Genomic DNA, 71,909 nt, shown 5'->3' with positions numbered 1-71,909 from the left:
ATGTGATCAACTATTCGACGGTGATAAAGATAAATATCGATCCAAAAACTTTGACAGCGTATGGAGTTGAATACGTTTACAGGGACATAATGTATTCTGTTCGATCAAGAAAAGAAACAATACTATCTGCGGGAGCATTGCATTCTCCTCAGTTGCTTATGTTGTCCGGTGTTGGAACGGGAGAGGACCTTGAACGTGTTGGAATACCACAACTTGTTGAACTTCCTGTTGGCCAAGTTCTATACGATCAAGTAACACATTTTGGACCTGTTTTCACAACAAATACCACTGGATCGACATTGTTTGGAAATACTATCACTCAGAAAGATTTGGATCAATATTTTGCTGGAAGTGCTGCCACAAGAATTTCTTCGACTGCAGGATTTGAAGCACTGGCATTTCTTCGAACTCGAAACTCACGAACACCCACAGATGTACCAAACATAGAAATAGCAATGGGTGCTTTTGGTTTGGCGAGTGATGGTGGGACGGTTTTTAAGACAGCTGCAAACTTTCGAGATGACATTTACCAAAAAGCTTTTAGCGAACTAGAAAATCGTGACCATTTTACAACCATTCCTGTGCTTTTGTATCCAAAATCTAAAGGAAGTCTTTGGTTGAGAGATCGAAATCCATTTAGCCCTCCAGAAATCAATCCAAACTATTTGAAGGAACAAGAAGATGTTGAGTTTCTCTTGGAAGGTATAAAAGAGGCAATTCGAATTGCAGAAACACCTTCAATGCAAAAGATCAATGCAACGTTGTGGAAGAGGAATGTTCCAGGATGTGAACATTTGAAATTCCGTACCGATGAATATTGGAGATGTTCAATTAGAGTGTTATCTTACAACTTTTATCATTATATTGGAACGTGCAAAGTGGGACCACACACAGATCCAACGGCAGTTGTAAGTCCGGAACTGAAGGTTCGTGGTGTGAGAAGACTGAGAGTTGTGGATAATAGTGTTGTGCCGACAATGCCAGCAGGACATACAGCTGCTATTGCACTTATGATTGCCGAAAAAGCAGCTGATTTAATTAAACAAGAATGGGAGCAAAATTATAAAATAAATGTAGGTAAATAAATTAATATAGTAAAGTACGGAAATATGTAAAATTATTTATATTCTCTGATAAATAAATAAAATGTCTTCTTTTAACTAAGAAGTATGTATTTAATTTTCTTTAAATTAAACAAGTATTCCAAAATGGCAATTCTAGCCAATCTAGCTATATGTCTAATTACTCTTAGACAACTCGTGCGTATGAATTAAAAGTTATAAGTATGTCCTTTTTTAAAAAGACACAAAGTTGATAAATAATTTTATTCAAGTCGCGAACAAAATTTCCTTCTTATTTTAATAAAAATTTAGATGTATTCTTCTTCCGAAGTTCCTTAAAATAAACTCTGTAACTTTGTATGCCTTTTATTTTATTGGTCTATTCTTGAAAATACAAAATAAGAAAAAAATGATAATTTATAAAAAAAGCCTTGTATAAATACAATCAAATATAATGAATTTTTTTTTCAACTTTTTAAGTTTCAAATTTTGGGTCACTTTTCAAAACTTTTAAAAAACTGAGGCGCGTCACTTTTTGAAAACTGACGCGCGTCATTTATTTAAATCATTTATGTATTTATATTTATTTTATAATTTTGCTCCCATTCTTGTTTAATTAAATCAGCTGCTTTTTCGGCAATCATAAGTGCAACAGCAGCTGTATGTCCTGCTGGCATTGTCGGCACAACACTATTATCAACAACTCTCAGTCTTCTCACACCACGAACCTTCAGTTCCGGACTTACAACTGCCATTGGATCTGTGTGTGGTCCCATTCTGCACGTTCCAATATAATGATAAAAGTTGTAAGATAACACTCTAATTGAACATCTCCAATATTCATCGGTACCGAATTTCAAATGTTCACATCCTGGAACATTCCTCTTCCACAACGTTGCATTGATCTTTTGCATTGAAGGTGTTTCTGCAATTCGAATTGCCTCTTTTATACCTTCCAAGAGAAACTCAACATCTTCTTGTTCCTTCAAATAGTTTGGATTTATTTCTGGAGGGCTAAATGGATTTCGATCTCTTAACCGAAGACTTCCTTTAGATTTTGGATACAAAAGCACAGGAATGGTTGTAAAATGGTCACGATTTTCTAGTTCGCTAAAAGCCTTTTGGTAAACATCATCTCGAAAGTTTGCAGCTGTTTTGAAAGTCGTTCCACCATCACTTGCCAAACCAACTGCACCCATGGCTATTTCGATATTCGGTACATCTGTCGGTGTTCGTGAGTTTCGAGTTCGGAAAAATGCCAATGTTTCAAATCCTGCAGTGGAGGAAATCCTGGTCCCAGCACTTCCGGCAAAATATTGATCCAAATCTTTCTGAGTGATAGTATTTCCAAACAGTGTCGATCCAGTGGTATTTGTTGTGAAAACAGGTCCAAAATGTGTAACTTGATCATAAAGAACTTGGCCAACAGGAAGTTCAACAAGTTGTGATATTCCAACACGTTGAAGATTCTCTCCCGGTCCAATACCGGAGAGCATAAGTAACTGAGGAGAATGCAGTGCTCCCGCAGATAATATTGTTTCCTTTCTAGAATGAACAGAATACACTTTGCCCTTATAAACATGCTCGACTCCTAAAGCTGTCAAAGTTATGGGATCAATAATGATCTTTATTACTGTCGAATAGTTGATCACATGAAGGTTCTTCCTTGAGTACCGAATAGGCTCAATAAACGATTTGGATGAGCTAGCTCTGTGTCCATTTCGTGTAGTTGCTTGGGCAAAGGAAACACCTAATTGCGAATAACCATTATAATCTACAGACTTTAGTCCTGCATCTTGGGCGCCCTTCACAAAATACTTTGCTATTTCACTTCTGAACTCGACAAACTCTACACTCAATTCCCCAGTTCGATTGTGCCACGGAGACTGTTCTAAACCTTTCAAATAAGCCCCTTCTGATTTCATGTAGTAGTGAAAAACCTCTGGGAAAGACCATCCATAGTTTCCTAGTGCAGCCCAATTATAGTAATCTCGCATATTTCCCCGAGTATAATACAAATAGTTTATGGAACTGGATCCTCCAAGTACCTTGCCATGAGGAAGGGAACATTTTCTATCACGCATTCCAAAACAAGCATTTTCCTGAGGTGTAGTTTGGTATTGCCAATCGGAATCAGTTTTTTGTAAATTGGGTGCCAGAATTGGCATGTCATGAACGATATTTTCATTGCCACCAGCTTCTATCAATAAAACACTCCATCTGGGATTCTCTGAAAGTCGATTGGCTAACAAACATCCTGCTGAGCCTCCACCCACAATGATAAAATCAAAAATGGAGTTATCTTTTGGAACTAAAAATAAAATTAAATGAAAGTTTCAAAAAAAAAAAAATTCACAGATTTTTCTTACCATATTGTCTTTTTTCTCTATCTCTTTGATTTTCCTCGGCAGCTCTTTTAAAGACGTAGTCAAATGGATTGGCTGCCTCAATCAGTTGAAGACTAATGAAAAGTAACGCTGACGATAGTATGATACTTTCAACGGTCTTCATATTTATGTTAAACTTTTTTTGACTCTTGGTTCAACAAAAATCTAAAAGTAACATTCACAAACAATAAAAATTTCTACTTATTTGATCTATGATTACCAAGAGGTTTGGTGTTAATTCGCCTTTGATTTGGAATAAAAAATGTATGGGATGGTGCTCAGATAATACTAATTGGATAGATTTTAGACAGCTAATGAGATGGAATTTAAATTGTATGTAGCTTTTAATTAATACCTTTTGATGTTTATCATTTTTTTTTTTCAAACAGTTTTGGCACCTTATCAACGATTTGTTGACACACAAATGAGTAATGATAAAGTCATTAAAAAAGTCATTGGCTGTTTTTTTTAAAGCACGAGACTAAGTAAATAAATAAACACGCGCAAGATTATAAGCTTAATATATTTACTCCGAATTGATGTTTTTTTGGTGAAATGTTTGTTTTAAAAAAGTACTTATTATAGGTACACTGTATATTATACAGGGTGTTCCACGAAAAAAAGATACTGCTGATAGTTTACCATATTACAAATCTTAGGTACTACAATTATTATTCACATTTGGTTTCTTATTATTTGTTTAAAGTATCGTATTAGCAAACTCTTCAAATCGTATGTTTTTGGTTATTAGTTATTTTATTAGTCAGGTTGTTTTTCTGTTTTGCAAAAATTAGCAAAAAAAATTTTAGGTTCCTATACAATATACCTAAGAAGAAGTAAACAAATGTGCTAACTTTACCAAAAAAATATCCAAGAAATAGCATAAACAAAGATCTAAGAGTGTGTTTTACTACTTTTGAACTTTTTAGTATTTGTTTTAATTTTTTTAAAATGTTTTTTCATTGAATACGAACAGTTTTACATATCCAAGAGTGAACATCTTTTTGATATCAATTTAGGTAAATTTCTAGCTTACGGTTTTAAAAAAGAAATTTCTATAAACGCATATTCTGTCCCCCATTTTGGAAATACCATTTTGAAAAAATAAAAGTTGGAAGATTTTTCGTATTTATCATACTAATATGCTTCAGTGTTCTAAATTTCATGACTTTTCGTCATGAAATTATGCTGTGTACATGATTTTTGACGTCATATAGCACCAAATGCACCACTGTGCGGCGAGGAGAATGATAAATAGTCAAAGCCATCTTGACCGACAGATTTTTCAATCTTCAGCGAGTTCATGACTTTCACTGATTGTGTCAACTTCATTTTTTAGGAATTTTGCATTATTTCGACAAATTTCAAAACGCCAAAAGTCCGGAAGTCCTTAACCAATTTGAACAATTTTTTTTTCTACTTAATATTTAGCTCATAAAAGATTTATCTAAAGCTATTATATTGGTAAAAATAATGCGTTATGGGGGTCAATTTTTTTTTTTCTTAAAATACTTTTTTTTTTAATTTTCAAGTCGGGCCGAACTGGAGTCAGAAGATATTAACCGATTTTGATTATTTCTTAAATCCTTCTTAGTCTTCCACATTTGCAACATTTCCGCGCTATTAGGATTTGAAAAAATAAGTTTTTGACCCACCCTAATAGGCATCCAAATCTACTTCCCCTACTTAAAAGCTATTTAAAAAGAGGTTGTCTGTCAAGCCGGTTTACGGACGATGAAAACAGGTTGTGTGCTTTTGTTTAAAATGAGTCAATTGAAGCGTTTACTTTTTTCAAACAATCATAATTTACAAGAAAAACCTAAAAAAAATACCTTTTTTATTTATTCATTATATTAATTTTTTTATTTTAAAAGCTTACAAAAAAAATTATGCAATTTAAAAGCCAAGTATTTCCTTTTAAGAAAAAAACCATTTTTAACCCCTTGTAACCCAACATTGTAAATTTTAAAATTACTAATGTCAATCGAAAGGGCTTTAGCTATAATAAAACACGTATTTTTTAAAAATTCAATAAATTCATTATTTGCTTAGTTATTTCGAAATTTATGCAGTAAAAAAAAAAGTTTAAATAATTTATTTTTGTATATAAATGCAAAAATTCAAACAAAAAGCTATCTAATATTTATTTTTAGGCGCATTCCTAAAATCCAAAAATAAAACCCCGTTAGTTTATGCACGAAAAATATTTTTTCTGAATTTCGTAGTTTTTACATAAATTTGCTTGTTTTCCAAAAAAGCCAAACTTTCTACATTAACTGCCAATTAAAAACTATTGGTGCTATTTATTAGAAATATGGCGCATTATTTCGATAAAGCAATTCTTAAAGATTATGTAAGAAGCTTTAAAAGTATAAAAATATGTTTTTCACAGCTTTTGCGCGATCTTTTTCGGTTTGTTACAGAAATGTCACATGGGGCTACAAGGGGTTAAATTTTTACAATGCGCAAAAAGTATATAAGTAAAAATTATAATTTATTGAAAACAATCATTTCCATCAAAAAAAGCAACAATAAAAACATGCATTTTTATCTTCTCACGTCATTAATTCCATTTTTTCCCTTAAAACCTATAAAAAATGTTATACCATCTGAAAAATTATTGTCTTAGCTTATATCGATCAGGTCTATGAGACATCTACAAAAAGAGCTAGAAGTTTTCTATGGAATCAAGTTTTTTGTTTGACAAAATATAAAAAATATATACCATGTGTAACCTTTTTATTTCACCTTTCATATGACGTACCAATCTCATTTTAAAGATGCCTACAAGAGAAGTTAGAATTTTTTAAAGTCAACCATGTCGAATTTCCAGACTGAGATTACGGTACTTCCCACATTGGTGGCTGTTCGGGGGGCAACAGGTCTCCACTGGTGTTTTGAGGTTTTTCGCAAGTTTCTTGATTTAGCATTGTGTAGCTTGTAGTTAGTCTACCGTTATGTGTGATATACCAAATGAAAGGTAATTGTATCAGGATGCTCATAAATAAAATTTCTATCTGCTCTTGGTCAAAATTTATAACCTGTTGAATTTGAAAAGTTTATTTTACCGTTATCTCAAAATTGTGTTTACGAAAATGATTGAAACTTCGCACACATATAGTCGTAGTCATTACTCAACTAACTTTATTCATATATCTATTAAAGAAAAAAAGATAAAAATAAAAAAACGATGAAAATCGGTTAAAAACGGTCAAAAAACGTGTTTTTTAAAAACTTGTTTCTTCCGTTATTCAGTCAAAACTCACTAAACGATTCCAAGTTTTTGCACATGTATGCATAAGGCCAAAACCTACGTATCCTAAAGAGTTTGAACGCTCCAAAAAAAGCTAAAAAACAAAAATTACCCAAAAATACCCCTAAAAAACTAGGTGTTTTTCAAAAATTCATATTTCGAAACGCAGAGTGTTGGAAAAAAAATCCGTATCAGACCCTCATCCTCATCTTTCACCTGGCATCTTTAGAATCGTCAAAAAAATTTCCTTTACCCAAAATCGTCATTTTGTCATAGCCCCAACACGTGTACAACAACACGTCAAACAAAACGTTATAGCTTAGTTTCAAAATTTTTTATAATTTTTTCTTAAATGCAGTTATTCTTAAATTAATCTCATCTATCTATAGCAAAAAAAAATCAATTCTCTACGACTTCGTGTTTAGATTTTAGCCCAAATTTCATCTTTCCGTTTTACCCCTGTTTACCCTATAAATTAACTGAATTTTTAAAAATCCTTCATTTAGATTAAGCTTTAGGTTATTATCTTTCAATAAGCTATAGAAGATTTTTGTATCTCTAATAGTTTATTTTTAATTGAAATTTTTGCCGCACTGCGAAAGTGCGAGAGTGTAACGTTAAAAAATGGCTTCACTTTTTTGTGGTGGCTGCCATGGTTCATCGATTTATAAGACGTTATCACGTCAAAAAAAAAATCCAAAAAACAAATACCACAAAATTATATGTATACAAACCAACCATGAAAATGAAATTGCTTCTCTAATAATGCGCAATGACAAGTGAGAGATGAAAGTCATCGACAAAATTTGTTGCAGACTTCTATCTTATAAGACATCAAAAAACAGTCATGGAAAAATCTTTTTGGTTTCTATGAGATAAAAGAAAATTGGTCTCCAAATTTGCCGCTCCCAATTTCTGCCTAGATATTGGCAAACAGAGATATGATTATGTATTATATTGTTATTTTTTGGACAAAGGTTTTTATTTACGAAAACGCCTGATGGAGAACTAAATGCATGAATAGAAAATAAAATGCTATAATAGATTCTTACTTAAAATTAATAAAATACTTGTGAATAAAAATGAATGAATAAAAACACAAAAAAACATTGGTTTGACCTTTTTTTTAAATTAAAACCACACTTACAAGATAGAAGAATTTTCTTTGAGGTTACTTAATAATGAATTGATAAAACTGTTGATAAAATGTTACATGCTTGTGTGACTATATTGACATTGAGAATAATGTTGGTATAGTTAAAAACGAACATAACTTACTAAATAATCGTAGTTTTCAATGATGAAACAAGTTGAACATTAAAATGAGTAATATTATTTCTACCACCTTATTTTTCCTTACAGAGAAAAATGGTATCTATAAGCACGTTCGCTCTGTCAATTGTGATTTGAATAAACTTTATGAAGAATTTTTTCATTTAATTTCTAAAAGAGATCTAATTCAAGTAAGTGTCAGTATTTTTTATTATTTACTAAAATTTAATATAATTCCTATTATAAAGTGCATTCGAATGCTAAGGAAGATAGACGATACTCATACATTTTTAAACCAGCTAACTTTTATTTGTGACTCAAAATGTTGTAATACAAATTGTATAGCCTTAAATCTATGCCATTTGGCTGTTTTAAATGACTGTAAAGAGATCCTTGAAGAATTACTCAGACATGGAGGTGATTTGAGTCGTAAAACTGTTGGTAAGTTGTTCGTATTAAATAAGTTTTTAATATGCAAGTGGCTCACTATAAGTGAGCCACTCGGGAAGAAGATATTAGAAGAAAATATCAGAAAATTGAAAAAAACTTATTTGCAGGAGTCACAATATCAGAAAATCAGAAATATTTTCTTGAAAAGGATTCGGTAATCGATCTTATAATTCGACGTTTCAATGAACCTGTTGAGTATTTCAAGGATTTATTTGATAAATATATTGAAAATTCAGAACTTGGTAGTTCTTATGAATTTAAATTTGGTAATTAAAAGCCTTTATATCGAGAACCACAGAGTGAATATTAATGATATTTTGTGTTTCCAGATTTTTCCATTTTATGTCCATCTTCTGGCACCAAAAAGGATTATCCTGGAAAATATGATCATCAAATGTGTGTTCTAAATCAAATTGTAAATTCTTTTAATGGTGTTTACAGTCCTGAGTGTATTTTTTTGCAACATCCGCTGATTGGTGAGGATCAATGCTTAATAAATTTCGAACATTTTTATTCAAAAATCCAAATTTCAGAAGTGTTTTTGACTTGTAAATGGCGACATTACCGAAGATTCTTTTACATTTTGGTAGCAATGCATGTTTTGTTTGTGGTATTTCTATCAGCTACTGCTACATTGATTGTCAGGAATTATGAAAAGTTATCTGAGATTCAGGAAACCGTAGCAACAAACACATATTTGGACGTTGAAATAGCTCAGATTTTGCCTTTATTAAAAACCCTTAACATTTTACTAGTTTTTGTTGGTTTTCAACTTTTTTGTCATGCAATAATCCAGGTAAGTTTTCAACCTTCATTAAAAAAAAAAAAAAATAAAATTGATTTCTTTTGAATCTAAAGGCTTGTTTTATACCACTACGAAAACTTATTTATGAATTTGAAATCTTATCGAATCTTTTGACTTCAACTTTTGCGTTAATCAACTGTATTTACGGGTTTATTCAACCTCTGATTTGGCAACTTAAAAATCAATTTCAACTAATCTACTCGCTAAATAGTTTGATTATTTTACCAGCATGGATTAATTTGATGTTAATAATTGGACGGATACCGAGTCTTGGATGTTATAGTCTTATGTTTACAACTGTTTTGAAAAACTTTCTGAAGGTAGGTAATTTGTTTATTATTGGAACAAGTTCGGGACACATTCGGGACACGTTCTGGACACGTTCAGGGCACGTTCGGGGCACGTTCGGGACACGTTCGGGACACATTCGGGACACATTCGGGTCGGGACACGTTCAGGACACATTCGGGACATATTCGAAACACATTCGGGACACGTTTGGGACACGTTCGGGACACATTCGGGACACGTGCGGGACACGTTCGGGACACTTTCGAAAGACGTTTATTAGCAAATATTTTGATTTTTTTAAATTCATTTAGTGTTTGTTTTTATTTAAATTTCAAAATACATAATTAACTTTAAAATAACGTCTTTAGGTGATGATGTCCTTTATATTTCTGATAGTTGGATTTGCTATGAGTTTTTCTCTCATCTTTCCCATGTCAGAATATTTCAATAGTCCTTTGAGAGCAATATTAAGAACTACTGTAATGATGATGGGAGAATTTGAATATTCACAAATGTTTTCACAAAATACAGTAAGAACAACATTGGTTTCCATTCGTAATTATAATAATTAAAAAAATAATAATATTTCAGGCTGGAACATCAAAATTTATTTTTGTTTTATTTGTTGTTTCATGTAGTATAATTTTGATGAACCTTACTCAAGGTATGAACTTTGTAATTTTTTATCAATATAATTAATTTTTAATTTTTGCACTTACAAATAAGGCATAGCTGTAAAGGACATACAAATTCTTCATGAAATCAGCCAAACGATACGCTTGGAAAAGGAAACTCGATTTTTATATGAGTTTGAAGCTATTTTCACCCAAAAAATCATGACCTCAAACCGTATTTTAAGAAAAGTAAGAATTTAATATTTTAAAAATATTTTATAATTGGTATTTTCTCAAAAAAAAAAAAAAAAAAAAAAACTTTTAGATCAAAAACCGATTGTATGACTCAGGTGCTATTGATACCATTCTTACTATATCAAAAAAGAACCGACGACATATTATTTCTAACGATTTATTTTGTAAGTCAATTTAAAAATTTATTGTTTCAATGTTTTATTTATTTCTAAATTTTCTATACTCTCAGCCAAGTTGATTCAACGTTATAAGCCCACAAAAACAATATGGAGTCGAAAACTTTCATATCCCAAATTTTATTTTAAGTGCTTACCAAATCGATTTGATGTGTTGTAAATAAGTTTCTTAAAATATAAACGACCAAAACGAAGATTTTTACTGTAAGAAGCTTTGTGAGGGATTGTGAATTGGTGGACACTATTTTGCTGGAAATTATATTACAAAATCTATTGACGTTCCTGACTTTATAGTAAACGTTAATTTAAATAATATTTAAATTTAAGGTCTAAAACCAAGCTAAATTACGAAGAAAAAAAAAATGTATATCTTTTCTTTATATTAATTCAAACAATAAATATCAAACCCAACATAAGCTCAGTAAATTGAGATTTGTGACATTCTTAATGTAAGATTACGAGGGTTTTGCAAGAAATATATTTTTTGTTAATTTTTAGTAAACAAAAAACCCAGAATTCAATGAATTCAAATGAATAAAATTCCTTTTAAGGAACAGAAAATAACTTTTTCTAACATTCAAATGAAGAGGAAATATTATTTTTTTTTTAAATTTTTTATTGCACATTTTCATTGTATTTTATTGTACATTCTTTAATTCGAGAAACATTGTAAAGTGGAACGGAATTGGTTGTTTTTGTAAGAATTTCATTCTGATTTAAACTGTCACTCGATATTTCGATCTCAACAAAAACATTAATGTTAAAAAAAAGAGCCAAGTTCTCCTATGTTGGAATTCCCTACTAACAATTTTACTTCTATAATGCTTTACAGAAGTAACATTTGCATCTGTAAAGCTTTATAGAACCAAAATTGTTTGTCGGGTTATGCTGGCTTAAAAAGTACTGAGATGTAAAAGTGTACCAAGTTCTCAAATTTGGGTTCAAATTCGTATCAATAAAATTTTGATTGTTCTCTTGACAATTTTTCTTTTAATTACCGATTTTTAAAGTTATTTCAAAAATTGCCAAGTAAACAATCAAAATGTTATTGATACAAATTTGAACCCAAATTTCTAGCATCTTTGGTGTGGAAGTTAGAGGCGGGTCGAAAATGGCCTGAGTTGTTTCCTGTAAATAAGGGTGTAGTGCCAAAGTTGCTAGAGAACTTGGCTGGGCACTACATTGCCCCTTGATGCGAGATTCAAAGAATGCTTAGCAATTGTACAAATTAATTAAATGAAAAACAAGTACCTCATGTTTTGAGTACTCATACGCCACAGTGAACTGACTGTTTTTGCATTTACATTTACATTTTTTTTACAAAAATAGACCAAGTTAATAAGATATGTATATTTTACCAATATTTGAAATTTATTTTTTTTTTAGGATAGAGTCAATTAAAACATCTGAAAGCATTTACATACTTATACGAAACATTATTGAATTTAATGACTGATGGAACAAATTTTAAACAATTAAACAATTTTTTTTTTATTTCGTAGTGTAGCTACACAAATTTTTTCAAGCACTTAATTTTAATCAATAGAACAACAATTTGGCTCCCATTCTTTCTCAATTAAATCAGCTGCTTTTTCCGCAATCATAACTGCAACCGCATATGTATGTCCTGCCGGCATTGATGGCACAACACTATTGTCGACAACTCTCAATCTTCTTACACCTCTTACCTTAAGTTGTGGGCTAACAACTGCCATTGGATCTCTATCTGGTCCCATTTTACACGTTCCAATGTAGTGATAAATATTGTACGATAAGACTCTAATTGAACATCTCCAATAGTCATCAGTAGCGAATTCCAAATCGTCACATCCCGGAACATTACGTTTCCACAAAGTTGCATTGATCTTTTGCATTGAAGGTGTTTCGGCGATTCGAATTGCCTCTTTTATACCCTCCAAGAGTAACTCAACATCTTCTTGTTCTTTCAAAAAGTTTGGATTAATTTCTGGAGGGCTAAATGGATTTTGATCTCTCAACCAAATATTGCCTTTTGATTTCGGATATAAAAGCAAAGGAAAGGTGATAAAATGATCACGGTTTTCCAATTCGCTAAAAGCCTTTTGGTAAATGTCATCGTGAAAGTTTCCAGCTTCTTTAATAACTTTGCCACCATCACTTGCCAAACTAACTGCACCCATTGCTATTTCAATATTTGGTACATCTGTGGGTGTATCTGAGTTATGGGTTCGAAGAAATGCTATTGTTTCAAATCCTGCAGTTGAGGAAATCCTTGTCGCTGAACTTCCAGCAAAATATTGATCAAGATCTTTCTGAGTGATTGTATTTTCAAGCAATGTCGATCCAGTGGTATTTGTGGTAAAAACTGGTCCGAAATGAGAAACTTGATCATATAGAATCTGACCAACAGGAAGTTCAACAAGTTGTGGTATTCCAACACGTTCAAGGTTCTCTCCCGGTCCAACACCGGACAACATAAGCAACTGAGGAGAATGCAATGCTCCCGCAGATAGTATTGTTTCTTTTCTTGATCGAACAGAATACATTATGTCCCTGTAAACATATTCAACTCCATACGCTGTCAAAGTTGTGGGATCAATATTTATCTTTATCACCGTTGAAAAGTTGATCACTCGAAGGTTTCTTCTAATCTGCCGGATGGGCTCAATGAACGATTTTGCTGAACTAGCCCTGTGTCCATTGCGAATAGTGGCTTGGGCAAAGGAAACACCTAATTGTAAATAGCCGTTATAATCTACAGACTTGAGTCCTGCGTCTTGGGCGCCCTTCACAAAATACTTTGCTATTTCACTTTTAAATTCGACAAACTCAACACTTTGTTCTCCAGTTCGATTGTGCCAAAGGGACTGTTCCAAACCTTTCAAATGCGCCCCTTCGGATCTCAGGAAGTAGGGAAAAACCTCCGGGAAAGACCATCCATAGTTTCCTAGTGCAGCCCAATTATCGTAATCCCTCATATTGCACCGAGTATAATACATATAGTTAATGGAACTGGATCCTCCGAGTACTTTACCATGTGGAAAAGAACATTGTCTATTGCGCATTCCATAACAAGCATTTTCCTGAGGTGTAGTTTTGTATTGCCAATCGGAATCAGTTTTTTGTAAATTGGGCGCCAGAATCGGCATGTCATGAACGATATTTTCATTGCCTCCGGCCTCTATCAATAAAACACTCCACCTGGGATTCTCTGATAGTCGATTGGCTAACACACATCCTGCCGAACCTCCGCCGACAATGATAAAATCAAAGATTGTATTTTTCAGTGGCACTTTAAATAAAATTAGATAAATTAAAATATAAAGTATATTAAAGTTCATAGATTTATTCTTACATTCTTGAGTTTTTTCTCTATCTCTTTGATCTTCTTCAGCTGCTTTTTTAAAGACAGAATCAAATGGACTGGCAGCTTTGACAAATTGAAGACTTGTAAGAAGTATAGCTGATGAAATTATTAAGCTTCCAACAGTCTGCATATTTGTATGCTAAACTTCTTAAACCCTAGGCCTAATAGTCGGAGAGGCGACCGTCGAGTTACTTAGCTCATAAGGTTAGAGGTTAAAATTGGTGTCAAATGAAAGATAAATTGATACTGAAAATAAAAAAATAGGGTTGCCACTTCTAAAATGGGAACTTCCATGTGGCAACCCTATTTGAAAGGAAAAATTGTCACATAACTAATACATTCATATCTTTGTTATTTGGCCAGATAAAAGTTTTTTTTTAAATGCCAAACGAAAGTCAAAATATTAAAAAAAAATAATAAAATAATATAAAGAACGTAACCCTACAAATGTGGCAACCCCATTCAAATGAATACAACACTGACAAAAATCTTCTTTGCAGAAAACAGTATAACTTTTTATGCACTAGAAAGCTAAACTATACGCCATATTTTAGATAATACTCCCTTCTATCTAAAAAATGTCGGGTGCCACCTCGCAAATGCAGACAAGTACTCGGCAACCCTACTCAAATGCTAAAAAACGCAAAAATCACTTGTTTTTTGGCCAAAGTGTATAATATTTGACCGAGTTAAAGGCTGTAAAATACATCATGTTTAGCTAAGACTCTCTTCTATCTAAAAAATGTCGGGTGCCACCCCGCAAATGTAGACAAGTACTCGGCAACCCTACTCAAATGCTAAAAAACCCAAAAATCACTTGTTTTTTGGCCAAAGTGTATAATATTGGCTAGAGTTAAAGGCTATAAAATACATCCTGTATAGCTTAGACTCTCTTCTATCTAAAAAATGTCGGGTGCCACCCCGCAAATGTAGACAAGTACTCGGCAACCCTACTCAAATGCTAAAAAACCCAAAAATCACTTGTTTTTTGGGCAAAGTGTATAATATTTGATCGAGTTAAAGGCTGTAAAATACATTATGTTTAGCTTAGACTCTCTTCTATCTAAAAAATGTCGGGTGCCATCCCGCAAATGTAGACAAGTACTCGGCAACCCTACTCAAATGCTAAAAAACCCAAAAATCACTTGTTTTTTGGGCAAAGTGTATAATATTTGATCGAGTTAAAGACTATAAAATACATCATGTTTAGCTAAGACTCCCTTCTATCTAAAAAATGTCGGGTGCCACCTCGCAAATGCAGACAAGTACTCGGCAACCCTACTCAAATGCTAAAAAACCCAAAAATCACTTGTTTTTTGGGCAAAGTGTATAATATTTGATCGAGTTAAAGGCTGTAAAATACATTATGTTTAGCTTAGACTCTCTTCTATCTAAAAAATGTCGGGTGCCACCCCACAAATGCAGACAAGTACTCGGCAACCCGAGTACTTGTCTGCATTTGCGGGGAGGCACCCGACATTTTTTAGATAGAAGAGAGTCTTAGCTAAACATGATGTATTTTACAGCCTTTAACTCGATCAAATATTATACACTTTGGCCAAAAAACAAGTGGTTTCTGCGTTTTTTAGCATTTGAGTAGGGTTGCCGAGTACTTGTCTACATTTGCGGGGTGGCACCCGACATTTTTTAGATAGAAGAGAGTCTAAGCTATACAGGATGTATTTTATAGCCTTTAACTCTATCCAATATTATACACTTTGGCCAAAAAACAAGTGATTTTTGGGTTTTTTAGCATTTGAGTAGGGTTGCCGAGTACTTGTATACATTTGCGGGGTGGCACCCGACATTTTTTAGATAGAAGAGAGTCTAAGCTAAACATGATGTATTTTACAGCCTTTAACTCGATCAAATATTATACACTTTGGCCAAAAAACAAGTGATTTTTGGGTTTTTTAGCATTTGAGTAGGGTTGCCGAGTACTTGTCTACATTTGCGGGGTGGCACCCGACATTTTTTAGATAGAAGAGAGTCTAAGCTAAACATAATGTATTTTACAGCCTTTAACTCGATCAAATATTATACACTTTGGCCAAAAAACAAGTGATTTTTGCGTTTTTTAGCATTTGAGTAGGGTTGCCGAGTACTTGTCTGCATTTGCGAGGTGGCACCCGACATTTTTTAGATAGAAGAGAGTCTAAGCTATACAGGATGTATTTTATAGCCTTTAACTCGATCAAATATTATACACTTTGCCCAAAAAACAAGTGATTTTTGGGTTTTTTAGCATTTGAGTAGGGTTGCCGAGTACTTGTCTACATTTGCGGGGTGGCACCCGACATTTTTTAGATAGAAGAGAGTCTAAGCTAAACATAATGTATTTTACAGCCTTTAACTCGATCAAATATTATACACTTTGGCCAAAAAACAAGTGATTTTTGCGTTTTTTAGCATTTGAGTAGGGTTGCCGAGTACTTGTCTGCATTTGCGAGGTGGCACCCGACATTTTTTAAATAGAAGGGAGTATTATCTAAAATATAGTGTTTAGTTTAGCTTTCTAGTGCATAAAAAGTTATACTGTTTTGTTCAAAGAAGATTTTTGTCAGTGTTGTTTTCATTTGGATGGGGTTGCCACATTTGTAGGGTCACGTCCTTTATATTATTTTATTATTTTTTTTTTTATTATTTTGGCTTTCGTTTGGCTTTTCAAATTTTTTTTTATCTGGCCAAACAACAAAGATATGAATGTATTAGTTATGTGACAATTTTTCCTTTCAAATAGGGTTGCCACATGGAAGTTCCCATTTTAGAAGTGGCAACCCTATTTTTTTATTTTCAGTATCAATTTATCTTTCATTTGACACTAATTTTAACCTCTAACCTTATAAGCTAAGTAACTCGACGGTCGCCGCTTGGACTATAATACACATCTAACATCTATTGAAAAGGAAAAATAAATTCCGGCACGAGAAATGAAAAAAAAAACCTGCAGAGTTAAAAATTAAACACAAAAGTATCATTAAGATGGATTTTAATAATCTAAGGCCATATTTTTCACTAGTTTAGAAAGTACATCTGGATGTAAAAAAATTTAAATGTTAAAAATAAGTCCAAATCCATAATATTCACTAAATCCAATCTTAAATCCAATTTTTTAAATCCAATCTCGTTAAATCCAAACAAATTTTAACTGCTCTCCGGAGGTCAGTTTAACTTTAGAAATCCAGATGAAAAATTCATTTTACAAAGTGTTAAGTTGTTTTGTCAAGTATTTTGTGAGGGAAAAATAATGATAAATGCAAATTATACAAAATTTATTTTTTTGAGTTAATAATATGAGCAAAAAATTAAATCCTTGGATTTATGAAATACAGATTTAAGTGACTTGATTTAAAATTAACTGTAATCCAAACTAAATCCAGAGTGGAATAATATGGCCGGTAATTTCTTAAACCATGTAAGGATAAACATTTTGTTTTCTTACAGTTTTATACCTTATCAATAATTTGTTGACACACAAATGAGTTATTATAAACTAATTTTAGTATCTGGTTGTTTTATTGTAACACGAAAGTGTCATTAAATAAAATAACCCGCTCACGATTACGATTCAAATATTAAGGTATAACGAATTCAATTTTTTTTTTTTTTGACGTGATAACGTCTTATAAATCGATAAACCATGGCAGCCACCACAAAAAAGTGACGCCATTTTCTAACGTTACACTCTCGCACTTTCGCAGTGCGGCAAAAATTTCAATTCAAAATTAAAAATAAACTATTAGAGATACAAAAATCTTCTATAGCTTATTTGAAAGATAATAACCTAAAGCTTAATTCAAATGAAGGATTTTTAAAAATTCCGTCATTTAATAGGGTAAACAGGGGTAAAACGGAAAGATGAAATTTGAGGTAAAATCTAAACGCGAAGTCGTAGAGAATTGATTTTTTTTTGCTATAGATAGATGAGATTAATTTAAGAATAACTGCATTTAAGAAAAAATTCTAAAAAAATTTGAAACTAAGCTATAACGTTTTGTTTGAACGTTGTACACGTGTTGGGGCTATGGCAAAATGATGATTTTGGGTAGGGAAAATTTTTTTTGACAATTCTAAAGATGCCAGATGAAAGATGAGGAAAAAAAATTAGGCGTCTGATACGGATTTTTTTTCAATACTCTGCGTTTCGAAATATGAATTTTTGAAAAACACCTAATTTTTTAGGGGTGTTTTTGGGTAATTTTTGATTTTTAGCTTTTTTTTGGAAAAATCTCAAACTTATAGGACATGTAGGTTTTGGCCTTATGCATACATGTGCAAAAACTTGGAATCGTTTTGACTGAATAACGGAAGAAACAAGTTTTTAAATAACACGTTTTTTAACCGTTTTTAACCGATTTTCATCGTTTTTTATTTTTATCTTTTTTTCTTTAATAAATATAGGAATAAAGTATATGGAATGATAGACCATGACTACGACTATATGTGTGTTTTAATCATTTTCGTAAACACAATTTTGAGATAACAGTAAAATAAAGTTTTCAAATTCAACAGGTTATTAATTTTGACCAAGAGCAGATAGAAATTTTATTAAACTTTTATGAACATCCTGATACAATTACCTTTCATTTGGTATATTACACATAATGGTAGACTAACTACAAGCTATACAATGTTAAATCAAGAAACTTCCGAAAAACCTCAAAACACCAGTGGAGATATGTTGCCCCCCGAACAGCCACCAGTGTGGAAAGTACCGTAATCTCAGTCTGGAAATTCGACATGGTTGACTTTAAAAAATTCTAACTTCTCTTATAGGCATCTTTGAAATGAGATTGGTACGTCATATGAAAGGTGAAATAAAAAGCTTTCACATGGTATATATTTTTTATAGGTTGTCAAACAAAAAAATTGATTCCATAGCCTGAGAACATAAAAATAAATGTTTTTTTTGCTTTTTTTAATGAAATTTGATCATGTTCAAAAAATTCTAGCTCGTTTTGTAGATGTCGCATAGACCTGATCGATATATATATTTTGAGCTAAAACAATAAGCTTTCAGATGGTATAAATAGGTTGTTAGGGAAAAAATGGAATTAATGACGTGAGAAGATAAAAATTCATGTTTTTTTTTGATTTTTTTGATGAAAATGATTGTTTTCAATAAATTATTTTTATACTTTTTGCGCATAAAAATTTATTTTTATTCAGAAATACTTGGTTTTTAAATTGCATAATTTTTTTGTAAGCTTTTAAAATAAAAAAAATTAATATAATGAGAAAATAAAAAAAGGAATTTTTTTTTGGCTTTTTCTTGTAAATTATGATTGTTTGAAATAAGTAAACGCTTCAATTGACTCATTTTAAACAAAAGCACACAACCTGTTTTCTGACGACGTTATCACGTAAAATCATCGTCCGTAAACCGGCTTTACAGACAACCTCTTTTTTTTGTAACATTTTTGTTTTTAGAAAGTAATAGAGTACCTAATTCCATGAAGAATACATAAGCCTGAAATTATTGAAACTACCGACCACTTTTACAAAAATCTATCGCCAGCCAGCAGTAGAAAAAAAATACACTACTGGGTAACAAGTACATACTTGCCCTTATGATAAAAGTTGTTTAGAATGTTAAAGAAAACAAAATAAATGAAAAAAAAAAAATTGAAGAAGCTTATAAATATTTATTTTAGATTATAAAAAAAGAGATAGTTTTAAAGTTCAGTCTTTAAATTTTTGTCGAACACAACGAGGCATCGGGAAGAGATACAAAAGCATGTTGAAAGCTGCCAAACCCACGGCAAAAGCGCAAGATGCTGCAACATCGATGGTCTCCTGTGGAAACAAATTTATTTATTTATACATCATAACAGTAAAAATTTAACTTACGTCTGGATCAGCTTGTCCTAAACGTTCATGTAAAAAGTCAGCTGCCTTCGGACAAATCACCGAAGCGGTAGGTGTACAGTTCAGTTTGTGAGATTGAAAGGCAACACTATGCAACAAGGAAGATACGTATCTAGTATGAGTTCCTTTAGTATTATCCTGCAGCCATGGTTGAAGACCTTTATAGGATCTGCGTAGAGAAAATGTTAAATATTCTCTTTATAAATGAATGTTAAACCGAATGTTACCGAACTGTTCCACTTGCTAATGCCAAACTTATACAAAGAAGATATGTGACTGCGATAGCTGCATTGAATGGAACTTTGACAACCAACAAAAATGCAATAGAAAGTTGTTCCGCCATAACGTAACTAGACCAAAGGGCAACCAAGAGGTATGCAAATATTGTACCATTGGGAGTATTTGGATCTAAAAATAATCTTCAAAAAAATGGATATGTTATAATTTTCAATAGAAACTAAATTATTTGCAATAAAAATATCTTACGGATAAAGAACACAACTTGCAATCGCGGATGAAACTATTGAAAATGGAATTGAAATTGAATTGTAGGCAATTAATAAGGTTGCTCCCGTATAAAGTCCTTCTGGGTTATCCTGAGAAAATCGCTTTCTCCATATGGGATCTAAAAATATTATGAAATAACAAAATACTTAGGTATTACAAAATCAGAAATCAAATTCAACTTACACAAACTAACTGTTGATAAAATTCCACTACCATATGAAAGACCGATGACGTTGAGTATCATACCATTTTTACTGAAAAATCCATAGGAGTCGTCCTGAAAACGAAAATTAGAACAAAAATTAGAAGAATGTTTTTTTTTTGAAGTGAAAACTTCTTTAGTATCGTAGTGATTTGAAACAAGATGAAACGAAAACGCGACACGACTTCAACTTGTTATAACTTTTTTGTTTTAATAGATAGATGAACAAATTTGTACTGTAGATAGGTAATTAAATAAATTATAACTGTACAAAATTTCAATTAATTTCATATTCAAAATTCGGAGATAACGGTAAAAAGATGTTCTTTTCCAACACACGTTATATCTTTTGATCTAGTGCACATACAAATTTGATTTAACTTTAATACGCATGCTGATAACATAACCTTTTATTTGATATATCACACTTCACACATAACGTTACGTGCTCTACAAGTTACACAATCTTAAATTTAAAAATACCTCAAAACACCTGTGGAGATCTGTTGGTGATGACCAGCTACCAGTGTAGGAAGTACCGTAATCTCAGTCTGGAAATTCGACATGGTTGACTTTAAAAAATTCTAACTTCTCTTGCAGACATCTTTGAAATAAGATTTATACATCATTATACAAGGTGAAACAATAAGCTTTCACATGGTATACAATTTTGTATAGGTTGTCAAACAAAAAAATTGATTTAATAGCATGAGAACATAAAAATAAATGTTTTTTTTGCTTTTTGGATGAAATTTCATCGAGTTTAAAAAATTCTAGCTCTTTTTGTAATGTCTCAATCACCTGATCGATATTATATATTATGAGCTAAGACAATAAGCTTTTAGAAGGTGTACAAATTTGTATAGTTTATTAGGGAAAAAAATGGATTTAATAGCGAGAGAAGATAAAAATACGTGTTTTTTCGCTTTTTTTGATGGAAATTGATCGAGTTCAAAAAATTCTACCTAGTAGATGTCTCATAGACCTGATCGATATATATATTTTAAGCTTTCAGATGGTATAAAATTAATTGTAGGTTGTCATATAAAAAAAGTGATGGAATAAAAAAAAGTTATATTTTTCGATGTTTTTTTTGCAAGAAAAATGATTTTTAAGGTTTCACTTCAACCACGTGTGAATTGCACACATGATTTTTTTTTTGTGCATCCAAATTAGATTTTTATTTAAATTTTTTTTTGTACAGGACTTTCTTTTTATTTTTTAAAGGCCTAAGGTTTAAAAATACTAATTTCCGCTTCATGCGTTTATGAGCCATTTTTTCCACTCAATTTTTTAAACTTTTAAGTAATTCAAATTTCTATAGATGAAAGGGATCAATGTGAGAATAAAAATATTCATCATACAATTTTGAACATTTATTATTTTGTTTTAAACATGGAAACCAAAATGATCATGAACAGTTTCCCTAAAAATGTATTGCTATCGATCAGCAATAAATTTCCAGGGGAATTTAAATGTTATTTTATATGATTGATTGTTCCCTGGAAATAGTTTAATTAATTTATTACAAGGGTTTCGTCGCGTGAATCAATTTGTTAGTACGGGGGTGCTTTATTTGCATCTATAAGAAGTGTAATTCAAAGAAAAAAACATTCAACTTATGTGATTGAAAAAAGCCTGCCAATTATTTTTGTGCAATTCCAACAAACAATTTTTAAACAAACGATCTCAAATGGTTGACTTTGAATTCGAGCTCCTGGGAGAAAAACGACGGTCTCCAAATGCTCATTATAGAGTAAACAAAATTTCGAACATTTTCTGCAGATAAATGTAAAAATTATTGTGTATTGATTAACTTTTAGTTTATGCAACAATAAATTAATTCACAAGAAAAAATCACAAAAATGTGATTATCACTGTGACTATCACCTTGCGCAGATCAAATTTGCTTTTTGTGACTGTCACCGATCACAAATCACATTAGCCGATTCCACCCCTGTTCTTAAATGCTTCGACTTTATTGGTCTCTATCCCTTTTTTGAGTCACTTTAAAGACACCGACTTAAGACATAAAATGTTTAAAATTTTATGACGAATATTTTTTTTTATACACCTTTACTCTCTGACCAACAGAAATTAAAATCATTTCAAAAAGGGTAATGTCGGAAATTCGAGGAGGCCTACAAATTTTGTTTATTATTTTCACGTTTCAAGCTAATGTTCAAACTCTTAAACCGAATTTATGTATTTTTTCCGCTCTCTATCTTTTAAAACAGTAACTACAGAGGGTAGGGTAATATTTTGTGCAATTACACTTTTTCTCGTTATCTATTGGAAATGAAACATGTAGATTAATTTTAAAAATTGATAACTAATTCAAATTAGTTCAATTTTGTTATGAGCTACAACTGAGAAAAATCTCAACTTGATTAACTATTATATAAATTCCGCTGTAAGAAAGACTAATATTACTATGAAAAATGGGGTAAGTTTTCATTTTCTGTACTTTTTTCATCAAAATTTTAAAGTTCTATAAGATTATATCTCATCTGTGATTTATGTATAATTTCTATATAATATGTCATAAATTATGGTGTTTTTTCCTTAAATTTTGAAAGACTTGTAATTTAATAGAAAAAAGTTATGGCACTTTTTTTCTACGAGCAATCGTTTAGAATATCTATTTTGCAGTTTTAAAATGTGTCAAATCATAAACGGTGAGTCCTATCGAATAGTTGTCTTTCAAAAATATTAAATTATGTGCTCTTCTATATCAAAAAGTTTTTTTTTTGTATATACTTCCCCGAGCAATACATGTTGAGATTGGAATCTCGTGCAACTTGCAATCTTAAGTTTCAATTAAAATAGGCATGAGCTTAGATGGGCTAATGTAAATACAACATGTGAGAGTGAGCGAAAACACAGAACCCCATAAGGCTGGCTATAATGCCCTTGCACATATACATTACGCTAGGTTCATTCAATATTCGTTAAGCATGTGCCTTGCTTTGAACCGTACAAAAAGTGTAAATTTCTCAGAATTCAATGAAAACAATTTGGATGCAAGAGGTAAATTTAATCTTCACTTAATAAAAAGATTGATAAACGAGGTGATTTTAATATTTTAGGAAATTGATTTCGATTCAGGCTGTTTTGCCCTTTTTTCTGTAAGCAAATAAGATATTATTTTATAGTTTTTTCCAACGTGTCGTCTGATTTTTTTGACTTCTTAAATTTACCTATATTAGCCCAGTAAAATTTTGACTTTAAAGACCTTAAAATGGAATTGCTTTTTTGGGGTGCTAAACACATCGCTGGCTGAGAACTATAATGTTCTATGTCTGCAGGGGTTTCCATAAAACATAGAACATTATAGTTCTCATCCAGCGACATATCTGAAGTTCTTCAAGAAAACTTCTCACTGCAAGCATGATAAAATACCGTTAAAGTTTTCAAAATTGATCTTTAAGTGCATTTTTGACCTAAAGCCACGAGTCGTACACGAGTCTTTTTTTATTCTATACCTACAAAATTGTTTTGGTAAAAAAGATCACTTCTCAAGTTATGTTAAAGTAAATTTCTAGTTCTTAAAAAACATTTTTTCGTTATTATTTCCATATTATGAATGATTGTTAGGTGGTGCACATTTGAATTTAAGCTTTTTAGAAAGACCCAATCTCCAATCGATCCATGATATAAAAACAAACAGTACTTCTCTGCACAACTGTAGTATTAAGTAATTTTTTTTATTTCGAACCAATTCCAAATTCTAAATAACTCGAATTTTTCTTTTTTTTTAACTGTCTTATTTGTTTTCTTATTTTTAGTCATTTCAAAATTGAATGTTGAATGGATTTTAAAACCATAATGGTTAATAAGTAGGAAATAAACTGATATATAGGTAATTGTTAGCGCAATATATTAGAAATGAAACAATTAATACTATCTCTTACCCCAATATTCCAATAAAACAGCCATAATGTTGACATTGCAATTGGTAATAAAAACAACCTTAAAAATAGTGAACGCATTCCTGCAACACCACATGAAAAAGTTGAAGCCATAAGTTTTCTAAAAATAAATTTAAAAAACAATAAAAATCAAACCAATATTTTTGTAAAAAAAAAAATGGAACCTACAAATACAACATCAACCAAACTTTCAATTCACCAGGCTTGCCATAAGCTAATGGTACCTTTCCACTACCCATCGAATTCAATGGTGCATCCGAAATGGGTGTTTCTCTAGAAAATCGTTCAACCAATGCCTCAATCTGCTGACTTGATTCAAGGAATCGATCACGACTTCTGTAAATTATATATTTAAAAACAGGGATTCATAGTAATCATAGTTCGAAGAATATACCTTCGATCAACAGTTGATAAACACAAATAATACATTAGTGGATTTTCAAGTTGTGGACAAGGAAAACCAATTCCATGAAAGTATTCTAACATTGCACGAGTACTTCCAGAATAAACAACTCCACCAAGACAAAGAAATAAAGCACGATCTAAAAATGGAAACACATCCGATCGAGGTTTTTCCAAAGAAAGCAATATTCCACAACCAGTCTTTTTGGCGGTATTTGATAAGATTGATATGAGTAAATAAGCACTTAAGGGATCAAGACCTTGCGTAGGTTCATCCAAAAGTAACATAACTAAAATTTAAAGATTTCATATATACATACATAAATCGTTTTTAATTTTCATCTCATAAAAACAAACTTACCTGGATCTCGAACAAGTTGAATTCCAATTGCTAAACGTCTCTTTTCACTTATATTGAGATATTCAACACGTTTATGAGCAACTTGTGATAGAGCAAGATCGGCTAATACCTGACGTACTTTTGAACTTTTTAAATATCCCGAAAGCTGAAACAAAATTTTGAATAAAACGAATTTTGTTTAATAAAAAAAGACTTACAATTGTTGCTGTGTAATGTAAAGTTTGAGCAATTGTAAGTCCCGGTATAAAGGTACAAGACTGTGTAACATAACCACATCTCTGTTGAAAAAGTCCTTTAGAAAGAGGTGTTCCATTAAGCAACACTTGACCACGTGTAGATCCTTCAGCTCTGCGAGAGATAACATCTAAAAGTGCTCTTTTTCCACTACCTTTTGAACCGAGAATTGCCATTACTTCCCCACTGTGAACGGTCAAATTGACACCTTTAAGTACCATTGCAGTGCTACCACCTCCATTAAAACACCCTCCACCATCCACCTAAGAAATATAGCGAAACTCCATTAAATAAACTAAAATAGATTCATCAACAAAAAAAATCAAAAATCTAAACAAAAGAGCTGACGTCCGAACTTCTGAAATTCAATCCGATGCATGTCAGTTTGTTTACATTTCTTCTTTGAAAAAAAAATCAAAACAAAAATCATCTCTATTCTGTCACTTAGTATTGAATTTCATTTATCATTGTGGATCTTTTTTTAATTTGTTTTGATTTAGAGTGACAGATATCATTGAAACCGAACGAACCTCTGTGGTGTGGAAAATGTTATGCGCTTCCAGAACATAATCACTGCCGATCATTTTTTATATATGTAATGACGTCACTTATAGTTTTATTCTGACTGTCAACAAAATTTCACACAAGATGCATATAATATATATAGGTGAAGACAGGTGTTTGTTTGTATATGTATCTATTTCTCCGGTATACAGAAAACAACAACAAAACACAGAAAATATTTTTTAAAACTTCACTCCATCATCCAAACACTTTGTTAGCTAAGAAAGCACTGAATTGGTTAAACCAAACTTGGATTGAGTCTTCTTAACAGCTTGGCTATGAGAGAATATTTTCATTTTGCTACAACAACAACAACAATAAAATGCGATATGTGAGAACAAGAGAAACTAATATATTTTCTGATCAACGAACTGGAACTGGAAAAGAGTGTATCTTTTTTTGACTTCTTATTGGAATATTATGTTAAACTAGTTTAAACGAATACATGTAAGAATAGTTTTAACTGTATCTATTTGGTGTTTGAGATATAAATTTGTTTATGATTGTGTTAGTTTTGGTATTGTCAGATTAAAATTGGAACATTTAATGAACTTTGACCACTTAAATGGAAATTAAATAATTTTTAATCTAATAGGTAGGATTTTGAAATATTTCAATAAGCCCTGATTTTTCAATCGTCAGTTAAACTATCAGAAGAATAAATTTCAATATAAAAAAAAAATTATTCCTAGGATAAGATCTATCTGAGGTTTATGTGACTATTGAAAAATTGGCCTAAAATATAAAAATTAGGTTCAATTTATTAAAATTAAGGAAAAGTATCAGTAAAGTCGATAAAAGATCTATACCGAGATTGATTGAGAAAGAACAGAAAAAGCAATGAATCAAAATCACTGAAATGTGTCTGAAACTAGAAAAAAAAATTGCTTTTTAAACTAAACAAGTAAAGGATACAAAATCCAAAGTTGTTTAGGTTAGAGGAATCCCTTCAGATTTTAATATCTTTTACTACAGCATTCAATTTAGCAAAAAAAAAAACAAGGTAGTGCCAAACTACTTATTTACGCACGCAATTTGCAGTCGGTGAACACATCCTTAGTTGTATTTCCACCATAGAGAAGCTTTCAAAACAATGCTAACTCAAGCTTCACTCCCCGTATAGATACGCAGTTTAACCAACCTTGTTTTTATGGTCATTTGGAACCACAGAAGACTCAATCACAATCTCGGTCACTCTCCTATTGCTAATTTCAATTTTTTGTATCCAAAAAATTATTTTTTCGAGCTTATAAAATCATTTTTTCGTGTGGGTTTTACAAAAAACATTCAAAATGGACTGATCATGTTTTGAAAATAAACGATTCAATTGTAAAAATCAAAAATCAATTATGGCTCGGGAATACAAAATACTAGTTCATTAAATCGAAAACCGTACAGATTCGGGATGAACAAGTTTGAAAATTTTAAGAGCCCTTAAGATGTTGGTTCGCTGTTAATTTCAAAGGAAACATCGACCTGATTTTTTATAACTTCCCATGCAGATATTGCTGTTGAGAAATCGAGTGAGCCTGTAGTTGTTGACCAAACTACATTTGTGTTAATTCTGGAACACCATAAGGCATCCATTTGAGCCATATATGTACTTGGTATTCTATTCCTAAATGATTAAATAAATAAACATAATTTTCAGAAATAACGTCAATTTGTTCGGATGATAGGAGTTTGCGAGCAGCCACCATCTTGGAGAAAAGGTTGACATCGATTTTAACAATAGCTCCAGTTTTACTAATTCTGACCAAAAATATACTGAAAAATTGCATTTTTTTTACTATGAGATGGTATACTAAGTTATATAGAAAACGCAATATTTAAAAAAAAATAGTTTGGAGTTATACAGTTTTTCGAATTGTACAACAAAAACATTAATGTTAAAAAAAGAGCCAAATTCTCCTATGTTGAAATTTTGCTGGCACAAAAAGTACTGAGATGTAAAAGTGTACCAAATTCTAAAGTTTGGGTTCAAATTCGTATCAATAAAATTTTGATTGTTTACTTGGCAGTTTTTGAAATAACTTAAAAAATCGGTAATTAAAAGAAAAATTGTCAAGAGAACAATCAAAATTTTATTGATACGAATTTGAACCCGAACTTTAGAACTTGGTACACTTTTATATCTTAGTACTTTTTGTGCCAGCATTATTTCAACATAGGAGAACTTGGCTCTTTTTTTAACATTAATGTTTTTGCTGTGATTTCTTTTTCTTAAATTATTAGATTGAGTGCCTCCAATGCGCAATCATGTCACATCTCGGGTTTCAACCGTTTAAAGGTTTAATATCAATCTCAGAAAGGACTATGCTTACTACAACGCCATCACACAATACAAAAATCTTCTTTTTTGTACGTGTTTCACCTGGCATTTTATATAAGGCGTTTCAAACAGATTTAAATTGTACTTGCTCAAGGAATCTTTTCATAGAAATCAGTCAATCAATCCTCGAAATATTATCGAAAAAGGTGTTCCAAACAAAATTCCTGTGCATTGAATTTTCAAAATAACAATCAATTTTAAAGTCTGGCAACATTCTGAATATACATACTAATCGGCGATACTCACTCTACCAACACAATCAACACACCTGCATTACTGGAATAACAAACACAACAGGTAAAAAAACGTTTTAAAAAAAAATCCAACTAGATAGATAGAAAGATAGGTTTTTTCGGATTGGGGTCTTGGATTAAAATGGCGTCACACTAAAGGTTAGTTCTCTCAGAGAGTTTTGCGCATACTGTACTGCGCTCGGCGCGGTCAATTTAAATCTTTGAATAAAAAAAAAAAAAATACATATAATTTTTTTTTGCTAAGTGCATTAGAGTGCAATAACACATTATTGAAAAAAATATATAATTTTTTTCTTAGTGCGATTTTTTACTATGTGTGTTAAACCAAGTGCGTGAGTTTTAATATCAGTTAAAAATAGTGAAAGATATTATTTTGTCTTATAAGCAAAGTGAAATATCACAAAAAAATAGAGAAATAGAAAAAGATAGAAATACAACTTCTGATTGGATATTTTTTTATATATTTTTGGATTACTCCGATTCTACCGTTTCTACAAAGAATGCGCAAAAGGAATTAATACTAACTCTAGAAGATCAATAGTTTGAAACTTGCTTTAATGGTAAGTATTTTTCTACTTTCTTCAAATATACAAAAAAGAGATACAAAACTTACTACAAAATTCATTATTTCTTGAACTTGTACAACACAAGAAATAAGTCCGGGTAGCAAATTTATAATGTCTTAACGAAACCAACTATAAACCCAAAGAATCAAAACCATATCTACAAAAGACGTATATCTCATCAAGTGTCTGCAAAGCAGACAATACAAAAAAAAAAAAAAAACTATAATAATGATATTGTCAGATACATTTATTTCACTTGGCTTCAACTGGAATGTACTGTTAAGTTGGCTCAAAAGAACAATCTTCGCGACTGTGGATATACTCGACGCAGAAGGTCAAAGATCTTAAACAGATCTTGTAAACATACCCACAGAAGAGTCTTATATAGATACTCTTTTTTTTTGTATAGTCAACGTGTAAGAAGGCTTTAGAGAGTGGTGATGGTATAGAATAGAAAAGAACGCGTTGCCGTGTAATATAAATAAGAAAAAGAAGAAGGAGCTGCTGCTGCTGGCCTGAAGGAAATAATGTTGCTATAATAGTCTAGAAGTATTGAACCAAATATTCGTTCGTAGAACTTCAAGAAGAAGAAGAAGTTTTATTTTGCCTTTTTTAGCTCTAGTCTTTATAGTCTAGGAGGCAATGTTGAAAATCAAAATAAGATCTATTTAACTTCAAAAAATAAAAAAAAAAATCCAGATTCAATTTGCTTAAATTGTTCAAACTTAAAAAAAAAATAATTGTTATTATTATTTAAATAAATCCTTCAATTGCTCAAGAAAACATTCAAATTTATTTTGAGCGAGAAAAGAAAAATACTTTATAGAGTTTAGTCATCAGTTATTCACACAGAAGAATCAGCTTTGGTAACTTAAAAGACATTTTTTAATATAAAAAAAAATAAAATGCATTTATTCAAATTTTTGGAACTCAAATAAATTGAACGCATATTGGGGAAGTGAAAAGATTATAAATAAAAGGTGTTCCTATTCCAAGAAAAAATCAAAATCTTGAAAGTACTTGGAGTTTGAACATAAGATCTGATTATTGAGAAATACAAGGCCTTTTTGAAATGTAGGTGTAAAAAATATTTAAAAAAAAAACGTCTCTAACGATTTTCAATTTTGTTTTCTTTAAATTCTTTGTAATCCAAGTAATAAAGTGGCATATTTCATTAAGAGGTCAAAACCATTTAAAGAGATGTTTTTTTTACCTTTAAGTCAATTGTTTGTATTATTTTTTAAATTTTAAATTCTAAAATTTCCTACTTTTCTTTTTTTACTTTTAACATAAGAGCAAGTAGTTACATGCGACCCAGTCGTGCATTTTATTGCTTTTAGGTATTATTGAGTTCCAAAGAAAAAGAGTCATATTTCTAACCATTTTTATTTTATTTATTATGTTTTTAGTAGTGAGAAAAAGTTCAAAGTTGCAAATTTGGTTGCGAGCAATATTTTCACCAAATTTATTGCTCATTTGGAACTAGCTTCATCTAGATACTATTCAAATAAGAGATATTTAGTTCTTTCAACATTTTTTCTGAAGAAAACCCTTTATTGTCATCCCACACAAACAGACGATTTAAATACGTACGCCAAAATTAGACATCGTTCTATAAGACTGTATGACAAGACAACCTAAGGTTTATTTTAGATCTCCGGTAAACTAAATACTTGGTCAAAAGTAGACTTGTCTGTTCTAGAAAGCGATAAGAACCTCAAAAGCTTCAGACATTCACATAATATAAGAGGATCTTACAGAAGATTTTTAAGGAACTGAAGAATAGTTCGGAGGGTATCTTTTTTTTTAAGAAACTGACTTACATTGCTGATATTCCATTCTGCAGTCAAACTTTCGGCCATTTTTGTGGGTGAAATAGTTGGGGTTAACGTTTTATATGATTGATGCAGTACACAATCTCCATGTGGGTTTGTCGTAACTATTATAAAGAATTGTTAAGAAGTAGTTTTTTCAAATCCTTGATAAATTCTTTTTACATTCTATCAAAACTTATGAAATGAAATCTCACATATTTTGTGTTGCCTCTTATTATTTTTTTTTTTTTTCTAAGAAGCCGATGTTCTCCAACACTCTTCCGTGTATAAAGTTCGTTGGCTACTAAACTTTGCACGTTTAATTGCATGAGTCTGACATCATTCATAATAAAATCTGAGATTTCGTTGTTGTGCCCCAATAGAACCTAACACGTCATAAACGTCATTTCTGGTACCTTATTCTTGGTAATGTTAGTACTGGTTCAGAATACTTGCTGATAGCATTTAGAATCCATGTCCATGTCTCTGCACCATATATGTTCGTAGATGATAAAAGTCTTATAGAGGGACGATTTAGTTTCTCGAGAGAGGGATTCGTTTGTCAATTTTTTTTTTTAAACCAAAGTAGCAGTGGTAAGCAAGAGTAACCCGTCATGTCTATCTTGACGTTTTGTCCAATCCGTTGATGTTAAGAGTCAACATATCGTCGGAACAAAGCCAAAACCGCGAATGTGCAATGCATTTTTTAACTGCATCAACCCTAAACCTTTATCTGTTGCCCAGAAGCCTTAACTATCAATGTCCGTTTCACGAGTTTCCATAAGTTTGCAAAACTTTGAACCAGTTTTTTCTCAAAACTTCAGTTTCGCAAATTCGTGGTTTTAGCTTTGTGAATAAGATATTGGTTCTTATAGGAAAAATCAATTTTGTGATTTTTAAACCTTATAACTCAGAAAAAATTCATAGTTAGTAGATAAAGTTGCTATTTGAGCTGGAAATGTTTGGCTTCTTAAAGTATGTTATAGTGATTCACATCCTTTCATTCCTTTCATTCCAAATAAAAATAAGAAAAAATTTGAAAAAAAGGAAACTAAGTGTAAAGAATTTAGGATGTAATCCGATCATTACAGAAGCATTTGAATTGTCAAAATTTTCAATTCTTTCAAATTTGAATTTGAAAATAATGCACGCGCTGAAATTCATGCCACATTTTTTTTTCTCCGACAAGTTAAAGAGTTTATAGAAAACGTTGCAGTTGTTATCTCTGATACTGTATAATTTGTTCATGATTAAATTTATCTAAAAATCACTGCTCTAAAAGTAACCTTACAATCTCTGACTATCAACAATATTCTTCCTTTTAGGAATTTTCATTTATCACATTCAGAGGGGAAGCGGGAAAACTTGCAGAAATTAATAAAAAAGAAAAAAAATTAAACACAACAATGCTTTGTTATTTTTATCTTTATACTTTGTGCTTTTATTCTTAATTTTTTTTTTCAATTTTATTTTGCCACTAAAAAAAATAAATATAAACTACTAAATTATTTTACAACTAACCATAACCATTAGTAAGAGGGGTCTGTCTCTATTTTACAATCAAATTTGTTTTTATATTTTTTCGTTTTATACCTATCTCATTATTTTAACGAATTGCTTCCTTTGCTAATTAATTCGAAGATCTTTTTTTTTATGAGAATTTTTTAATCAAGATTTAGTAATAAAATATAAAATAAACAAAAAAAAAATAGAAACCATTTACCTTCAAAAAAATGTTTCAGTGAAAGTGTTGAAGAAGGAAGGTTACTATACTAAACTTGTGAACCTGTTTTTAAAACTTTCGATAAGATCTCTGTGTAAAATTAAAATTCAATAAAATGACCAAATTTGGAAAGCCAAAGTTAAAAAAACATTAAAAACGAAAAAAAGTAAAATTATTTCGCTGAAGACAAAGAGAAAATTGTCAGACATATTATAGGCAATAAAATTTGGTTTGAAGATTTGTAGTAAACTTGAGGCTTTAATTTGTCAAAAAAAAAATTGCCTAACGCACAATTAAAAACGGCGGAAAATTTAAAAAAAAAAAATGTTCTCAATTTTGTCTGTCTGTCATTCTGCACGCAATCTTCATGTACCATTATCTCCAATCTTTGTTTCACTAGTATTTAAAGCAGTTACTTCTTTTTTTTTTTCTTAGAATTGCGAAAAAACTAAGGTACTTATTTTTAGAGATCCAAGTACTAGTTAACGCCTTCACATGTACAAACAATCCCACTTCTGAGTAATCAATCCACAAACAATGCAAAAATTTTATATAGGTATACCTTCCAAGACCAAACCCTGACAATGAGGTAATTATTTCAATTCCGTCAGATATATTAGAAAATAACACACATTACAGTCATCCTCCTCCTCATCTTTAAAGAGACACCATTGCTCTCGAAATATGCAGTAATTGTAGAATAAATTATACACCTGCATCATACTTGAAGTCGCAGATTCGAAATTAAGTTTCATCATGTCTCAACTATCTCATCAAAGTTCGTCGTCGTCATCATGATCATCATCGTCATTAACGTCGTCGTTCGTCAGTCTTATTTCCTCTCTCCTCCGCTTCAACTTGTTGTTAAAAAATCTTTTAACTTCGCATGGATTTTCCTGGGAATGCGACACAACGAAAGTAGGTTGGCTTTAATATTATTATGCACATTCACTTGGCCAGGGCCAAGCAAAGACAGCCAGAAGCGGGGTCTTTATGTCTAGTTTCACGTTTGAATTGAAACGTACCAAAAACAAAAAATTACATGGAATTAAAATACCTTAAACGACAAGCTCAATTTTCGCGTCCTAATTGAGTTGTTTTTTTTGTATATTTTTATTCTTTCTTTGTCTTTTGTTTCGAGGCAAATCAACTTTTGCAATACCTAACTTATTTTGTATTTTTATATTCAATTTGAAGACGTTTTTTTTTTTAGGGTAAATCCCTTTTGGACACAAAAATTCTTCGATGATCTCAACATCCGCCGCAAGGTTCTAGGAATTTTGCCAAAGAAATGTTTAACTGGTATTGTAAATGGGCCTAGCTAGCATATCGGTGGTGATTGAGTTAGTGGTTAGTCACATTCATGAGAGATATATATACCTACAAAGAAAACAAACTTGACTTAGCCGGCAGGCTATAAATAAAAAGATACAAACAAAATAACTCTGAGTAACTTGTTTGAGGTATAGCTGGCTAGTACAGTACGGTTGATTTGATTGGGCCTATTAATATTTCAGTGGGGTTGATAAGTATAAATGTGAAGGTTCTTGAGTTCAATTTTTGGTACTTGATTTCTTTGTACATACATACTTAAAGTCATCGTTTGAATACCTTCCGTTAAGAAGATATTTTGCACTGAAAAATTAAATTAAACTTTTGTCCTTTGTACACCTCGAGTTCTTTTATATAGCTTATTCAAAATAAGAAATTTGCGCTGAAAAATTCAAAAGTCCTCAAACTTCCAAAAAAAAAAAAATGTCTAAACATTTTACACAGAGAAAAATATGACCACCGGAAAACTAACAGATTGCCATACTGTTTTACTGCCCATATGTTTTATTAGGAAATCTTATTAAAAGAAAAGATTAATAAGGTTTTTCTATAAGAATTTTTTATTACTTTTAAAGAGAAAATCTTATTAAAATTTTAGTGAAAAGTTCATTTTTTTTTTGCAACTTGGCAGTGGAACAAAAATCGCGATCAATATTTTCATAGCAGGTCTGGTCGTCGTATTTTTGTTTTTCTTTTCAAAACCCTACAAGTGCAGATTTTAAAACAATAAGGAAAACCCGATTGTTTTAATAAGGTTTCCTTCTTGGATTTGGATGAAAACCATAGAGAAATCTTATTGTTTTTATTATTTTTTTTTTTTTTTTTTTTTTGAGGTCTATTTTTCTCTGTGTAGAACTTTAATTTAAGCCATATGTTGTAGAAAATATAAGAATCTCTATATTGACATCATCAAAGCAAATTTTCTTTGTTTTTAATAATTTCTCAGATGTTTTTTTCCGTAAGAAAAAGAAAGCAAATTATTCAAGTGTGTGTAAGCCCTACAATGAAAATTTCGACTCTTAAACCCTATACTTTTCAGTTAGTAAATGGTTAAAAAATATATTAAGATAGTTTTTGTCCGTGATTAAATTAGAGGAAAAAAAGAAGGTCACTGTGGTGTATGCGTATGTAACAATTTAAACGCATATATTTTTATTTTATTTTATTTACTTAATTATATTTATGTAACTATAATAGACATCGAATTTTATCATTCAAAAGTGACAAAAAAATAGCCAATGTTCTGCAAAATTTCTTTTAAAAAATGGCCGACTTCTTTCAAACGTATGAAGTCGTCTAAACAAACAATCGTATTTTCAAATAATTGAACGATTGTGGACTAATTATTGGTTTTTGGAAAAGTTCTTGCCAATAGCATCGTCCAATTTTTAATTGGCAAACAATATTTTTATCGTGAAAAATGTTTTACTCTTTAGACATTGAAAAGTTTTTTTTTTTAATTATTTTAAACAACGAAAACAATATGCAGAAAGAGATAAGGAGTTTCTTAAGTCACCGTTCGTTAAAATAATAAATAAGTCTTACAAAATGAAGGTAGAAAGGGATTTTTTTTTTATTTTTTAATGGTAATATTTCAAAAACGAGAGCTGATCAAATAAAAATTGTGTAAACAAGTGTTATTGGCGGGAAACCATTAAATCCTTATTTATCTAAAGTCAGCGTATGTATATGTTTGTGAAACAATAAAATGATTTAGAAATGGTTTTAAGGCTTTCTTCTACTTAAAAAATTTAATGCTTATAGAGAAATTTATACAATCGAACTGCTTTTAAGAACAGCAATGTTTTTGGAACAATATTTTATTATTATTTTAAAAATTAAGGAATTTTTCAAATGCTTAATGTTTTAGCGGTTATTCAAATTAATCAATTTTCAGTTAAACCATTCATATTTATTGGGAGTTTTTGCATGAATTTTAGGAACAAATAAATTAATTGCTTCTTTAAGCTTAGGTAGCTAATTCCCCGACCCGAATCGTAATTTTTAAATTTGATGGGCTAAATGATGGAGAGTTCTTAAGAGTGGAGTTGATTTTTGCCCGATTCATTTTTTCGATGGCTTAAATATGGCTTAATCAGAACGCCTATTGACCATAATATATGTCAGAGCGGTTTTAAAAAAAGCGGGAACATTTCTAAAAGAAGATTTTTAGTATCCACAAACCCTTTTAAACTAATTTAAAGCATATAAACTTAAACTTAGGTAAAGTTAGGTAAAAATGGCTGTCAGAAAAACGACTGACACACTTAGACCACTTATTGTCCCGTTGTGATACCATGATTTTGCAAGGAAATACCTCATTAAATTAAATCAGTTGGAGCTTTTGATGAAGCGGTGAAGCTTGAAGATGTCAGTTTAGCTTGAAAGCTACAAAACATACGACGTTTGTTTCGGCTACTGTGTTCTTTAGTTGAGAGATGTTTATAAAACATACGTATGTAATGCAGTTTATATTAATATGAGAGATTGACCCTGTTCGCGCAACATCATCGCTAAATGTCCCTAATAGACCAGTGCCAATAATTTTTGAAAATAAAAAAATTATTAGCAGCATAAGGGTGGTGGGAAAATTTAGAATTAATGGTATATAAAAGGGGGAAAGGTGGTGGGTGGGCGAAAAAGTGGGGTGGGTGTCAAAAATCATGGTTATTTACGATTTCTGTTAAAATAAGAAGTCCTATCGAAAAAAGTCAAATGCAAAAGTTGTAGGTAGTATCATTGAATAATTATATATAGAAGTGACACCGGAAAAAACATCCGCTTTGTTTGAGGGGTGGCGCCACAATCGTTACAGGAGTGGCGCCACAATCGTTTTAGGATTGTGTATTCGATGGCCGAAAAATTCCTGAAAAGGACTAACCAAAAGTCCTTTTCAGGAATTTTTTAAGTAACCACAACTACAATATTATTTATATTTGGTGTATTTGTATTAGTTTTGTTTTGTGTTAGAAGTGTGTTTGTTTATTTTTGTTTCTGTGATATTCAAATTGAATTTATTTTTAATTTTTGTAATATTTTGAATTGAATATTTATTTTTGAATTTTTGATGCTTATGTTTTATGTATATTTGAAAGGATTTTGTTTTTTGTTTTTATTAACGACAAGAAGATTTTCTTCAGTCTTTATTTAATTTTGATTAGGGTGCTTTTTGTAATAACAGCTAGGCCAAAGTTGTAGTTCACCATATTTGAATGTTGTACACATCCACATGCACTGTGGCATAACTTGCATAATGCAAGAGTAGGTAAGGATCAAGTTCATACAATATGGCCATATTACACATTATTTTAAAGTATTTTAATACATATTTCAAAGTATTTAAACAATACGAAACTACATCTTTATTTGCTAAAACTGATTTATGTATGCCAACAAGAACTTTGGATAGGTATACGTGGATATACGGCTTTGTTCAAATTTGCAGCTCTAAATGAAAATTTAAAGTTTTTATATAGGTAATGCTTAATTTTGAAAAAAAAAAATCTTTTCGTACCATTTTTGGATACTTTTCTTTATTTTTAATTTAAAAAAAATTTTTTTATATAAAATTTAAACGATATTTATTAATGAAATGTTCAAATAAACTCAAAAGAATTTGATTTTATTTGAAAAAACCACAAAAAGGCCTATTTGGGTCACGGAATTTCCGTTTGTCTTTCTGTCTGTATTCAGCTAAACGGATCTACCGATAAATATCAAACTTGATATGAAGCATTTTTTGGAGACTCTCCAGAGTGGTTTTTAGAACTAATTTTTTTTACCAAAAATAACGATACCTATCATTTACCAATTTCGGAAATGTTTAATTTTCTCCAAAACGGTACCAGTGATTTTGTTTAAAAAAATTATGTAATAGTTTTTGGGCAATCATGGAAATTTTTAAAAATTATTATTATTGACCTACCGTAGAACCGTGCCAAACTACCAATTAAATTTCAACGAATTTTGTATACAAAAGCATTTATATATTTTAAATATAAAACAAAAAGAAAATTTGGAAAAATAATAGTTTTTGGATTAAAAAAAAACTGAACACTTTTTTTGCAAAATCAAATTTTCGAAAACGGGACATTAAATTTTTTGACATTTTAGTTTTGAATGTTGATTAGTAATTTCTACTAAATTGCACCAATTTTATTTTTGATTTTTAAAAAATTTATTTATAAGATTCCAACGATTTTGAAATTTTTTTTTTTAATCAGTAGAAGAAATCAAATCGAATAGGTACCTACTTGTTTTGGAGCTATCACGAGTTTTGATTTGTTCCTTTAACTTTTTGGGCTAGTGTACAAAAACAACTCAGGACGCTCGGATAAATGTTATGGCAATGAAACTCAACTAATAAATTTAGCCGAGCGTTAGCCTTGTACCTGAATATTAAATTGTTTATTGGCAGGGTGAAATATGTATACTACAGTTAAATATTTAAGTCAGATAAGTTTTTGGTGAATAAAACTTTTTATTCAGAATTCTTTGGCGCAAACGATAACTTCTATCTTCATCAAATGTATTTGTCATGAAGTAAAGTTATAAGGAGTAGGTTAGCATAATATTAAGTAAATGTATAAGCGTGGTCGAATTTCGGTATTCGGCCGAATCATTATTCGCAGCATCTCTAGTTGGTACAGTTAAAAATATTCAATTTCCCCTCCTTGAAATAAAAATAGACAAAAAGTTTGAACCAAATCGACTTATTGGTTTGAGCTCTTACCTTTTAAAATATTACGTTGAGTTTTTCTTAACGCTTTTCTTTTTTTCTTTAAAGGCCATTTGCTGAAACGAACCTTAAATATTTTATTTTGAACATAAACTTTTATGCTCTACTTTTTCTTCGGCGTAAATTGTCACATAAGGATTTATATTGTAATTAAATGCTTAAGTTTCGATTCAGAAAAAAAACGGCGCTTATTGTTACGCATTTCATAATTATATTTCCAAAAAATATAATATAAAAAAATAGCAATCTCTGCGGGGATACGAACTCAGAGAGCAAAAGTAAAGAGCAATCACTTTGTCACCTACGCTATTAAAACTATTGAAATAAGGGTAACTTTCATGCCCTATAAGCTATAACGTCCCTAGGATATACAACAATAATATTTATTTTGTTCAAATTCTCGTCGTTAATAAAAAAATTCTTGTTTTTAGTTTCGAGTTACTGTGGATGCATTTTTATAATGTCAACTAACTTTTCAATATTTTTGTTTGATATTAGTGTAATTTTGTATGTATGAGTAAAATTTCCTTATTTTCTTTTTTCATTTATAGGATGTCAATACGATTTATTTTTGTTTGATATTTGTTTTATGTTTTATGTGTGAGTAAATAAATTTCCTTATTTTTTTTCTATTATAGGATGTCGACGTGTCGATACAATTTGTTTTTATTTGATATTTGTTTCCTTATGTTTGTATTAGAGAAATTTCCTTTTTTAAAAACAAATTTTTGAAAACATAATTTTCTGGGACAAGACCCATTCTCTCTGGGGATTTTTTAGTACATCTGATTGCCGAAAAAAATAAAATTGTGAGGCGCTAGAAACTATCGGTGTCACTTCTATATATAATTATTCAATGGTAGTATAAATGTCTACAACTTTTACGATTTTTAAGATTGTTTTTTCCGTTTTTGGCGAGAAATAATTTTCCATAGAAACCAAATTATACTTTTCTAATTTTATCATTGACCTTTTTAATTTGAATCAAGCACTAGAATAGCTCTAACGTGCAAAGTTTTTGAGATATTGAATTTTGAACGTCGCAAATACTATTTTTCTGATTTTTGGCATGGTAATATGTCAAAAACGTGATGTGATAGAATTTTTCTGACTTCAGATTCGAGCTCAGCGCACAAAAAACCATTAGAAAAATATATTTTTATTTCTATAAAAAAAAAACTCTTTGTCTAGTGAAATCGAACGGGCAGAAAAAATCGAATGCCTTGATAGAAAACATAACAAAGTAATTTTTAACCAAGTTTTGTTAAAATCCAACTATTTTTGTAAAAGATAAAAATAAAAAACCAAAAAAATCGTATTTTTGCATTTTTTTCAATATTTTTGAGGTTATAGAAAAAAATTGTTTGAGTAAAAGTTGTAGACATTTATACTACCTACAACTTTTGCATTTGACTTTTTTCGATAGGACGTCTAATTTTGACAGAAATCGTAAAAAACCATGATTTTTGACACCCACCCCACTTTTTCGCCCACCCACCACCTTTCCCCCAATTTTTTTGTGGGCAATTTATTTTTCCCCTTTCATATACCATTAATTCTAAATTTTCCCACCACCCTTATGCTGCTAATAATTTGTTCAACTTTTGCCTTCTGAAAACCGGATTGGCACTGGTCTATAAGACCAATCTTTCAATATTGACTAACAAAACTTTTGAATGAATATTATCTGAAATGTATTAAATTTCATTAATTTAAATTATTTTTAGCAAGCCTGATCAATTAAACCGCACTGCACTGTTTTCCTTCCTACACCAATTTTGCATGAAACAAAACCCATTGGTTTCTTTTTTCAACTTATTTTTTTTTTCTGCACATAAGCTTCATAATAAAAAGCGAATTAAGCATCTTTACTATACATTCACAGCAGAGCACAACATGAGTCACGACATGTCTTTTGAATGAAATACCAACTTCAAAATAGAAATAGAACTACTATACAAATAAAGTTATTTAAAAAAAATCGTACTACAACTTTTATTATTTGAAGAAAGAATAAAGTTATTTTTTTTTGTCTGACCTAGTTTTGTTTAAACAAATAAAAATACAAAAAAAAATATGTTTAAAAAAGTCTTTGGTCGATATCGAAGTATAACGTGTGTATATCTACGAGTAGGTAACATTACATACATGCATATGTTTTACATTTCTTTATTATTAACTACAAGTGTTTGATTATGTTATGCTAACGGATGTTGGAAGTCTAAACAATTTAACCTACATAAAGACATTGGGACTTTGATTTAACGTTTTTTTTTGCAAATGAAACTGGTTTGAAATTTTCGAAGAAGGCTCACCGTTCCAGTATCCACTTGGACATCTAAACTATCTCGAAATGGCTGATATTTTATTACCTTGATTAGTATCTTTCTCATTTCATATTTGTATCTAGGGTCAATGTGGGTAAATGTAAACAGGGGTAAATGAGAACATGGCTCATAACAAGCTTCAGTTAAATCTCTTTGACGCATACATAAGTACAAATCGCGGACGCATGTATCTTTTAACTTATACGTCAAACTCATTGCTGTCAAGAGAGAATTCATTCGACGAGCGTATTTTCCGTGAAAGATAATTTTTTAAAGTGTCAAACAAGTCGTTAGTCTTTCAGAAATATTAAAAATTTTTGCAGATTCAATTAAGTCAGTACAATTTGCAAACACTTTTTAGTTTCGAATTTTGATGTAGATTCTATGTGAAACAAACAAATTTTAAAATACAGGACATTTATGTCGATTTGCATGTGTTTACATTTACCCCAGAATATTTTTCATGATGGGAAAATGTAAACAACGTATTCTGGGGGTAAATGTAAACATGTATTTTTGCTGAAATTATTGGTTTTAATAAAAATAAAGTAGTTTTAGTTAATTACTATTGCTAAAGTGCCACGGAGTCACACTTTAAAGTAGCCAACACATCGTTTTCAGTGAATGTTGTTGCAAAATCGGTCATTGACGTAAAAAAAATAAAAATATGACGTTCAGAGCTGCTCAGGATGCATATTGGGTGCCTATATAAAGAATCAAAGGAAGAAAACAAAAACTTTTATTGGCATTTGAAAAAGTTTTTTTCAAATACCTTCTTGAACGTTTTTCAAGTCGTTATCCATATAATAAAGAGGAAAATCTAAATTTTAAACCACTGTTTACATTTACCCCGAATTTGTAAAAAAAACACAAACATGGTGGGGTATTTGTAAACATGCCATATTTGACAGCAATTTAAACAATTTGGTTAATATTTGTTTATATTTATAAAAAAGAATTGCCATCATTTCATATTTGCATTTGAAGATACCTGTCAAGTTGTTCCGTAAAATCATATTAAAATCTAAAGTCAAAAGAAAAAAAAAGACATGAAATTGTTTACATTTACCCACATTGACCCTATTACATTCTTTTTGATATTAAAAACAAACTTTTTCGAATCAGAATCTGTGTGAAAAAATGTTGAACAAAAATGCTAATTGCAAAGAAGCCTCCAAATCATTTATAAATACTTTAAACCAGTTTTTAGTGTTCCAATAAAATTACTATAAAAAAAGACAACTTCATTGAAAAAAAAGAACAATTTGAAGAAAAAAAAAAAATGAAAAAAGTATGTCATCATGTGTTTCTTTTACATTAATATTTTTGACACGAACTGACATTGATTTCTCCTAAAGTGAACGTTTTATTTGACGTTTATTCATTTTCCATGCAAATGTCAAAAGCCTTCTCGCGCACTCAAGTCCCAACTTAGAGCTCAGATATAAATGCTTGGTTATATCGCCGATTATAGTAAATAATATTATACACGCACTTGAATGTCCGTTGAATGTTAGGAATTCAACTCCACTCCCCTCCACATTTAGTCATGATGGAATTTCATTGAAAAAAGAAGATTTTCCCCTCACAAGAGAGTGATAATTTGTGTGTCAAATTATAAAGTTAAACAATTTAAAGCCATGACAAAAAAAAAACATAGATCAGTATAAGCAAAACTACAAAAAACTAGTAAAACTTTCTCATTGCCTTAAGGCTTGGTCGAAAATATGGCAAGATTGTAGTAGTTTTTAGTTATTTGGTATGTCAGTACTTTATTAAGAAGGTGGGATACGAAAGTAGACATTTTGACAAAAGAATGCGAAATTTGAATTTATAGATATAGCAAGATTGTTTTTTATAGTTATTATTCATAATTTTTTGTTTATTTTTCATGTTTGGCAAGATTACATTTTTTTATAGGAACACAGGTTTCCGATCAATCATTTGAAATCTTGATTCATAAAAAAGTAATAAAAGTCATACCAATAACAAGAATTTAACATAATGAATTTGGAAGGTTAATGCGGATTGCATCGAATAAAAGTTAACAAAATTCCAAAGTCTATAAAAGCGACACATCTCGATATGATTTATCGGTTTGGAATGAAAACTATGAAATTGAAGGTAGTTTTTCTTGATTTTAAATAAAGTAATGTGATTTAAAAGGTTGCCAACAACGTAATACTAATTTGATTTTAATTGTTTTCTCCATAAAAATACGATAGTTAATTGTTTTTATGAGAAACAAATACTTGTTTCGCCTGTTAAAATGCCAAAGTATGGAATTAAGCATTATCACATTTTATTTGTTGGTATTGAAATTGTTTTAAAAATGCAACATATTTTACAAATTTTAATGGTTTGAGTTGCAGTTTATTTGTTTAAGTATGAATACAAGTTTTTTTTTTTTTAATCTGAAAAATGTTCAGATGTTTATTATTGTATTGCTATTATTCGAGGGTAATATTATCTCACAGGTATATGGTATTTTATTTACACTGATAGGGGGTGCCTAGAAAAAAGTTTACACAGACAGATAAGTTTAATATTATACAAAAAAAATGTTTACGATAGTTAAAATATGAATTATTACAGGGCTGTTCTGACATCATCTGCTTATTTTGACACTTCATTTAAATGCTTTCAAAAAAAAAAATACTAGTAACTTCCACAATATGTATCTTTAATTTGATTGTCAACCAGCTGACCATTTTGTGGCTATTAAAAAATTCCAAAAATTGGTAGATGATTTTTTTTTTTATTTGATATCTATTATTTTTTTAGGTATGTGCTGCTTAAAAAAATGTATCTTCTTTTTATATCGAAAGATTTTGTTAGTCACCCTTAAGGTTTATAACGGCTTAAGTGAGTAATTTTTTTTTCAACTTTAATTAAATTGAAAGTTATTTTTTCGGTTTTCGGACTCAATTTTAAGCCTCTGTCGGCACACGGGTGCGAATTTGGCACGACAAAAGTAAAAATATAACAATTTCTCAAAAAAGTAGGTTGAAAAAAATCTCTTTATAAAGGTGTAAATACATTTTTTTTTAATTGTGAATGCAATATTCGAAATCCTCGGAAAATTTTACATCAATTTCATATGCGTTTTCTCCATAAAATATGAGACATAAAAAGTTCAAGCGACATAAAAAAGTAGAAGCCAAAATCGCACCCGTGTGCCTATCACGTCACAAAAAAGAGGTGTGTCTACAGAGGGTTAGTATTATAAATTTTTTGGTCTAGAAATAATGCGTTTAAATTAAAAAGTTTTCAATAAAAAAAAAATTAGTTTTTAATATTTCGATTTTATTAACAATATTTATTAAATAAAGTTTTTCTTAATTTTTACTATTTTTTATCATTAAAATGTAATCAAAAGCATTTAAATATAATAAATGTGGATTGAAAACTAATTCCAAGGCACCTAAATTATAATTTTATCTTGGTAAGAATTGAAATTAAATACTAGTCTTCTTTTGTTTTAATAAAAAAAAAAAAACAGAATAAGAAATTAACATCAAAATTAAAAACGTAAATGAAAAGGGACGCCATTTTTAAATATAAATAAAATTTCTTGTGTATGGATTCGAGGTTATCATAACCTGAAAAAGTATACCTACAAAAATATTTTCGTCTAAAAACAAAGCCTGTTAACCCTATTTCTGATTCAAAAAATATAAAATATAAAAATCTAAAATTGTACCATTTTAAAGTCACTTTGTGTCTTTTTCAAAGTAAAATGTAGGAATAACTGACAAAATTTTATCGGATTGCTTTTCTAAAAATATCGTCTTCATAGTTTTTTAAAACACAAAAATTAATCACAAGAAAGCCATCAACCACTATAAAAATCGAACTTTCGGTTTATATTAGAAAATCCAGCTAGTTTATCCTTAGGTACACTTTACTTGTAAAATTTAAATGATCAGTAATGAACATCTCTTAACCGTTCAGAAATAAGTGCAAAAGAGCAATTCGTTGGGTTAATTGGGCAGTCATATACCTAAATTTTATATTAACTGTTTGAATTTTTCTATTGAAAAAAAAAATGTTACGCATACGCCACAGTGACTAATTCTTACATAATAAGCCTAAGTAGTAAATGAAAGAAGATACTAAAAAAATTCATGTACTCCAGCTCTGAAAATATGAAAAGTAAAAAAAAAAATAAATGGCATCATTTAATTTTTTTTGACATTTCGATGCGCCAAAGACTTCGCTTAAAAAAATTGAATCTTTTGAAAAGTAAAAACCTTAAATAATATTTTTAAAACAGATTTACATACAATTTCATCATTGTACGTTATACATATGTATATTACGCACTCTACGGTCAATTGTTTGAAAACAGCTGAAATATTGATTTGGAGATCAGCAAATTCAACCTCAAATATTTCTACTTTCCCATGAACGATTTTAAAAATATTTTACACACAAAACAAGCTCAACCCCACCTATCATTTGATACCAAATTCATCCCTGTACATTCGGGGCCATGATTCCAAAGTTATTATAATGGGCATTCCCTTTACAAGTTGCTGCAATTTGCTCGAAAACGTCTCTAACGATTTTCATTTAACTTTGCACACGTAAAAAGGAGATAAAATCAATTTTCATTTTTTTTTTAATCGAATTAATCTTGAGTTTGAAATTTAAAATTATAATCAACATCAGCTAATTTTCTTCTTCCTTTTCTTCCCTAATAGTGATTTAAAAATAAAAATTAAATGTTTTTTCTTATTCAACCCGCCATTTTGTAAATCAACAGACTTTTCGATTCATCTTATTAAATTTTATTGATCAGGCCAATTATCATTACCTTACTTCCTTAAATGCCAACAGAAATGATTTTTGACGTTTCTACACGTTAACTTTTAGAAACTTTGTTAAACGAATTTTCTTTTCCTCTAAAAATTGAGTATATCAGACTTTCGTACAGTTTCAACGACAAATCGTTATATAAACGTAACAAACCAAACAAAAATTACATAACACTGTAATGTTGATAGTGTTATCTATTCAGCACAAATGTTGCCATTTTATACATAATATTTTGTTTGCACGTATACGCTTGTGGTAGCACAGAGGGAGCCTCAGCCTATATACTTGAATCGATAAAAATCTTTGTGGTCAAATGAACCACATTAATCAAATTGCACTAAAGCAACAATCTTTCAATATTATACTCGTAGATACAATGGAAACACATAACCGTACTTAGGAAATTAATTTAATTCACTTAACCAATACAGTTGACTGGCATTTTATAGATGCGAATTGTACCAAGTCTGTTTATAGATTCAAACCAATGCTATACTACTGATTGGCAGTCAAGCTAGCCGAGATGCTAGTGATGGATGTAAACGGCAACTTGTAACGGTCATTATTTTTTTTTTCTTTCTTTTTCTTTATGTATTTAAAAGCATCAACTTTGTGTGTGAATGTGTGTCAGTTAGTCAGTCAGTCAAGCCAATTTAATGCAAGCTATATGAAATATACTCGGAATGGATCATGAAAAATTGTGATCTACAAGAAGCTTTGATATTGTAACTGGAAATAAAAACTTTTACAATGTTAAGCAATCAAATACCGTGCAAAAGATCACATTCCACATTTGGATTATTCAGCATTGTTTTTTGTATTGTTTTGTTGCGAGCGTGAAGTATTTTTATAAACATCGTTGTCATTTAGAATTATTAATGAAATTATTTTAATACTTTGATCTGCTTTTTTTCGTGTTCTTATTAGAAATGTAACCTTTAGCTTTTGTTAAACTCAAAAGACAGTCTATAAATTGGCCTAAACAAACTAATCGATTCTGTTTCTTGTAACCTTTTAATGCTGCCGTGCTTGTTTGATCAGATTAAACTAGTTTGTTCAAAATCAATAACATTTGGAACAAACTATGTCATTTTGGGATTGCATGATTTTATCGAAACGATCCTTTAATTTAATGGGAAGCCGTCATTTTAGCAAGGAAATCCTTATTTTTACTTTATAAATCAATAAAAACAGTAGAAATTCGTGATTAACCGAAGTGTGTTGCAGCTTATCCATATGATTTCGGGATTTAATTGTAAGAACTCATTGTTTTACCAGGCAACTCTTTGTTTTATAGAGAAAACAAGGCAATATTTCCATTATAACTCATGATTTCGACGCAGTGTTCCGTGACTTTAGCTGTGAATAATTTTACCGAAAAATTCCGTGATCGTAGTGAGGAACCCGTGTTTTTATCGAGTTATCAGTAGTTTAACCTGATTGACTTCAGTCAATCTGGCCCTCTTATGATTTGACCAGATGAAACCCGTCATTTTACTGAGTGATGATCTCAAATAAAAGTATGAAATTGAGTTTTTATAACTGTATGAATTTGGAATGAAAAAGTTACAAAAATCTGAAAGCCCTTAAGTTAACCTATCAGCATATTTCGTTTTAATATTTACTTTTGGGACAACCTGTATGAAAGGCACCAAGTTTTGAGACTAAATCGATCGATTAAAATTAGATTGTTTACTTGCAATGTTTTCATGAATTGAGCATTTTTTAAAGCTGTTTGAAAACTTGCCGAGTAGTACAGGTAAAATAGTATAAGAAATCAATAAATAAAATAATCATTTGTATCAAAAAAAAAAAAAAAAACAAATCCGACTTCCATGGATCAAAACTGGGTTTTATGGTTTTTATCAAAGTTCCTATAGCCAGAACTGACAAACTGATAACTTAGTCCAAAGTTATGAGGTAACAAACATGGAAGTCGGTAATAAAAAATTGTTATCCTCATGAAACTTGGCAAAATGTTTGCTTTTGCAATAAGAACGAAGGATCAGAAGAGTCCATAAAAAAATTGGGTTTAAGATAGTTTTTTTTTCGCGGAAAAGAGGGAGCGGTGAAGGTTACTAAAACAGTGAAAAAAGTGAAATTCAGAGTTAGTAACACAAAAACTGGGACAGAAATGGTACCTCAGTGAAAATTGGTAAATATTTCATTTATTACAAAAACCAGGAATCTTAGCAGTCTAGATCAATATTTTAGGTGAAAGAGTTTTTTTTTTTTGGAAATAAGGAAAATCCGTGATAAGTCCGAAAAAACCAATGGTATGAAGGTACCTTTACGAAATTTATTAAAACTGTTGTCTATTGCGAGTTACGAATAAAATAAGTGTATGTATTTTGTTCATGTGAAAAGGTGCTTTTTAGGTGTAGAGAAAATGTGGGTATATTGGAAAAAGTAAGTAATAATAATGATCCTCAATTGAAATACAGCAATTATGTTACTCTATAGATTACAAACAAGAATCAGTGGCGTAGCGTGGGGGAGGGGCAAAAGGGGGCATATGCCCCGGGCGGCACTTTTTTAGAGGTCGGCAAAATTCGACATAGCAACATCATTGTAAAAGAATAATTTTATATGCCTTTGCCTATTCTGTTTTTTTTTTTTTTTTTTTTGTTTTTTTTTTAGGAATTAATTTTTTTCGGCCAACGAATCAATTTGAAAAAAATTCAGCGTTGTGTCTTTGACTTTCTGAAAATGATCGATAATATTGAATACGGCCCGTGCGGGTTTGTTTTTGGAAAAGAAGTGTATTTTTCATCAATCAGCACAGGATTAGTCAATGAATCTATAAATAAAGTTATAATTATTTCATAAAAAGGTTCATTTTGCGGCTGCTGTTCATATAAATTTATTTAACTCTGGTGAAAAAAAAGTGAAAAACTGAAAAGACAGATAGGTACAAACTTAATCTCCTACACTGAGGAAAAAATAAATTGAAGTTGAAACGTAGTTGTTTGAAAGATGAACTACTTTGATTTATGTGACTTTAAGATACGAAACCATCAAAAGTTAACCTTTTTTCCACGTTGATTTTAAAATGTCCATCTTCAACGCAAAATCATTCCGAATAATAGTTAAATCAATGTGGTTTTCATTGATTTCACGTTGTTTTATGGTGGCTTTTCCCTCAGTGTAAACAAAACTATTAAATTCAATCAAAAAATTCATTGCGACAAATTTACTTGACACACATATTTTTTTTTATTTTGGGAACTTTGTCCGCAAATGCAGTAAATTATGTTTTTGGTTTGTCCACATACTAACATAAATATGTTTATTAGTTTTTTTATGAATCAATCTTAATTAAAATAAATAAAAATTAAATCCATCATAAATTTTGTCTTCTCTTCAAAAGTAAAAGCTATTCTTTTTGCTCACTTCTGAGTAAGATGCAAAGATTTTTAATGATTAAGAAAAAAACATTTTTTTTTTTTAAGTTTTTAGCATGTTATGTCATAACTGTGAAAGAAGGCAAAGTTTCCCATTATTGTAGTCGTATGATAGTACCTATACAATTATATTATCCCATTCTCATAAATTAACACTTTTTAGTTACAACAACCAAGTGTTAAGAAATCGTATAGTTTTAAATATAGGATGGGGTAAGAAACATAATTGTTCCGTTTAGACCGTTCTATTTCTTGTGTTTTTTTTTGTTATTAAAAACAATGATTAATTATACAAACACAAAAAAAAACTTTACTACTCATTCTCATTAGCCTATTATTTCCATCCAATGATGATGGCAATCTGCGTTTATCTTATGCGTTTAATCAGCAAACTATCAGCATCGGACTGAGGTAATAATGCAACAAGCATTTATTTACTAATGAACCAAAGTCTTAAAACAAAATAAAGTCATAAATCCATTTAATTAGTTTCATTAAAATTGATTTTTAATAAGGTTTTTCAGTTATTTGAATATTTACCTCATTGAGCCATAAAAAAAATGTTAAAACTTAAGAACCCACTCTAAATGTTTAGTCCAACCCTGTGTGAAAAGTTAGATTGATTAAATAGTTTTTTTATTCAACGAAGCATTTTCGCACACTCAGTGAGTCTCATATTTTTTTGTTGTTTTTTTTTTTTCGAAATTTCGAAATTAATCATTTGTTGATGATAGTGAATTAAATGCGTTGGAACTTTGTTGAAAGAAAAACTTATTTGCCTTTTTCGTTTTTTACACTTTAGTAAAAAAAAAAAAGTACAAATATTGCACCCTCCTTCATATGCATTTGCTAATTCGAACGATAAAAGAGTTTGATTTTTTTTTTGGTCAGTGATGTTGGTATGAGGCTATTAACATGCAATCTTAATTTATTCATTACTTCTTTTTTTTTAAGCGAGTTTTAAAGACTTCCGTCTGATTAATTTTAAGGGCAATTGAATAATAAAAAGTAAAGTATGGGAACAAAAATTAGTAAAGTTAAAACTACTAATCGATGTGAAGGTTATTAAAAGAAGTAAAATTCTCAACAACACACACAATTTGGAAAAATAAAAAATCTGAAAAAAATTGATCAAAGTTCATTTGTCGATGTTTAAGAACCTGGTTCTGTATGATTTTGGCGTACTGTGAATATCTTGCCAATGATAGATTGAACGATTGAACTGAAATGCAGAACTGGTTGAAATACTCTTTGCGGATTTGTAACATTGTTCAGTTTTTACTATCAAATAACTCTAGTTTCATTTGCAGGTTCCAGGGTGTGTAGTGAATACTGTTGTTGAAATATCGGAAGACTCTACTTTCTGTTAAAGCATTTCTGTAACTCCTCGTATTTTGTTGGTCCTTCTTCTTTCCGAACAGACGATGTTTTTCTTTCTTCTGTCTACATAAAGCTGCCGGGATGCCATTGTTTTCTTTTGAAACCATAATCTATGGACTTTCAATTTCCTATCACATTCGGAGTCTAACCATGGGCTTTTCTGTGATGGTTCTATAAATCTTAGTACTTAGTCCGTTCAGCAGGACTTCTTAAGGCAATTTGACAAGTGATCTTTGGTTTGTAGGAATTCTCACAAATTACAAAGCATTCTCTTTAGATTTTAGTTTTTCACAGTTGAAATTTTTCTTGTTTAACTTACATGCAAATTTACTTAAGACTAGGTGACTTTGACTTGCCGTTTTAATTCAAAGGTGAAGAAAACACTTTTCAATGCGAAATCTAAGTTCTAAAATACACGATAAAATATTTCTTGAAATTTTAAATGATAAAATTATGCCTATTTGGCCTGATTTTGAACATGGAAAAGGACTGTTTAAATTCAGTCGGTGTCATTGGAGATTTTTGAACTCAAGTATCTCTCTACCCGAAAAGTTCACCAAAACCTCTTTATCGTCAGGTTTAGTTTTTTTTTTTTATAAAAACTCCATCAGAGCCATCCAATTAATTGAAATTACTTGATTCCAAAAACTGTTATGATATTATGAATGATTCGTCCCAGAACTGTCAAACAAATTTGCTTCGAGAGAGTTTTTTTCGATTACTCTCTTCCAAACATTTATCTCCATATTATGTATTTATTTATTTTCATGTATAAATCTTCTTTTGATAACCGAGATCATTGGAATGCTTTTCTTTTCTTAATTTTTGATATCATTTTTAAAAAAATGTTTGAATAATATTTTAATAATTCACTGGTTAATATTTATTTATAAATTTATACATATTTGATATCCGAAAGATGTTATACAAAAGTACCTTGTTTAGTGCCAGAATTGTTAACATTTTAACATAATTTATTCTCTTATTAAAAACAAAAAATATGAAATTAAAAAATTCTTCATCAAACTCATCAACAAACTGGTATCAACTCCTGAAGTTGAGTTGAATGACATACATTAAACGGTAAATTGTTTGTTGACTGAACTTTATAATTCCATACAATAATAACTTTGCAAAAGAAAAAAAAATTTGTGCAAAAAAGAAATTCGAAACTTATAACACATGGTATTATTATAGAAAGGGCCCTACATACTTGAACGTTTACTTGGTAATTTAATTAAAATTACCATTATATGGCGGCTCTATCGTAACGTGACAAATATGTCCATTGCAATCAATTTTCTCCACTATACGAGCTTGTCAAATACAACTCTTGATCACATATTATAGTTTAAAGTTGAGACCATGCGTCTATCGATGACCACGAATAACGATAGAAGCTATAACCAATAACGACGTTGTCGGTGCGCACAGGCACGACTACGTTGCGACCTATTTTAATTAATTCATGCGTAAAAAAGAAACATGACGGTATATATTTTCGAATGGTTGACTGTTATCGTTTAGTTGGTTAAATTAGAGGTCTTTTCTGATCTGGCCAAGTAAAGACATACATTTATTGTTGAAATGAAGTTGAACTGCAAAAGAATGGAGCAGTAGCTGTACAGTATAATATAGTGGAACGGGTTCTTTGTTTTATTGTCCACATCTTTCGCAGAACAATAACGGTGCTGGAATCGTGCGTTTAACTAAAGCTAGTGCAGTATTCAGTTGATTCTAGTGATTGAGGGATATTATCAGTTCATATGACAATAAATGCTTTAAAATCTATCGATAATTAATTATACAATTTTGTTCACTGAATAATCAAACGAAACAAAAGAGCTGTAGTACGAACTCGATTTTGCAATAAATTCATATTTCTCGTGTTGAATATTTCAAACTTGTAAGAAAATTTCTATGCTATCACAACATAATAAATCAGTCAATAAATTTACATTTAGAAACCAGTCCTAAGTAAAGGGAAAATATTTTAAGAATAGAATGGAAAAAAGAAAAAATTCAATTATTTTTCATTTTTTTGTGCCAACAAGTTCATTGAGAACGACTAAGCCTTTTTCTTAAAATGCAAATCTCAATGCTAATATGAGTATAGCATGTTTTATAAACAATAAATAGGACTTATACCTTAAGGAAAAAAAATGATTTTAACTTTTTAATTATTGTTGGTTGTTTGGCAGTAGTAGGTTAATCTTAATGTAAAACATTTTTGTGCCAGTTTTCAAGCCAAGCAAAAATTAAATTCCCACTCTTCATGAATGAATGAATGAGCGATAAACAAAGTAAATTTGTTGTTGGCGCAATTCATGCAGACGCAAATATTTGAATCCCACAATACCTATATCCGAAGTTAAAAGTTGTTTTGATTCTCTTGTTTTTGTTATTTTTTTTTTCCATTTTTTTTAATAGCTTCATGCATCGGTGGATTTTACCGACTAAAAACAGCAACAAAAAAAAAAAATACGAAAAAAAATCGAATAATTGTTGTGGACCAAAAAAAATTTCACTTTCTCAGCATTCCAGTGCGAATAACCTGACGCGACGAATGAAAATATGCAGTATCTCTCTACCATACCGACAAGTCTGGTATGCTGCTGCACCTGCTTTTGAAAAAAAAAAAAAAAAAATAAATAAAAAAAATATTTTTATCTGGCGGATACATTTATTAGTTTCTTTAGAGCTGCTGGATCTCTTTGACTGGTCGTTATTGTCGGTTCGTCGATCGGTCGTTTGTTGGTGCGGATACAAATTGGACACGAATTGAAGTCAAACTACCAAACCTGCCTGTGCATATAAGCTCTGTGTCGCTCCACCTCCAGCAGCAGCAACAGCAGCCTGTTAGGAACATTTTTAAGTTTTTGACCTAGTTGTTGCTACTGGATGAACGAATCGAATCGACCGACCAACATTGACGACGACGACGTGACCACGACAACCAACGCCGCCGTGGAGCAGAGCAACATAAATGCTGCTGGAATGCTGCTGTAGATACTGACTTTCGCAGATTTATTAATTTGCATTTGCATTTACTGTAAATAATATACATTCGCATGCAATGGTTGTATACGAGTTACGAGCTTCAGGTCAGTAGATATCGATGATACAATGCCAGCAGTATTCGAAGTATAGTGTATATTTGTATACTTTGACAAATGATGCCATACGCGGATGTTACCGTAATATGTATGTAATTATATTCTAATACCGGTTGACGAAGTCTCTCATCTCATATAATACTCAATTTGATTACTAAATAAAAAAAAGTAGGTTTCTTAGCATTAGGAGGACATTTATTTATTACATTAATACTTGCTCTTCTAATGGATATCAATTTCTTTATTTTTTTTTTTCTTGTTGGAGTGTGTCAGATATTAATGAATGAAGAGTTAATCTGGATTTGCTGGATTTTTTTTCAAGAGTTAAACGAGTTTCTGATTTTGGGGTTTCTAACAGTGAGAATAAAATAAAAATCCAGATTCGATAATCCAATTTCTTTTTGATTAATTAATTAAACAAATTTTGGAGCAATTGATATTTTACCACATATAAAATAACCCTACTCATGCTATTTCTATTAAACTTTCATTTTTCTTTGAATTGCTTCATTTCTTCACTTTGAAATTCATATATGGCTTTCTTATATTCTTAAGCGAAATTAAATGTTTAATACATAAAATCCATATAGTTTTTTTTAAGAACCCGATAAAATCAACTTACCTAAATCTAAAAAGAACCAAAACTTAAACAACTCGTTAAAAATTCTAAAGGTTTGTATCTTAGACCTCATTAAAGACCCTAAGACATTTTATGAGTTCGTCACCTACAAGAAAAAGTCCAACCTATTTTAATTTTTTTTTGTTCCTAATTTTTCAAACAGTCTTCAACGAGTGTTTCTTTCAAACCAGATGAAGCATTTATTTTAATTTCTTGACGAATATTTCATTCAAGCCTGTTCTACCTGGATACCATCGAAGGCCAAATTGAATTATATTTTTATTTTAAATATAAAATATGATGCTTTGTCATTTACCCTGAGTCTTAAGACACTAATCTTCAATATCCGACCACCAATAGAACTCATAATATAAGATTTTTAAACCAACAACTTCAAGATTTAATTCGAGAGTTTTCAAATGAACCAAACTAACAAAAGATTGAATATAAAAACTTACAAAGTGGACTCAAAATTGTTTTTTTTTTTTTTTAAAGCTTATAGTTTGGTTGGTTATTTAAGATAAAGGTCTATAGGCTGAGGTTAAATGACAGAGCATCATATTTTGCACTTAAAATACATATTTAAGTTACACCATTAAGGCAATCTACATAAAGTGTAAGATGCAAAAATGCATTTTATCCGTTTCTCGAGTACGTCAAAATGATAAAACTTTTGCACAACATATGTATGTTAGATTTAATTACATCATAAATTAACAAATTCATTAATGGCCGCGTAAGGTCCACCTTCCATTAACATTTGCCCATTCGCCTTTATCAAAAACTTTAAGTGTATCGTCTTTAATACAGATTCTATTTGTTCTTAGCATGTCTTTTTTTTTCTTCGCTTAAATATTTAAGTTATTTTTATCTCAAGCAGAATTCAACCAGGAATGTTAACTTCTTATAAGCTTTAAGCCACTTTTATCTTAAAGACAACATAGGTTTCGGAAGTGTAAGTCCACTGCTTCCTAACTGATTGAAATTGTGTGCTTTTACCTTTACCCTTTCAGCACTTTAGAAAGTCGTTGTTGTCTCTACTGTTCTTATCTAGGTATCTAAAATTTCCTACAGTTTCATACTCAATCTTACCGCAGAGCTCAGTAATTATCATTGTAGCCAACCAACATATTGAAAAACTAAAACAGTTTTGGGCGTACATGATAACTTAATATACCAAAATGTAGGAAATTTAGAGTTGTGCCAAATTTATTATAAGAACTTTTCGCTCAGATGAACCTTAGGTAATCGAAAAAAATGTTAAACTCACGATCATCCCCGAAAATTTAACATATTTTCGTCAGTAATTTTGTTTACAGAAAACATAACAAAAAAAAAAATTACTTGATTTAGGGCCAATTTTTCAATAGGTAGTCAGATAAACCTCAGATAGAGCAAAGTTTTTTTTTTATATTGACATTTATTCTTCTGATAGAATAACTGACGATTGAAAAATCGTTTCTAAAAAAAATTAAAGTTTTTCTACAAAACAAGACAAAAAAATCTAGGGGGAGCGTATCGGAATCCCGCTTTTTAAAATCCCGTTTTTCGAAAATCCCGAAAAAAAAAGTTTCAAAATCCCGTTTACTAAAATACCGCTTTTTTAAATCCCGTTTTCTGAAATACCGCATTTTAAAATCCCGTCAAATCCCGAAAATCCCGATTTTTTTACAAAATACATGCTTAATTCACAAATCAAAAATCATGAGAAATAGACAAAAAATTAGTAAAACTGATTTTTTGCGTTGTAAAGCCCACACCATATTATGAAAACGGTATTTCTTTTATAAAAACATAAAATAATTAAAACCTTAAATTGAGTTTACAAGTAAAAGAAATTTCATTTAATTAAATATCAAAATTGTTGAAATGCATCCAAATATAAGTTGAAATATATTTAAATGAAATTTCTTTTGATTATGTAGTGTGTACTTAATTTAAGGTGTTGTGATCATTTTATGTTATTATTAATCTATGGGATTATCACGATTTGATTGTTCTTCTAAAACTTTAAAGTAAATATTAGTTCGTTAATTGATTTCTTTGTACTTAATTTAAGGTGTTGTGATCATTTTATGTTATTATTAATCTATGGGATTATCACGATTTGATTGTTCTTCTGAAACTTTAAAATAAATATTAGTTTGTTAATTGATTTCTTTTTAGTATTACATTCCTTACTTTTTCTTATTTTTTTTATATATGATAGTTTTTGTTAAAGGTTTTAATTAAATGCGTTTAGAACAATTTCTCATTTTTTAATTTGTTTTAGTATCCCGATTTTGCAAGCAAAACTAGTTGTTTTATTTTAAAAAATCGCGCGATTTTTTAAAATAAAACAACTAGTTTTGCTTGTAAAATCGGGGTAATAAAAAACGGGAATATAAAAAGCGGGATATCGAACCCAACCCAAATCTAGGTATTCTACGATAAACAGGAGCCGAGAATATCACAAAAACGCATTTTTCAAAATGGTGGCCAAACCACATATTTTTTGGGTAAAAAAAAATATATTTTTATGTTCGTCTCAATGTGCCATATTATATGAAAAATAAAATTCTTTCCAAAAATTTTCAGATGACCCATTTTCAACTCCCTGTTTTCTATAATATTGTTATCTTTAAGTTTTTGTTAACTTAAATTGAGTTATTGTTGCTTGAATAAAGCCGAATAAATGGAGGTGCAGCCCCTGTTTGTAACTAAGAATGTGAAACGAAACATTGTCAGAGAGTAATTAAAATTAAAAATAAAAAAAAAAAACTTTAGTGTTTTGAGTTATCGAGTCCTGAGACTTTCAATAAGGATCAGAAATAGAACATTATACACGAAAAAAGATTGTGCTAGATCCTTGATGGCGTTAATAGCATGTAGCAAACGAAACAATTAACTTATCAAAAAAAAAAAACGTTTGATTCAATTAGTCTTACATAGTTGCATGATAGTTTCGAACTAAATAATTCTATGTTTCTAATTAAAAAATGTACCTATACTCACCGGCTTACAGCAAACACACTTTTTCTTTAAAGAAAGTGAAATAAAATTAAGACTACGCCTTAAACAATCATTAAAATATCATAAACATAAAAAGTGGGTGTAACTTTTGTTAAATCAAAACACGAATAACTTTTACACAATTCCAAACTCATTCAAGTCTTTAATCTTTAAACATTATTTTATATCATATGTAGTTTAAAATTTTAATAACTCATTAATTATTCACTTAGTAAAATGCATGAATGATTCGCACCTTCAGTGTTGGAAAAAAAAATATAAAAAAAGCAAACAATTTCATACCCGAAATAATATTAGTTAACAGTGCATTCTGCTCATTAACCCTGAAGGTTAACTTACAATTTTTTGAAATTCCCATAAATTTTCTTAAAAACCAAAAACAAATAGATTTAAACCAAGGCAACAAATAAAAATAAAAAAAAGGCTTATCGAAGTCTTACATTCCATCACACCATAATCAGACACAAAGACAAAACACCTAGAATTACTGGTGCATGACATTGCCAGCATCGAAACTAGGTTACTGGTTGAATTCATCAAAAATATCAAACAAATTTGTTTCGTTTTTATGTTTTAGATTCTCATCATGATGGCATATGGCCCATTATGACATGGTGATGACACGGAAATTATCAAAATATTATTTTTCTACATTCAACCCAAATTTGGATGTTTTAGTTTTATATTATCAAGGGCAGTTTTCAACTGTGACTCATTTTTGTATAATTTTATTGTTTTGGCAACAATTATGATTTTGTTTCATGCACAGTGGAAAAAAGAGCTATAAACAATGGATTGAACCAAAAATTATGATCAAGACTTTATTCAGTTCATTTTCTAAAATAAACTTTCTTGGGTAGTTGGGTAAAAACTTAAAAAAACTTCACGGGTGGGACATTTTTATAATAAAATTAAAGCTAATTTCCAAATTTTATAAATCACTGTGATTCTAAATTAATTTTATGTAACGAAATACCCCCAACTTTTCTTTCTGCTTGTTTAAAATTAGGTAGAGTTTTTTCTGTCACGGGTGGGATAAAGAAATGACATGTATTAAAGATTTAATGTTTTTTTTCTGAGAATCTTTGTGACCTTATTTCATTTTTTTGTTTCTTACATTAACAAAAATAATTTTCGTTATATAAAAGAATAAATGTCAAGGCAGCTTTTGTCACGGGTGGGAATGAGAAATAATGCACCACGGGTCCACGGGACTTATAACGCCCTCTAATCTTCTTTAAAATGATTATTTTATAGCATATTTTTTTAACTTTATCTGGCAGAAGTTGTTCCACTGTACTTTTGCTGACGTCAAAGTTCCCACAAAGGAATATTAAGCTCACAAAGCGTTGCAATTTTCAATGTCAAATATTACTTTGTTTTTGTGTATAGACTTAGACTCGAAATATGTTCCTTATACGTTATGTATTGTATAATAGCCAGTTAAAGCCGTCATTTTGTTTTGAATTATGTTTTTTTTTTTTTTTGAAAACAAAACAAAGACAAAAAAAAAACTATTATGACGGTCGTTTACCCTATAAGTCATACAAGTTTAATGTACTGTGCATTTAGCATATTGAAAAGTCAGATTTTGATTGAGTATATTGTATATTTTATGAGAAAGGAAGCCCATTGACTAGAAAAGGCAAATCCAATTAGTCTTGAACGGAATATCAAATTGAAATTTGTATATTTAAATTGAATGTTAAGACGTTATTAAGCTATAGGTATGAAAGGCTTTTCTCATAATGTGTCAAAAAAAAAAATAGCTAGCACATTTATGCATAGTTGATTAGTTTATGTTTTATTGATGTTGTGTGGAAGTGATTAGTCTTTTATATTCCTCATAATTTTGATTTATTTATTATTGTTTAAGATTGTTTTTTATTGAGGGAGAAATGTTTTATTAAAGCTGTGTAGAGTTTAACGAGAGTTTGGATCGATTAGGATTTTAAATTGTCAAATTAAAGATTTTTAATATCTCTTTAGTGTAGTAGTATTTGTTGCAAAGTAAGATTTTAAGATTAAAAGTATCAACATTAAGCTTTATCTACACCTTAAATAAGGCATAAATTTTATTGTAAAAGAATCGAAATAGAAGTTTATTTTTACAAAAAAAAAATAATAAGAATTTTGTTTGTGACATCATTATTAGCAACTTATTCAACAATAACCTTAACATTTTCCATTAATTAAACTCAATGACAATAAGTGATTGATTACATCAAAACAAAACAAATATTTTGTTGATGTTTCATTCGAAGATAATCTTAAAGTTATTAACACAAATACAAACATACAGTAAATTGTAAATTATTATTTTTGCTTCATTAGCTAATAGTTTAAGTAATCAATTATTCCTATCTTCTTGAATTTGATTTTAAGTTTTCATTCAGATAAAATAAATAATGTGAGTCAACATTATTTTAAAATTAAATTTAAAAAACATGACTCTTCAAAAAGCTATTGAATTAGAAATAGGCTATTGATTATGTCATTAAGAAAGGAACTAAGACGTTCACGGGTTTTTATTGCAGGAATCGTTCAATGGGTTACAAGAGAAGATAAAACCGCGGAGTGCTATTAAATGAGAGGGTGGAAACTGAAGATAGGGGTGTAAAAGCCCCCTTTTTGGTTTTTTCAATATATCTCGTAAACCGAGCAAAATTTTAATATATTGCTCTCAAAACTTTTTGTAGAGAATTGAATTTCCTATTAGAATAATGTTTTTTTAAAAATTGAAAAAAAAAAATTTCCATACCAAAATAGTCGAAACAATCATAAAAAAAATATCAAAAAAATTGATTTTTTGAGTTTTTTTGCTTTTTTACTTGTACATTTTTTTTGGGTTGAGATAGACATAAACATTGCTCCAAAGAAAAACAGAAGATTAAATTTCCTTCAAATTGCTGTACTCACAAAAGTTTTTCATTGAAAATTAACCGAAGTATGGCCATTTTAATCTATCTTTTTTTCGCATTTTTAGTTTTACTCAAGTAAAAGAGAAACAAGAACTGATAATGAGATTTTGTAGAGGGGTTAAATACAATCATTGTTTACTATGGGAGGGGGGGTCTATGTCCCCCCGTTTTGGCGGGAGGGGCAATTTTCTAAAAAAAATACTTAAAATAAAAAAAAATATTAAAAAAACAACGGCAACACTTTTGATTGATACTTTTTTCAAAAGCTAGAATTATAAACTTAATATTAATTTTAAAATGAAGTTATTTTAATCAATTGTTTTTGAAATAAACCAGTGATTCCGATAAAGAAAGTATTTTGTCTATTTTTCAATTTTCTCAAAAAGTAGAAGGCATAGGAACATTATGATTTTCATGATTTGATAAGAAATCAATTAAGGCAGTTTACTTTGTCGATCAATTTCGTATTGAATTCCACAATCTTTGTGAAAATTGTACTCAATGTGCTTTTTAAACTTTTTTTTCACAAGTTTTGATTTGAAATCAAGTATTTCAAAAACAATTGATTAAAATAACTTCATTTTAAAACTAATATTAAGTTTATAATTCTAGCTTTTGAAAAAAGTATCAATCAAAACTGTAAGTGTTGCCGTTGTTTTTTAATAATTTTTTTTTATTTTAAGTATTTTTTTTAGAAAATTGCCCCTCCCGCCAAAACGGGGGGACATATACCCCCCCTTCCATAGTAAACAATGATTGTATTTAACCCCTCTACAAAATCTCATTATCAGTTCTTGGTGCTTAAGTTATCGTACTTTCCCCCCAAATGTTTCGGTTTTACTTGAGTAAAACTAAAAATGCGAAAAAAAAGATATATTAAAATGGCCATACTTCGGTTAATTTTCAATGAAAAAATTTAGTGAGTACAGCATTTTGAAGGAAATTTAATCTTCTTTTTTTCTTTGCAGCAATGTTTATGTCTATCTCAACCCAAAAAAATGTACAAGTAAAAAAGCAAAAAAACTCAAAAAATCGATTTTTTTGATATTTTTTTTATGATTGTTTCGACTATTTTGGTATGGAAATTTTTTTTTTCAATTTTTAAAAAAACATTATTCTAATAGGAAATTCAATTCTCTACAAAAAGTTTTGAGAGCAATATATTAAAATTTTGCTCGGTTTATGAGATATATTGGAAAAACCAAAAAGGGGGCTTTTACACCCCTATCTTCAGTTTCCACCCTCTCATTTAATAGCACTCCGCGGTTTTATGTTCTTTTATAACCCATTGAACAATTCCTGCAATAAAAACCCGTGAACGTCTTAGTTCCTTATTACCCTGTTTTTTTCGACATAATCAATAGCCTAAAATAAAACTAATTTAAAAGCAGAAATTAAAATTTACTTGATCGATCCTTTCAAATTGTTAACTAAAACTTCAAGTTTGTGATTGTTATTTTACAATCAAATCTATCAAATTTAAATTACATAGATAAAATGAATCTAATTGTTTAACAATGGTTTCGATCTTGGTAATTATGTATTGCTTTTCTTTACCGAAACCGGATCTTAAATAAACAATTTTTTTTTAAATAAACAATTTTTTGATGTTTTAGAAGTTTCACGAAAAACTAATTAAACGTAGCAAAATTATTCACAGGTAAAGCGGTAACGGAGAAGACGCGTACAAGTCTTCTCCGTTACCGTCTTTGTCTGTTAATAATTTAGCTATTTTGAATTAGTTTTCCTTGAAACTTCTAGAACTTCTACTTTATCATGAGCACTTAAGACCCACCAAGTTTCAAGAAAAAATATAGCTTCTTCAACGAGATAAACTGGATAATAAGCGTGAAAATGTCCTAAAAATGCAAATGGAATGGCCGATGTGCGCTTTTTTTAAATACCTATTTTGTAAGCGAATTTTTTTTAAATAGCCCATCTTGATTTCTTGCTTCAACTCCTTATAAAGTCTTTTAGGCGAAGTTCGTTTTTATCTTCGAAAATTTTAACTCAAATTTTAAGGCACTTCACTCACGGCCTTACGAAAGTTCTTCATTAAAACTTTTTTTATTTTATTTTTGTTTTTTTTTTTCAAATGTGATAACTTCTGCGGTCATTTTGCGTCAAGAGCTTCTTTATTTTTTTCATTTTAGTGTGTGTTTATAAAAACGAAATCATTTATTTTTTGACTTATAGCTGATCAAGTTGAATTTTTTGTCACTGACAGTGAATCATTAAATTTACTCTACATACACATTATTCCAGCAAACATAATTTTTCAACCTATTAACATCTCTGCCTTTCAAGTGTAATCTAGAAAACTTGGCTGGCAAAGGGGAAAAGGCTAATTGTTTATCCGCTTCGGATTCGGGCCTTAGTAAAAGAGCCGAGTTTAGCAAAACTCGATTTTAAGAAAAAAAAAATCTGTAGTTATAAAACATGCATCTCACTTCCATAGAAAAAATGGCAGTTCACCTATAACTAAGTCGATTATAAAATGATATAATTTTTTTTTTAGTTTGGAAGTGAGATTTTTTGTTAAAATCGAGTTTTCGCTGAATTCGTTTTTTTTTTTTTTAAGAAATTGATCTCGCTTTTTTTAAGGTTGAGGCTCTGTGTTCGAGGAAATGGTCGATAATGTTTTTAAAAAGCCTGGCTCGTAGACTTTTTCTTTGAATTAGATCTGTATCTCTTACCAGGTTAAAATGAATAATAGATTATTATTAACCAGGGGTTCATTTTTTTCATGAAAGAAAATGTTCCACATACGCCACAGTGACCCTTTGCAATTTTTTTTTAATTACTTTCTTGGATGAATTAATGAATGATCATTCAATATTCATGAATTTATTAGCGTGATGCTAGTTTGGGTCTGTATAGAATTTAAAAATGACAAAAAAAAACCATGGAATGGTAAAAATATTCTGATCCGAAAATTAAATTGATAATACGAAATAAGATATTTTTTTTTTTTTTTTTCAAAGAAAATCCGATGCGAATTTTTGTATAGACTAAAGGCCTTTAAAAGCTTTATTAAATCAATTTAACAAGTCCAATTAAATGTAGTGCTTATTCTCCTACTTAACTGATTCATTTCAGTATAGTACATATAGAATTGTATTATAAAACCAATCTCATTTTTCTTTATGAAAAAAAAAATATTATAAAACATCTTATTTTATGAATCTTACACAAAAATACTAAAGTTTCCTCTTTACTATTTTTTTTTTCTTTCTAGAACATGGAAATGAGTAATTTTTCTTCAAAAAAATTGTCCCGCGAAGAACGTCGATATTCTGTGCCGCACGGACCAAACACACCTTTACCACCAGCCGCATCAGAAGACCTCCACGCATGGTCAATCTACAGGTAAATTTTTAGTGTGTACTCATATGTGAATAATAATAAACGATGTTTGGACTTCCTGAAATGATTGAATGATGATTAAACCACAATGCGAATCAATTCGCTTGATGTGTTACAACTGTGTATAATATATTTATTGCATTTCCGGCTTTTATCCATGGCCATACGCTTGATTGCACATCAATAAACTTGATGCCACCGGCTGTGGCGACCAATATCACCTGCCATATTCAATGAGAATTTTTTAACAATCATAATAAATAAAGTTCCTTCCATGTCCACAAGCTTATGGGTCTGGTTTCTATACTTATGTGATTCTCAATTGGCCACTCCTTAGGTGTGGTTATGGTGGTTCCTGTGTCGATTTGTTCGAAATTCTTCAATGACATTTTTCTATTTTATACTTTTGCAGACAAAACCTTAATTCAGACTTTACAGACTCTGCTTTAGGGTCATCTGATAAATCCCCGCTGCCATATGGAAATTTCCAGCTACGCGACACGACTGTCCAATCGATTCTTAACCATCCACGGTACGGTCCAAAGTGAGTCGACTTAATTGACCTATTGTCGGATTTTAATGTATATCTTCTTCCCCCCTTTGCACTTATAGATCACCTTTGGGTTCAAATATGTACACGTACCTAAAGTTTGGTCTGCCTCGGGTCTTCCCGCCAAATGCTGGCTCTCAGAGATCTCATCGGCCTGGACCGGGTCCGGGGAGAGGTCGAATCAATCGAGGGTTTCGAGATAGCTCTGGCCCACCGGCAGGTTCGTCGGGATATGATAGCAGTGACAATGAAACAACGAGAAGTAGAGTGCCACCAAATTTAAGGTAAAGCAACTAGCTTTTCTCTCAAGTAAAAAAATTAAGCTTTATTTGTACAATTTTAGAAAATACCGTAGTGAATCAGATTTTAGAGCAATCGGAGGAATTCCAACACCACGACCAGATTCAAGAGCTCAAGGCATTCCGATAGCGGCTTTGCGACAAGCTAACAGTCGGGCTAGTATAGCTGGTAAGAGTCTTTATTGGACTTTCAAAAAAATCCTCAAATCTTTATTTTATCAAAATCCTTAGTTGGAAACCATATCAACTCACATTACATTCCCAATGGGAAGCACTATGGCAATCGTTCGCATAGTGAAGCCGACCTTCTTGGTGCAGATATTGGAACCTATGCTGATTATGATTCGCGAACTTACACAACCAATCGCAGTCGCATGGATAATCATCATCATCAGCACAATCAACACCAGCAAATTCATCATCACAATCAGCACAATTCACATCATTCGCACACAATGTCAAATCGAAAACACTCGAGCTTAGGTTTGGTTTATCCCAATATTCAGGTGCATTGTTTGGATGTGAATCCTGGATTGCGTGGAGTATCGTTACAAGCTAAGGCCGGTGATTTATTTGCAATAATGGCGACTTCCCAGCCAGAAGGGACTGCGCTAACTGAGTGTCTAGCGGGACTGAGAGAACGAATTTCTGGTGAGGTTTTAGTAAATGGTCAGCAAATAAATCGGCGTGGATTGAGGGAGTTGTGTAGTTATGTACCAGCGTTGGAGAGTTCATCGCTGGATCCGCGGATGAGCGTGCAATGTACATTAAATTTTCATGCGGCGCTAAGAGGACCAATTGATAGGAGTGATTTTAAGGAAAAGGTATATAATTAATTTATAAAATAGGAACATAAATATATTTTTTGTTGGGGTCAAAATTCTGCCGGGGTCAAAATTCTTTTGTCAAAATTCTGCAAAAAGCGCTCGCTTTTTAACATTTTCCAAACTTTTTTTTAATTTTTTGCAAAATTCTGTAAAATCATCTTTTTGAAAAATTATTTACTTATTTGATTACTTACCTACATAATTTCTCATTCTTTGAATGCATTTTAATTTTTGTTTTATAAATGAATACATTTGAAAATATTTTTAATAATAAACATTTCCGAAAATAATTCAAAATTTTTTAATTTATCAAATAAAGATGAATTATTCAAAAATTTGAATAAGAAAAGGAAAATTTTGTGTCGAACAACATCGGTTCCAATAAGTTATAGATTTTATTTGAAAGAAAGTCAGTCTATGCATTTTAAAAAATATTTGCAATACTTAAACAAAAAAATTTAGGAAAGTAGGTACCAATGTTGAATTACATTAATGAGGTGTATTTTTCTTTAGTCAGCGCATATGCTATAAAAAAAAACAGAATTGGCAGAATTTTTTTGTTCAAGTATAATGGTAGCAGAATTTTGAAACGCAGAATTTTAAAAAGCAGAATTTTGAAAAGCAGAATAGAAAAAAAAGCAGAATTTTCGTTAAAAAAGCAGAATTTTGAAAAGCAGAATTTTGAAGCCAGAATTTTGACCCGATCCCATATATTTTTCTTAGAAAAAGTGGATCTAATGCAATTTTAAGTTGATTTATTCTTGCAACCATCCTAGAGGGTTCCATACGTTTTCTTATTATTTTAAGGAAATAAAGGAGAACAATCAAACTTTTTTTTCTAACATCATCAGGTGGTTAAAAAAATGTGTTTTTAACATTTTAGCCGTGTTTTATTGATAACTCAGTACTTAGCTCAGTAAAACATATACATTTTTGACTCTCCAACGTTAAATAATTATTATTATAATAAATAAAAGTAATCGTTTGGTGTTGCTTACAGCATAAAATGTTTACTCAGTAAAATACTGAGTACCAATAAAACACGGCTTTTGTAATGCAATGTTACTTTGTTTAATAAAATGTGAAAATTAATTAAATCCAGTTATTAGGGAGGGTTTAAAAATACACATGCCGCATCAGAATGGACAAGCGCTTATTTGCTGTTTTCGTTTTGAATATTAGCTGAGTTTAGAGCTCAGATATGTTTGCACATCCGTTTTTCTTTCATGCGCAAAATTAATAAGAAGATTTTTATGTTTAAAAAAAAATCATCTGGTTTATATAGACACTATGGCGTATACGTAACTTTTTTTCGCCGAAACATTTTAGGCTAATCTATTTTGGCCATTCCTTGAACTGTAAAAATTATATATGTAATATCTCATTCAATAGATATCTACCATGCTAAATGGTTAAAAATTCTGTCGTAGTTTTTAATACAACCTTTGGAATTAGACCTTTTTCAAAACAAAAATTATTATTTTTTAATACATATTGCGATTTTTTTAAATAATTTTTGTATTAATTTCAAATAGAAAAAATTAAAATGTATTAGTTTCAAATACAAAACATTAAAATGTAATCAAAAGTATTGAAATATAAGAAAATTTTAATTAAAACCTATAGTTCCTTTGCACCTAAATCATAACTTTATCTAGTTAAGAATTGAAATTCAATACTCCTCTTCTTTTTTTTTAATACAAGAAAATCAAATTTTTATTAAACTGTATTAAAAACGTAAACGAAAATGGAAAACATTTTAAAAAAGAAATAGTCTTTTTTGTGCCTGGATTTAGGGTTATCGCTACCTGAAAAAGTACTAACATAAAACTTTTTGGGTTTGGAAAAATGCATTTGGTAACCTTTGTTTTGATAAAAATAAAAATAAAAATCTGTATTTGCACTATTTTGAAGGTGCTTTGTGTTTTTTTGAAGTAGGTATTTCACAAGATTTCACTTCACATTTTTTTTAAGAAAAAAATTAAAGAGATAGTAATATATTATATTTATTATGAGTAATAACTTTCACAAATGTTTTGTTTCATTTTAAAGAAGTAAGAAAGAAAACACTTAAAATAATAAAAAATAATAAAAAAGAAAGAAATATCATAATAAAAAATTGAAAGTTTAAGTTTAGGAATACGTCCTTGATTTTTAAAATTAATTTCAATAAATTTTGTATAAGACTTTAAAATGTATAAAATCTAAGTATTTAATTTAAATAAAATTTAGGTGTTGCCTCAAATGTAACCCAAATTTTCGTAGAATCTACACCAATTTGTTTAACCGTGTAACATTTCGTTTCAAAAAAAAATAACGCTCAAGTTTATGACTTACCCCCAATGCATGTAACTTCTTTGGAACGCAACATTGTTAAGCCAGTCAGTGCCTACTTATAGCGAGACAGTAAAATCTTAAAATCAAATCATTGGCTTGTTGGGACGAATTCCAGATTTCATTGTCTCTTCGAAAAAAAAAACACCCTTTCACCTAAATTTTTTTTATGAAAAATCTTTATTCTTGCTTTCTATGCCAAATTTCAGTAGCGTGGCCTATTGTTTTAGTTTTCATTCAAAAAAACACCCTTTTAACCATGATATTCTTATAGACACTTTAGACGTTTCTAATAAAAAAAACACCCTTTCTATTAAAATATTTGTATAGACTGCCTTGGTTCTTGGTTTCTGTTATAAATGAAACATTTGTACCAATTTTCATTGTTGTAAAATTTTTGTCCCAGTTTTTGTGGAAAGTACTAGTTTCAATTTTCATTATTTCATAAAAAAAAACACCCTTTCACTCCAAATAATTTTGTAGACTCTGTAGATTCTTAGTTCTTATAACAAACAAAACTTTTTGAAAAATTAATAAAATTTATGTCCGCTGTTATGATACCTTTCTCACACATAACTCAACCCATTAAAAAAAACACCCTTTAACCAAAAATATTTTTAAGAACTCTATGAATACTTTGTCCCTGCTGTATCTAAAACCTTCATCCCGAATTTCATATTATCGAAACCCATGTAAAAAACATGATACACTGATGTTTGACTTGACTTTATTTTTATTCATTAGATTCAACATTTAAAAATACATTAAAAACATGTGTCATATGATGATATTCCACAAACAATTTTTTCACTATATTGACCTTCACCCCCTCCCTCTTGTCCGCGAAAAAACACCCTTGCACCCAACTTTTTTTTTAGACTTTTTTATCCTTGGTTCTCATCCCAAAAGCAAACTTTTTGCCAAGTTTCATGAGTGTAACAATTTTGTTTAATGCCTATTGTACCTGTACAGTTATATTTTTAAGACTGAAAGTGGACCAAGTTTTGTTTTATAAACTCGAGAGTTGATACAAAAAAGTGAACAAAAAAACAAATTTTCAACTTGTGTTCAACGCTCGAAATCAACGTTTCGCCAACAACTTCAAATTCATCAATAGTGAATAAAATGGATTTTAGATTTCTTAAGATTTTAACTCTCCTTTTTGGTCTTCGTTTCTCCGCTTAGGGTTTATTCAATCGCCAGACAGACGAGACGCTTCGTTAAAAGTTTTTTTTTTAATTAACAGTACTGTATGTGGGTGAAAAATGTAAGTAGTTTCCAATTTTAAAATATTAGGAATTCATTTTTGTTTGACATTACAACTAATCTATTTTTCAAGCGCATTTTTTGTTTCTACATTTTTAAAATATTTTTATATAACTTGTTTTATATGTAAAATTTCCAGATGGATATTCTAATCGAAGACCTTGGACTCACAACATTCCGCGCCTCAAATATATCCTCACTAACGCATTCGGAGAAGCAAAGACTTAGCGTAGCCTGTCAACTGTTAGCTCAATCTTCGATTCTTATTCTAGATCAAGTAACAAGCAACATGGACATTTTCGATACATTCTTCTTGGTGGAATACCTTCGACAATGGTGCAGTGGTGGTAGAATAGTCATAATGACACTTCAACCACCCACTTTCGAGATTCTATCAATGTGCTCTGGAGTTCTGCTGCTATCTGGCGGTAGAACTGTTTTCTCTGGCAGTAGATCAGATCTGCCACGTCATATGGGTAATCTTGGTTATCCGTGTCCACCATTTAAAAATCCAGCTGATTATTATTGTGAGTTTCTTCTATACCTATGACGTCATAAATATTTTTTAACAAATGTTATCTTATCTTTTTGAAGTGGACTTGGTGACACTAGACGATTTGTCTGCAGCGGCCATGTTAGAATCTTCTGCCCGTATTGAATCACTGGCAAACTCTTGGGATCAAATTAATTCAGAGCCACCTCTAGCTGCACCACCTGCATCACTGCCAGCTTTTACACGAAAAGCTGGATTCTTGGGACAGGTTAAAGCTTTGCTAAAGCGTTTTGCTGCTTACAAACAACCAGGATCATTACTAACATGGATTAGTAAGCTTATTGCCGCAGCTGTTCTGTCTCTTTGTATAGGATGTATATTCTGGGATGTGCCTGCATCAGATCCACAACTCACTTATAATGACCGCTTGGGTTATCACCATTGCATTATGGCATTAGCATATTGGCCACTGCTAATGCTCACAATCAGAGATGCTCAAGATGATCGGAAACATGTTGAGCGAGATATTCGCCTTGGGATGTATTCAAGAGAACTTTATATAACAATTCAGGTATATCTTAAAGTTTGAGATTCATTAGTTCTGTTCAACATTTTTGTTTCCATGTTTTAGTGTCTCATGGGTCTTTTTCCGAGCTTATGCATATGGTTGGCGTATCTTCTTCCAGCACACAGTATGGCTGGACTGTATACCTACTCTACCAGCAGCGACACAGGAATTTATTTGTACATGGGTAGGTCCTGAACAGTCTTACTCTTACTACTTACTACTTACTACTTACTACTTACTACTTACTACTTACTACTTACTACTTACTACTTACTACTTACTACTTACTACTTACTACTTACTACTTACTACTTACTACTTACTACTTACTACTTACTACTTACTACTTACTACTTACTACTTACTACTTACTACTTACTACTTACTTCTTACTACTTACTACCTACTACTTACTACTTACTACTTACTACCTACTACTTACTACTTACTACTTACTACTTACTACTTACTACTTACTACTTACTACTTACTACTTACTACTTACTACTTACTACTTACTACTTACTACTTACTACTTACTACTTACTACTTACTACTTACTACTTACTACTTACTACTTACTACTTACTACTTACTACTTACTACTTACTACTTACTACTTACTACTTACTACTTACTACTTACTACTTACTACTTACTACTTACTACTTACTACTTACTACTTACTACTTACTACTTACTACTTACTACTTACTACTTACTACTTACTACTTACTACTTACTACTTACTACTTACTACTTACTACTTACTACTTACTACTTACTACTTACTACTTACTACTTACTACTTACTACTTACTACTTACTACTTACTACTTACTACTTACTACTTACTACTTACTACTTACTACTTACTACTTACTACTTACTACTTACTACTTACTACTTACTACTTACTACTTACTCTTATTATTATTTTCTAGGATTCATGCTGACGTATCTCACTGTGGTCCAAACTCTAGCAGTCTTATGTGCCCATCTGCTACCATCAAAGGTTTCAGCGACTGTTCTTAATATCCTTCTAACGTTGGCTTTAACAACTGTTGGTGGATATTCAATACATTCGAGAAATGTTTCCAAGATGTGGCATTGGTTACAGTTAATTTCACCACAGAAATGGCTTCTCCCAGTTCTAGTGGCTGATGAATATAGTCCTGAGACACTGGCCAATTCAGCTGGACTTCAGTTATGCAGAAATAAACAGGTTAGTATTTAAAAATTTAACATTTTTCCTTTTTAAATTAACTATTTTATCATGTTAAAAAAAAATTAGGTTCAACATCAAGAAATAATTGTACAACAACCATGTCCAACACCAAATGGAACACAAGTGCTAGTCGATTTTCAATTACTACCACAACAACATGTTCTCGATCCAACGAACATGGAAGAAACAACATTTATTGCTTTAATATTAACATCTGTAATACTCTTTGTGTTTACATTTATTATATTTAGTTTCAACTGTAGAAGAATTTTTAAACGTTCACCGAGGAAAACGTATTGAGAATATTGAGATGATGTGTTTATGATTTAAGAGTTTAAAAAAAAAATTATTAATATTATTATTATTTTTTCTTTTTATAAATGACTTTTATAAAATGATTTATTGTTAAGATATTGATTTATTAACATCACGTTAGGAAATAAAACAAAAAAAAAACAGAAATAAATAAAATAGAAGACGAATAATTTAGATAAATATAAGAAATATTTTTACTTTGTACATGTGTGTTTTTTATTAATTCAAAATTGGCTTTAAATAGTTTTTCCCTTAACTTATTGAATTTCTCAAAATTTAAAATAAATTGATTTAAATTGTCGTTTAAATGCTCTACATTTCCCT

The 71,909-nt window shown here is 30.4% G+C and overlaps 6 protein-coding genes across 7 annotated transcripts in view; 3 read left to right on the top strand and 3 right to left on the bottom strand.

Moving 5' to 3' along the window:
* The window catches only part of LOC129915714 (glucose dehydrogenase [FAD, quinone]-like), a 2,406-nt gene extending 1,107 nt beyond the window's left edge, over positions 1–1,299 (top strand). Inside the window, exon 2 of the mRNA XM_055995373.1 lies at positions 1–1,299. This exon is cut by the window's left edge and continues 624 nt beyond it. Within this exon, the coding sequence (XP_055851348.1) occupies positions 1–1,085 (1,085 nt within the window). The 3' untranslated portion in view covers positions 1,086–1,299.
* A 258-nt stretch (positions 1,300–1,557) lies between these two features.
* On the bottom strand, positions 1,558–3,699 carry LOC129915318 (glucose dehydrogenase [FAD, quinone]-like). The gene is made up of 2 exons (XM_055994806.1): positions 3,431–3,699; positions 1,558–3,372 (listed from the first exon to the last, which is right to left on the bottom strand). Exons 1-2 carry the CDS (start codon positions 3,570–3,572, stop codon positions 1,631–1,633), a joined length of 1,884 nt encoding a protein of 627 aa, XP_055850781.1. The 5' UTR covers positions 3,573–3,699; the 3' UTR covers positions 1,558–1,630.
* Positions 3,700–7,913: 4,214 nt separating this feature from the next.
* On the top strand, positions 7,914–11,004 carry LOC129915897 (transient receptor potential channel pyrexia-like). Its single transcript, XM_055995596.1, has 11 exons — positions 7,914–8,164; positions 8,222–8,414; positions 8,531–8,689; positions 8,753–8,899; positions 8,957–9,219; positions 9,282–9,548; positions 9,888–10,049; positions 10,111–10,183; positions 10,246–10,382; positions 10,459–10,552; positions 10,618–11,004. The coding sequence occupies exons 1-11, from the start codon at positions 8,024–8,026 to the stop codon at positions 10,722–10,724; spliced, it is 1,743 nt and encodes a 580-aa protein (XP_055851571.1). The 5' UTR covers positions 7,914–8,023; the 3' UTR covers positions 10,725–11,004.
* Positions 11,005–12,098: 1,094 nt separating this feature from the next.
* On the bottom strand, positions 12,099–14,040 carry LOC129915059 (glucose dehydrogenase [FAD, quinone]-like). The gene is made up of 2 exons (XM_055994518.1): positions 13,899–14,040; positions 12,099–13,835 (listed from the first exon to the last, which is right to left on the bottom strand). The coding sequence occupies exons 1-2, from the start codon at positions 14,038–14,040 to the stop codon at positions 12,100–12,102; spliced, it is 1,878 nt and encodes a 625-aa protein (XP_055850493.1). The 3' UTR covers position 12,099.
* Positions 14,041–19,543: 5,503 nt separating this feature from the next.
* LOC129916184 (ATP-binding cassette sub-family G member 5) lies at positions 19,544–26,158 on the bottom strand. The gene is made up of 11 exons (XM_055996012.1): positions 25,947–26,158; positions 25,380–25,679; positions 25,183–25,327; positions 24,814–25,111; positions 24,588–24,755; positions 24,402–24,519; positions 20,469–20,562; positions 20,265–20,403; positions 20,006–20,197; positions 19,761–19,947; positions 19,544–19,706 (listed from the first exon to the last, which is right to left on the bottom strand). Exons 1-11 carry the CDS (start codon positions 25,998–26,000, stop codon positions 19,593–19,595), a joined length of 1,809 nt encoding a protein of 602 aa, XP_055851987.1. The 5' UTR covers positions 26,001–26,158; the 3' UTR covers positions 19,544–19,592.
* Positions 26,159–28,724: 2,566 nt separating this feature from the next.
* On the top strand, positions 28,725–71,583 carry LOC129914320 (ATP-binding cassette sub-family G member 8). Of its 2 annotated transcripts, none has more exons than XM_055993511.1 (11): positions 28,725–29,126; positions 63,578–63,708; positions 64,118–64,237; positions 64,318–64,539; positions 64,599–64,723; positions 64,786–65,378; positions 69,121–69,508; positions 69,576–70,045; positions 70,106–70,226; positions 70,987–71,267; positions 71,337–71,583. In XM_055993511.1, the coding sequence occupies exons 1-11, from the start codon at positions 29,124–29,126 to the stop codon at positions 71,568–71,570; spliced, it is 2,688 nt and encodes an 895-aa protein (XP_055849486.1). In that variant the 5' UTR covers positions 28,725–29,123; the 3' UTR covers positions 71,571–71,583. The 2 variants fall into 2 exon arrangements, with proteins under 2 accessions (XP_055849486.1, XP_055849485.1); XM_055993510.1 differs by having other exon boundaries at positions 64,118–64,249.
* The last annotated feature ends 326 nt before the right edge of the window (positions 71,584–71,909 follow it).

Source organism: Episyrphus balteatus, chromosome 3 (genome assembly GCF_945859705.1).
Source record: "Episyrphus balteatus chromosome 3, idEpiBalt1.1, whole genome shotgun sequence".
NCBI classification, from domain to species: domain Eukaryota; kingdom Metazoa; phylum Arthropoda; class Insecta; order Diptera; family Syrphidae; genus Episyrphus; species Episyrphus balteatus.
This window is presented reverse-complemented; position numbering and strand designations above follow the sequence as displayed.

What these genes read in the sequence shown, in the direction of transcription:
- LOC129915318 (XM_055994806.1), bottom strand. Translation starts at nt 3,572, where the DNA reads ATGAAGACCGTTGAAAGTATCATACTATCGTCAGCGTTACTTTTCATT. An exon ending in TAGAGAAAAAAGACAATATG is followed by an intron (nt 3,373 to 3,430) that starts GTAAGAAAAATC and finishes TTTTATTTTTAG; the next exon opens with TTCCAAAAGATAACTCCATT.
- LOC129915897 (XM_055995596.1), top strand. Translation starts at nt 8,024, where the DNA reads ATGAGTAATATTATTTCTACCACCTTATTTTTCCTTACAGAGAAAAAT. An exon ending in TTTTGAAAAACTTTCTGAAG is followed by an intron (nt 9,549 to 9,887) that starts GTAGGTAATTTG and finishes TAACGTCTTTAG; the next exon opens with GTGATGATGTCCTTTATATT. An exon ending in AAATGTTTTCACAAAATACA is followed by an intron (nt 10,050 to 10,110) that starts GTAAGAACAACA and finishes ATAATATTTCAG; the next exon opens with GCTGGAACATCAAAATTTAT.
- LOC129915059 (XM_055994518.1), bottom strand. Translation starts at nt 14,040, where the DNA reads ATGCAGACTGTTGGAAGCTTAATAATTTCATCAGCTATACTTCTTACA. An exon ending in TAGAGAAAAAACTCAAGAAT is followed by an intron (nt 13,836 to 13,898) that starts GTAAGAATAAAT and finishes TTTTATTTAAAG; the next exon opens with TGCCACTGAAAAATACAATC.
- LOC129916184 (XM_055996012.1), bottom strand. Translation starts at nt 26,000, where the DNA reads ATGATCGGCAGTGATTATGTTCTGGAAGCGCATAACATTTTCCACACC. An exon ending in TACATTACACAGCAACAATT is followed by an intron (nt 25,328 to 25,379) that starts GTAAGTCTTTTT and finishes ATTTTGTTTCAG; the next exon opens with CTTTCGGGATATTTAAAAAG. An exon ending in TTAGCAAGTGGAACAGTTCG is followed by an intron (nt 19,948 to 20,005) that starts GTAACATTCGGT and finishes TTCTCTACGCAG; the next exon opens with ATCCTATAAAGGTCTTCAAC.
- LOC129914320 (XM_055993510.1), top strand. An exon ending in CAGTCGGGCTAGTATAGCTG is followed by an intron (nt 64,724 to 64,785) that starts GTAAGAGTCTTT and finishes CAAAATCCTTAG; the next exon opens with TTGGAAACCATATCAACTCA. An exon ending in AAATCCAGCTGATTATTATT is followed by an intron (nt 69,509 to 69,575) that starts GTGAGTTTCTTC and finishes ATCTTTTTGAAG; the next exon opens with TGGACTTGGTGACACTAGAC.